Source organism: Uloborus diversus, chromosome 9 (assembly GCF_026930045.1).
Source record: "Uloborus diversus isolate 005 chromosome 9, Udiv.v.3.1, whole genome shotgun sequence".
In the NCBI taxonomy this organism is placed as follows: Eukaryota; Metazoa; Arthropoda; class Arachnida; order Araneae; family Uloboridae; genus Uloborus; species Uloborus diversus.
In genome coordinates this window covers 74,695,719-74,767,807 of record NC_072739.1, presented here as the reverse complement: position 1 = coordinate 74,767,807, position 72,089 = coordinate 74,695,719, and the positions used below count along the sequence as shown (strand labels likewise).

The following is a 72,089-nucleotide window of genomic DNA, read 5'->3' as shown; positions in this document are numbered from 1 at the left end:
ACTAATTTTTCTGAGTTGACCACACTGACCCCCCCCCCCCCTCCCTCGCGACTGCCGTGCATTGTCATTCAATCTGAAAAGGAATGACCGGAGGGTCCCGGGTTCGATCCCAGCCGGTCGAAGGTTTAGTCTTCATTAATGGTGACTGGGGGACGTTAAATATACTGTTGGTCTCAAAGTCCTGCAAGTGAAACGATACCTCTGGACGTGCTAGACCAGGCATCATTGCTCGGCTTCTGGTCTGGCTCAAAAAATCAGAGCTGTCTTCAGGGTCCCATCCAACTGGCTAAATTACAAATAGTGATAGGTACGGGTGACATTGAAGTAAAAAATGAAAAAAAGAAAGAAATCTTAAAAAGAAGTTCTGAAGTTACTAAATTTCTGTAACGATGTATTTGTAATTTGAAAATTACATAAATAAACAATTACAAAAGATTCAAACATCTTGAAATATTTTAAATCAACAGGAACAAAATAAAATGCCATAAGAAGAAATTAATAGTGAGCTCCGCACTAACATGAAGTGACATGGGAGCAGTCTAAATTTATGCTAGATGTCATTCCTGATTAGGGGCGGATACAGACTACTATTTTAGGGCGGGGGAGGGGGGTCACGTGGAAGAATGTCCCCCCCCCCCCGCCCATAAGTGAACCTAAGGTTTCAGGTACGAAAAATTTCTGAAACTGCTTTGGGAAATATAAAGCACCAAATCAGCCCAATAAGGCACTTAGTAAACCATAAAGTTACTAATTAATTTCATAAGCAATGAAAGGAAGTAAAATTTCAACCATTTACTTTTAAAAATAATTAATGAATTGAAAAGATTACTGAAATCGTTTGCATTTTATGCATAAACTGTTTGAACACAATGTGGACCGATAATATTGTTGACGGTTTAGCGGGAGGGATGATATGACCCCTCTCCCCCTTGTATTGCACCTGATAAATGTCTTATTTCATGGGGAGAGTGATCGTTTTCTACTGAATTCATAAACCTTGTTGAAAAGGGCCAGCAGTAAATAAATGGTTAAACTTACAGTAATGAAACTTAGCAGTAATTAAATTTTTAAACTTACACTTGAATAAAAACTTCTTAGAAAAAATTTATAGCTCAAAACAGTTGCAAACATTTAAATATATTAAAAAATTGTAATTTCCGGAGTCCCCCCTAAGCAAGGGACCCTAATCCGGGCTTTGCGGGCCAGCACTTAAATCAAGCCCTACACACACACAGGGACGTAACTAGGTTATTTTCGAGCAGGGGCAAGACCTCGTTTCGGCGCCCCCCCCCCCTATACAAAAAAAAAAAAACTCCGAAAAACTTTATAACGTCAACACCAGGGCTCCTCAACGTACACTACGGAGAAAATGAACAAAACACTCGCTCTCAATAATATACAATAATAATAATTATTATTATACAAGTGAAGAACATTGAAAAGATCAAATCAAAGGCCTATAGGTGCGCAACGCAGCAAACTAGAAAGCCAAGTAAATATATAAAATATACAAGCCAAATAACAAGTTTTAAACAGTTTTTAAGAATAATAATGATGAGAAAAAGAAAAATATAAGCCGCAATTAAAAGAAAAAGTTGAAAGATTGAATCCAGAGCTCATCAACCGTGGAGGATTCAATAAATATGGTCGAAAGACCAAAAATTTAAACTACAAACTAAAAAGAAAGTGTTTTAAGCTCCAGTATATGTAATACAGAAAAACATATTGAACTAAACGCACCACATGGTAAACTATATACTATAAACAAGAACTTAAACCTAAAATTAATATCTTAAATAAATCTTAAATTTTATTCTACTGTCTGACCAAGGATTGTATGGAAAGACAAACATCCGTTTTACAGCCGAAAATGGACGAATCTATTATTTTTTTTACCGATGTCAGCATTTGCAGAAGCAGAGTCTCTTTCAAATGAGCGGAATACGTACATCAAATTTTTTTCTTCCCCCCCCCCTTATTCACATAGATTCGTCTTATCTGGACGTTTGAAAATTCCATGCAATCCGTGGTTGGAGAGTAACTATCAAATTTCAACGCGAATGGAGCACAATCACGGAGAAGACGGTTACATATGAGCCAAGGACGAATTTTACACAAAATGCATTTGCAACTTAAACATATTGTTACAAATCCTGTAAATAGTAATTATTGTAGTAACGTAACCTGTAAATAATTTCCCGTAATGAATATACAACCCCTTAACATATGGCTAAGTATACAACCCCCTATTCTTTTTATTTTCATTGATAAAATTTGATAACGGTCTACGCATTTCTCGAAGCAGAAAGAATGTTGTGGAAAATTCTTGGATGTTTATAAAAGCCGTTAGCGATGGATAAACGGAGAGTTTCGATTGAGGATTTCGAACTGAGAGCATTTTGCTCTGTTTATTGCGAGGCATTTCGCTGTGTTGTTTTCGTATTTAGAAGTAAATACGTGTGTAAACGTTGAGTTTACGGTGTTGTGTGATAATTGCTTAATTGCTGATGAATAATTTAGCAGTTGTTGAAGATCTTTCCTGTACATAGTGTAAATAAATTTCCTGTGTTTTTATCAAGAACTGTGTCTTCATTTCAAGAAAGTGGAAGTCGCACCGAATCCGTTACAATTTGGCGCCCAACGTGGGGCTTCTTCTGGACTTTCTTGGAGTAAGTGTGACTTTGGACATTGTTTCATAAAGACTTTGTTTTTATGGTGATTACTCGCGCAATGGATAACCAATTAAAACAACTTCTGGAAGCAATTAATGCTGCGAAAAGTGACTTGGCTGAAAGTTTGGCGGCTAATCAAGAGCAATTAAAAAATGATATGGCGGCTAATCAAGAACAATTAAAAAGTGATTTGACTGCAAGTTTTACTGCAAATCAAGAACAATTAAAAAATGACATTGCGGCTAATCAAGAACAATTGAAAAGTGATTTAATGGTACTGAAAAATGATTTAGCTTCTAACCAAGAGGAAATTAAAAACGACCTTACTTCGGTGAAGACTGTGATGGAAAACAAATTTAATGAGATAGAGCATCGAGTTGATGCTTTTGATGAAAAATTTGAAACAGTAGAAAACCGTATCGCAACAGTTGAAAATCATGTGGATGAGAAAATTAAAAACATGGAAAGGAGATTGGCGATCGCGGAAAGCAGCTATGTACAGTTTGGCGCTCCCACATCTGTTGCTCGACCGTCCATTAAACTGGCCACATTTGATGGGAAAAGTTCGTGGCAGGTATACAAGACCCAATTCATGATGGTGGCGGAAGCGAACGGATGGGACTCTGCTACCAAGGCCTGCCATCTTGCAGCATCCCTGAGAGGTGACGCAGCGGACATTCTTCAGATCCTTCCGGACAGGCAGCGCCTGGATTTCGCCGCCCTCACATCTGCGTTGGAGCTTCGCTTCGGTGAGAAGTGCCAGAAAGATTTCAGCCGACTCCGGTTGAAGTCCCGTTTCCAGAAAACCGGGGAAACCCTGCAAGAGCTTGCGGCGGACATCGAGAGACTGTCTCATCTTGCTTTTTACGACTGTCCTGCGGATGTTCGAGACAACCTGGCACTCAACTACTACATCGACGGGGTTCGAGATCCGGAAATCCAGAAAGCTCTACGGATGGCGGATGTCAAAGACCTGAATTCTGCTGTTGTGTATGCGATGAGATACGAGGCCGCCCAAGAAGCAACCCGTGTGGATCGCCATCTAATCCGGACTCAGGAAGCTGATGAGTCTGATTCCAGGTCGTCCCATCTCGCTGAACTTGAGAGACAACTCGGTGACTTGACAAGACATCTGAGCAGCATAACAGCCCAAAAGAAACAAGAGCAGAAGTGCTGGAAATGCGGTAGTGAAGAACACCTGCGAAGGAGTTGTCCGGCTCGCCAAGCTACGCGAGGGAAGGAAATCACCACCACTAGAGCTCTGCAGATTCCCTCTTCTAGTAGTGGCAGTGATGGACTTTTCATTTACGCACATGTAAATAGGAACCCCTGCAGACTGATTGTCGACACTGGAGCCAATGTGACAATCATTAGGACAGATGTGGCTCGTGAATTTGGATTGAAACTGCTGTGGACATCGCCACGCGTAAGTCTCCAGACTGTGACAGGTGACAAAATCGAGATTGACGGTAAAGTGGACTTGGAAATAGTGTTTGGGAATGCCACCTACCATCATACGGCATTCGTCGCTAATATCACGGACCCCTTCATTCTCGGATTGGACTTTTTGAAGAAATATGACTTCACTCTCGACTTCAAGACTAATGAGCTGCACTCGATGAGAGAAGACATAGCCGTTTTCCCTGCAGAAAGTGAGGTAAAATCCGCTCATCAAATAATAGCCCAAACAGATTTATCGATTCCCTCAAGGTCAGAATCATTAATACCTGGCTCCCTTGAAGAAAGCAATAGTTTTCGATTTGGACTCATTGAATATCCTAACCTAAGCAATAGCCTAAAAGGAGTGCTGGTAGCATCTACGCTTGTGGACCTTTCTAAGGATGTAATTCCTGTGAGAGTCGCCAACGTGGGTGAAAGGCCAAGGAATATCCGAAAAGGTGAAGTGTTGGCAACTTGTACTCCAGTAAACTGCATCATTAGAAGAATCAATTCCCCCGAGACTGTGTCTTCCGAGTCCTTGACATCGAAGTTAATTGGGAGTGCGCCGTTATCGAAAGATCAAAGAACTGCTGCGGAACAATTGGTGGATGACTTCAAGCATCTGTTTTCATCTACATCGGAGGATGTTGGCCGTACGAATTTAACGCAGCATAGGATTTACACTGGAGAACACCCCCCTATTAAACAGCATCCAAGACGACTACCGTTTGCTAAGAAGGAAGAGGTTGAGACCCTCCTGAAAGAGATGAAGGAGAACGATGTAATCGAACCATCATCCAGTCCTTGGGCGTCTCCCATCGTCCTGGTCCGAAAGAAAGATGGCTCCACCAGATTTTGTGTCGATTACCGACGGCTGAATGAAATCACCAAGAAAGACAGTTACCCTCTTCCACGGATAGACGACACCTTGGACACTCTTTCCGGACACAAGTGGTTTTCGACCCTGGACTTGAAGAGCGGCTACTGGCAGGTTGAGATACACCCTGATGACCGAGAGAAGACAGCGTTTACAACTGGACAAGGCTTATGGCAGTTTAAAGTGATGCCCTTCGGCCTCTGCAATGCACCAGCTACTTTCGAGCGTCTTATGGAGACAGTGTTAAGAGGACTTTCCTACGAATCCTGTCTGGTCTACTTAGACGATATCATCATCGTGGGACGCAGTTTCGAAGAACATCTGGCAAATCTTAGGAAGGTGCTGCAAAAGCTTAAGGAAGCCAATCTGAAGTTAAGCCCGTCCAAATGTAATTTGTTCCGCCGGGAAGTGAACTACCTTGGTCACATCATCTCTTCTGAGGGTGTACAAACCGATCCAGAGAAGGTATCTGCGGTCAAGGGTTGGAGTCGTCCCGAAAACATCCATCAGCTGCGAAGTTTCCTGGGGCTCTGCACCTACTACAGGAAGTTTGTAAAGGGTTTTTCCAACATTGCACGACCTTTGCATAAGCTGACGGAGAGCAAGCAAAAGTTCGAATGGTCCAAAGAATGCGAAGATGCATTTCTACGACTGAAGGAGGCTTTAACATCAACGCCTATCCTCGCCTATCCTCAGCCTGAAAAATCCTTCATCCTGGACACTGATGCGAGCAACGAGGGCATCGGAGCTGTTTTATCCCAAGAAATTGACGGAAATGAACATGTCATCGCTTACTGGAGCAAATGCTTATCAAAGTCGGAGCGAAATTACTGCGTCACCAGAAAGGAGTTACTGGCCATAGTGAAAGCTGTGGAACACTTCCATCATTACCTCTACGGCCGAAAATTTCTGCTTCGGACAGATCATGCCTCATTAACTTGGCTTTTGAACTTCAAAAATCCGGAAGGCCAGATAGCCAGATGGATACAGCGGCTCCAGGAATATGACATGGAGATCAAGCATCGAAAAGGGTTATCTCACGGTAATGCTGACGCTTTATCAAGGAGACCCTGTCCTGAGAACTGCCACTATTGTTCCCGAATCGAGAAACAGTATGGAACGACTAGCCCTACCGCCTATCAGGTGACAGTGACTCCAACATCATCAGAACCTGATCCATGGAGTGATGACCAAGTTCGAAAAGATCAACTTGAAGACCCCGACATAAAACCAATTTTAGAGTTCATGGAAAGTGACAGTCGACGCCCTAGCTTGGCAGGACGTTTCCATCTTCAGTCCTGCAACAAAAAGATACTGGGCTTTATGGAACTCACTCCATTTACGGAACGGCGTGCTACACCGGAAATGGGAATCTGACGACGGCAAAACATCTAGGTGGCAGTTACTACTTCCCCGATCAAGGATTTCAGATGTTCTGAAAGAAATACATAGTAGTGCGACTGGAGGACATTTTGGTGTCTTGAAAACCCTCAATAAAGTTCGGGAGCGCTTCTTCTGGAGCAAGGCGAAGGATGACGTGGAGAAGTGGTGCCATTCTTGTGACGCCTGTTCTGCTCGTAAAGGACCGAAGAAAAGAAGCAGAGGGAAGCTACATCTGTACAACGTTGGAGCTCCTTTCGAACGAATTGGGATCGACATCCTGGGTCCTCTACCAAGAACTGCTGATGGGAACAAATACATTCTTGTTTCCATCGACTACTTCACCAAATGGCCGGAAGCATATCCCATTCCAGATCAAGAAGCTACTACCGTAGCAGAGACTCTAGTCCAGCATTGGATTTCGAGATACGGAACACCTTTGCAGATTCATTCCGATCAAGGGAGGAATTTCATCTCTGCTGTGTTTAAGGGCCTATGTCAAATTTTCGGAATTGAGAAAACTAGGACAACACCACTACACCCACAATCGGACGGCATGGTGGAGAGATTTAACCGCACAATCCTGAACAATCTCTTGCTTATGGTATCCAGAAATCAACAGGATTGGGACAAGAAGCTACCTTTGTTCCTGCTGGCCTACCGCAGTGCTGTCCACGAGACTACCGGATATGCCCCATCTCAGATGCTCTTCGGACGAGAGCTAAGGCTACCTTGTGATCTCGTCTTCGGTCGTCCTCCGGATGCGCCTGCATCGCCTGAGGAGTACATCCAGGATCTCCAGGCCCGGTTGGAAGACGTTCATAACTTCGCACGAGAGCGAATCAACATCGCGGCGGAGAAGATGAAGACCCGATACGACACAAGGTCTACTGGACATGAATTCAACGAAGGCGACAAGGTTTGGTTATGGAATCCCATCCGACGGAAAGGTCTGTCACCCAAATTGCAGTCGCATTGGGATGGACCCTACAAAGTCCTTAACCGACTGAATGACGTCGTAGTAAGGATCCAAAAATCACCTAATGCAAAACCTAGGGTTGTACATTATGATCGGTTAGCCCCATACTATGGCCATAGTTCATGAGTATTACGTAAACAACCATGGTTGATAACATAAAAGTTGTAGATAATTTTTGCTTTTAATGTTTAGTAATATTTCTTGTTATTATTGTGTTTTCTGTATCTGTTAGTTATTATTTAATGTGTGGAATTGTGAACTTGTGATAGAAGTTTGGCACCCTTTCTGGGGATTGTACTGCCCGGGACGTGCAGTCCTTAGGAAGGGGGCAATGTTACAAATCCCGTAAATAGTAATTATTGTAGTAACGTAACCTGTAAATAATTTCCCGTAATGAATATACAACCCCTTAACATATGGCTAAAGTATACAACCCCCTATTCTTTTTATTTTCATTGATAAAATTTGATAACGGTCTACGCATTTCTCGAAGCAGAAAGAATGTTGTGGAAAATTCTTGGATGTTTATAAAAGCCGTTAGCGATGGATAAACGGAGAGTTTCGATTGAGGATTTCGAACTGAGAGCATTTTGCTCTGTTTATTGCGAGGCATTTCGCTGTGTTGTTTTCGTATTTGGAAGTAAATACGTGTGTAAACGTTGAGTTTACGGTGTTGTGTGATAATTGCTTAATTGCTGATGAATAATTTAGCAGTTGTTGAAGATCTTTCCTGTACATAGTGTAAATAAATTTCCTGTGTTTTTATCAAGAACTGTGTCTTCATTTCAAGAAAGTGGAAGTCGCACCGAATCCGTTACAATATCTTGTAATGTAACTTTTCGTTACACCGTGACGGAGTGCTCTTTAACCAGTAAACCAAAATGATAAATAACATTCCATTTGGTATCATTTTTGAACCGTTTCACCACCGCAAGCCACATTTAAATTAGGCAGTGAAAAAGGAGTCCGCTGCCTATAATGCCATAAGCCTTATAAATGCGACTTTTTACGTAATTATAAGTTTTTATATAGCTTTATCTTATCACTGTATTGCATTTTTAAAAATAGCGATAGTGGGTAAATATCATTAAGTATTTTATTTAATGTTTTACATACGAATTATTCAAGGAAAATTATTTTTGTATTTCCACAAAAGTAATTAACAACTTGTTGCATTATTTCTTTTTAAAAAAAATTTAAAATTATAACTTCAATAAAACAGAAATATTTTCAATTATTTATTTTAAGTATTTTAATATACCTACTGCAAGAATACTACTACAAGAAAAATAACAGTATTCAACTACAAAAGAGCAACATATCGCAATAATGCGTGAAATAATTTTAAATCCCCGATAAAAAATTTAGTATGTTATTTGTTTTTGTTTCTTACTTGAAATTAACTGAATATTACTATACTTGGCTTATCCTGACTTTAAGCTGACATGTTACTATAATTCGAAAGGACAGATTATCTTATTTAAACATTTATTTTAATAATTTTGTGAGAAGAAAATTGGCTGCCTCCCGAACTTTAAATTGAATCTCCATTATTATGGTGCGAGATATTTTTTTCCAAGAATGAGAAAAATTGTAAAATTCAACAAATTTGTATTACATCATTCAAATTATATAAACAATGCCTTTCTATTCTCCTAACGTCTTTAGCGTTTAACCACGATGATTAATAAGATGAAGATTGTTAGAGGCTCTTTTTCGTGGTCTTTCGCTCGCTTTCTAAATTCAGCTTCGGATAGTATTTTCGACATATCTAAAAATTGATTTAAAACTATACGAGATGAGCAAAACATATTCTGAGAACGAAAAAAAAAGCAGAAAAAAAGTAAGTGATATACGAGCTAGAGAAGATACTCTTTAGAGAATGATTCTGTTGTATAGGCGGATTTAGGACTGAGTTCATGGGGGGGGGGGGGGGGCAGGATTTTTTTTTTTTTTTTTGAGCAACATTTTTAATTGCCCTCCCCCCTCCCATGTTTTTGTCTGTTTTCTGTGATGCGTAAGGCCATTCTTTACTTTTTTATGTGTCGTTTTCATTACTGTGTGTAATCATGCTGCCCTTTTTAAATTGACCTTAAAAAAGAGGGGGCTGGTATTAAGAGAGTGACGCAGTGCTCCCTTTTAAGTGGGATATAGAATATCTCCAGTTTTAGGGGGGCCCGGGGTTTACTCCCCCGGAGGAAATTATCTAAAATGGATATAAAATTCTGCATTTTGAAGTTTTATAAGGATTAATTGGAAATAATAGGCAAATATTTTTTTTTTAAGTTTTACGCTTTAAAATTTCTTTGTGATGCACAGATTTAGCACAGAAATGGGGCACAGATTTAGAGAATAGGTATCAAGAGAGTAACATACTACCCATTTGAACAATTCTTAATTATACACTTGATAAGAAAAAAAATTGAAGCACACTTTGCTTAGGAGTTTCAAAAACTTGTCTAATTATTTTCAAGGTTTGGTTGGTTAGATTGGGTTTTTGGCTCAAGAGCCCTTGTAGGCTATACTGTGCCAAATCTTTTCAGGGATTTTAGAACCTATCAATAAATTGCACTTTCCAGTCTCTGAAATTGAGTAGTAGATTATACAGTTGTACAGTATTGTTCAAACTTTGTAAGAAACGGTTATTTTAAGTTCAACAGAAAAAATAAACTTTAATTTCCTATTCAAAAATGAAAAAATCATGATTTTTTTTGTTATAAGATTTTGGAAGATAAGTTGTTACTATATAAACTCCTCCCAAAACTGGGGGGCATTATCCCCTTTGCCCCCCCCCCATAAATCCACCCATGCTCTTCTGAACTATTCAAAAACGAAAAAATAATGGTTTTTTTTTTTTTTTTAATTTTTGGAAGATGTGTTGTTACTACACAAAGTCCTCCCAAAACTGGGGGGGCATTGCCCCCCTCTGACCCCCCATAAATCCGCCCATGTTCTGTTGGATAAAGATAGTGGCTCCAATTCCTAAGCCATGGGCTACGACCAAGGGAACAGTGTAACGATTTTCCCTTAGGTCCGTGAAGTGGGGTAGACAAATTCTCGTTATTGTAAAAGCTGAGAGGAAAACATCATGTTGACAACTTTATGACGTTTAATTGTAAAAAAAGGACATTTGAGCATTTCTGCTGTTTTGTAATGGTGTGTACTTCCATCAGCTTTGCTCCTATATTTCTCCTCCGAGAGGGAGATTCTTAGATAAGATATAACAAGTACTGGTCACTCTAGGAAAACACATTCATGCTATTTACTGCACCCTCCTACTCTCTCTCTGTCTATTTTTCCCACTCTTTATCCACGTTAAGCCATGCAAACTTTCTGCCAGTGCCTTCACTGCGTGTTTTTTTTTCTTTGGGGGGGGGGGGGGCTTCTAATAACTTCCCCTTATTAAAAAATAAATAAATTTAAGCGTTTATTTAGTCAGTTTAGCGCCCCCAAAAGCTGGCCCCGTCTGCCCCCGTCTAGTTACGTCCCTGCACACACACTCATCAGACGTTTGGCCCGCGTTAAAAGACTATATGTGTTTTTTTACCAGTCAAGAAATGAACAAAGCAGCATTTCTCAACGTCTTTTGACCCGCAAAGTAGTTTTCTTTTCTTTTCTTTTTTTGGAAGGGAAAATGACAATAAAAAACCTTTGTTAGCTATTACTAAAAAGACTACGTTATTACGTAAGTTTCTTGTGTGAGGGTTTTTTTTTTATTTACTTACAACAATATTTAAATGTAGATACAAGTAATTAGGGTAGACCGGATTCAGTTAGTCAGCTTTTTCATCTATGATTTAAAGGAGCGGAAAATGGAATTCAATATTTTGAAAAACTTTTTGAGCTAAAAAAATTAGCATAAGGTAAACGCGCCAGTAGTGTCTAGTGCTTCAGCAGTGGCCACTTTCTTTCGCATTGATGCACTAGAAGTGGCCACAGTCAAATATATTTTGAAACTGCGAATTTACAATATTAATTACCTCTCTTAGAGCTCAATGAGCGTACTGAAGCCCAACTCTTCCTTAATTTTCTAAAAATGTCAGACTTTCAACTTGTTCAATTTTTTACTCATTTTTTCCCAAACCTCAAACTTGATCCAGTAGTGGCCACTCCAACATCTGAAAATTTCAGTAGTGGCCATCTGATATTCTCCCATCCTAAGAATTTACATTATTTACTTTAAACTCAAATAACTGACAAACAAAATTGATTCAGTATGATAGTCACATTAAGTACCAATACATTAAACACATTATTATTGTTCATTTTTTTCTTCAAAGTATATAAGTGACCTTGAAGTGGCTACTAAGCACACACACTGGTGTGTTTACCTTACATTCAAAAGAAGGTTTTCGCTGCAAAATTTGAAAATAATAATTACAAGCATTAGTTAGGTGCAAAGATTAATCGCTTGGGCCAACTTGTCCTGTTTCCGGGATAGGTAGGCCCACGCCTTTTATTTAATACTAGCGGTACCCGCACGGCTTTGCCCGTAGTAGAAAATTAAAAGGTCGTTTGGTTCGCCTGTATATTTACAAATAATGGATGATGAATTTCTCGCAATTTGTTATATTCATTTGCTCGCATATGTTACGGTTCCACGTTATGATAACTTGGAAATTTACTCGTCCACGTTATGATAATTTCTTCGGTAAAATGTTCTTAAAATTGGAATAGAAAAAGAACAAAATCGAATGTTCGAAAAATCGCTTACGAACTAATTCTCTGCCAAATTTAATGAAAATCGGCCGAACGGCTAGGCGCTATGCGCGTAACAGACATACAGAGATCCAGAAATCCAGAGACACAGACTTTCAGCTTTATTATTAGTAAAGATTCTGTTTTTTGGTCAGAAAGAAAAAATAACATATCCTAAACTAAACAAAAATATCGAAAACATAACATATAAACAAAAAAAAAAAAAAAAAAAAATGCGAAAATTTGAATAGGGCCCCCATCTTTTATTTCTTTAGGGTTTAGCCTCAAGGACATCATAAATTTCTTATTGCTCGAGAAATATTAGTCACATTCAATAGAAAATAGAATGTCATTTCTTAAACATTTAAATACAAAAAAAGCCAAACTGAAACAAAAATTGAAACACATTAGTTTCCATAAGTTATTATTTGCATATGTGCATCCCACGCAAGGCCCGATTAAGCAATAGTAGGGCCAGGAATGTTATTTCAAATTTTTCCAGGAGGGAGGACGGCAAAGGTTATATACTTAATGCAAGTTTTATCGGAATACTTCGAAACCACGCCAACTTATGTCTAAAATTATTTTTCCAAAAGCCTGGAAAGGGGAGCCCCCCCCCCCCCCCCATGATGAACTTGAGACATTGAGATCATGCTGTTGGCCCTTACCTCTCTCGTTAGCTGTATGAATATAACTAAAAGTGCTCTGAAAAAAAATCCGGGTTGAATACAGAATTTACTTTATTCGTATAAACTTCAAAATAACTTTAATGTATAGGGGGTTACAAAAATAATAATAATAATAATAAATAAACATAATAATGACGTCAAAAAAAAAAAAAAAACTGAATATTTAATTTAAACTATAAACAATAGAGAAATTAAGGGAAAAGAGACAAAAAACATTCGAGCAAACATTTTGTTTTTTGTTATTCAAATTACTCGTAATTACTTAAAACCTAATAAAGTCAGTGGCAAATTCTATTGTACAAAATGTTACGAGGGAAAGAAATGGTGTACATCAACCTCGAGGGCCTCTGGGCCCGCGCCCATGCGTTAACGAAAGCCTGGCACCATGCCCTCTTTCGGGGGGGGGGGGGACTTGACACCTGCAAAAATTGTCCAGCAATGCTCCACCCACTAAAAGCATTTAAAAGCATTTGATTTCAAATAAAAGAAAAAGTTTAGGGGGAAAACGAAGAAAAGAGAATGTGTGGAATTCTGCCACCCTGCATTCTCTATTCTATATAACAAGGCAGTGCGCAGATCGACCCCATGGGTAGGTCTTAAATTGACAAAGGGGGAAATATTTGACAAGCCGGCAAGGCTCAAACAATGGAAGAAAGTGTTGGCCCACTTTTAGCTGAAAGCTTAACTGACCAGTGATGGCTTTTTTATGTTTTCCTCCAATGGCGCAGAGGGTTCTGGAATTGCTGTTACTTTACACGAATGATAAAAACGCATGTTCAGAACCCGAAAGGAAAAATCCGGGAAAGGCGGGGTCCTAATTAAACCCACATTTGAGACATTTCTATGGTTGCTCTCAATTCTTCTCAACTGCACAAAGTGGAGAATAATTTCGCAGTCAGCCGAAAATTGCTGTTTTTTTTTTTTTTTAATTTTGAAAGGCTTCTTTTTAACTAATTTTTTACGCCGACAATGTACTCGATTATATTGTTTGGTATTAATAGAAGTTGTGTTGGACATCTGATTACAATTTTACGAAATGCATAGCATAGCTGTTAGGATTTCAGGTAAATCATTCATCAAATCACAACATACATTTTTTTCTTTTTGTGACTGTGTCGTTGCTCCTCTTTTGACGTATTGTATGCTCTGAAAATCAAAACGCTTGATTTCGAAAGAGTTCATTAATGTTTGGGTTGAAAGAGGAAAAAATCTTATATTGGCACACTGCCAATCTCAATATGAAGATGATACAGCTGGAGGTTGCCCATCCCCCAAGCGCGATGTCCCCCTCCCTTTTACCAAGCCCCCCCTCCCCCACCGCTATTGAAAAGACTAAAATCCTTTAAAAATGACTTCTTTAAAAATTTTAGTGGTATAGTCCTGCCGCATAAACCCCCACTCCCCCTACGTGGGCACCGCTGTTTTAGCCATTATCATAGAAACAAAATGCTGGAATAATTACCTTACCAAGATGTCCGATAGCTTTTCCCTATTGCAGATCTTGTTGTGCAGATGATATAGCTAGGGGTGCTCATCGTCCTAAAGATCGATGGAGCATCCCCTCTCCCTTCCGGAAAAAAAAAAACAAAAACAAAAAGAAAGAAAGAAAAAAAAAAAAAAAAACGCGTCTCCTAGTAAAAATCCTTTTAAAATAGCTTCACTAAAAATTTCAATGGTACAAATCTGCCTCATAATCCCCCTCCCCCCACACACATGGGCAACGCTGCTGTAGCTATTATTATTAAAATAAGTTGATGAAAATATTTATTCACCGAGATGGCCGATGGCCATGCCCGGATCTATGAAATTTGGGGCCCTCTGCAAAAAATCAGTAGATGCCCCTAGCTACCCACTAGAGTGTATTTTTTTTTCTATTTTGAAAAATAGTTTGAAATTTTTATTCTGGTGGCTTTTAGTACTCCTATTAGTTAAGATTCGCTGTAGTTCTTACGTAGTATGTGTTGAATTTTTATTTTTCTTTGAAGTTTTACTAAAACATAACAAAATTAGTTAAATTTGTGTATATAGGTTCTTCTTATTTATTTAAAAAAAAAAAAAATGGTTTCTTGAGCCTTTCCGCACTGCGGGGACGGGTCTGCCGATGGCTGTTCTCTATATCAGATGATACTTTACTTATTTAATATGCATTGCATTTATATTCTCGGTACCCCCCCCCCCCCCCCGGAAAATGTTGAATTGATGAACCTAAATATATCGATATCTGGAGATCGAGATATTGCGGTATTCAAATTCTGATATCCAGCCCTAGTTTAGTTATCAACTCTTTAATATCTCCTTATATTGATAACAAGAAGTTCTGTCTAGAACTAGACGAGCCTACTTTCCCGTACACCCATACTACTTTCTAGTACCTGATCAATATTCTCAAAAATAGCTAAAATCGCAAATGTTTTCAAACATATTTTCAAAATACTTTAAGCTGATTTCTAGGAATAAAATATTCCTCACTCATCTAAAAAAATTAGATGCGTAAAAAAAAAAAAAAAAAAAAAAAACTGAACAAATAAAATAGCAGCAACTTTTAAACAAAGCAGCTAATACACTTTTTCCATTAAAAAAATCTTTAACAGCTTTCAAAACGAAAAAATAATAATTAAAATTAATAAGCTCATTAAAATAAATACATCATATCAAAAAAAAAAAAAAAAAATCGTTTCTTTTTCTCTGTTGCCAAAAACAATTTTTTTAAATGAATTAATGCACTTACCAAAATAAATAAAAACAATAAAATGTCACCTTAAAAAAATAATTTTCATTGTCAAAAAAAAAAAAAAAAAAAAAAAAAAAAAAAAAATCGTCTGCGCATAACTTTATGTAGAAACATAAATGACTTCGAGTTTATTCGCCGAAAACTGAATACCTAAATTAAAACTTTAGCGTAAAAATAAAAACAAGTCAAATCAACAATAATTATTTCACAGTCAAAACCATAGCTGCGGAGTCGGAGTCAATCTCATTTTGGGGTAAAGAAGTCGGAGTCGAATATCTAAGAATCGGAGTCAGTCATTTGACCTTCGTGTATAAATTTTTGCCAAAGCTACGAAGTCAGAGTCGAAGTCGGGGAGTCGGAGTCCGATTAATTGTCGGGCACAGGAGTCGGAGTCAAGTGCCCCTAAGTTCTCGGAGTCGAAGTCTGGAGTTAGGCGTCAACAGCTATTTCCAACAAAATTTGTTTGAAGTAAATCCGCCTTCAAGTACGGAATCTACATTGACTTTCAGTTTCCCCGTAGGCGCTAATGTTAAGGGATTTGAACTGTTCAAAATTGAACAGAAAATTGTTCAATTCAAAAAGATAGTTTATATACAAGATTTTCATCAAAAGCTTTTTCCTACAAAGTTTGTAGCAAATTTGCCTCACAGTTCGGAATTGCCTTGAATTTCCCCGTAGGCGCTAATGTTAAGTTTTTTTGAACTGTTCAAAATTGAACAAAAAATAGTTCAAATCAAAAAGTGAAATATGGGAATGAGGTGTCCTCGCCGAGATCTTTCGAACAAAAAGAAGTTTGTTCGAATCGGACTATTCATTCGAAAGTTATTAGGGGGGGGGGGGACAGACAGACCGACAGACATTTTCCCCCATCTCAATACCCTACTTTCCAATTTTTAATTTTTCGATATTTATTTATTTTATTTATTTTTAACTTTTTTTTGTTTTTCGCGATATTTTTAAGATGCATTAAGCCTTCTTTCATGCTTTTTTCTTCTTTTTCTGACTTTTACTGGGAAATTAGGCTAAAAACGATATTCGATAACATCCTTCGAAATGAACCTCTGGTCAGGCTCGCAAAACGACCCTTTAAAATGTAAACATTTGAATGCTTAGTGTTCAAACAAATTTATCCTGATGAAAATAAAGCGTTTATAGCAATGCTCAAACCCCATACAACAAATGAAAAACTATTGCTAACTTTTAATTCCCAACGAGCTCAAATCCAGTTCTGTCCCTTTTTTACTTCGATGGCAAATACATTTCCATAAGCAAGGGGGAGGGGGAGCCTTTTTTTTTTTTTTTGCTTGCGGTTTTATTGTTCGTAAATCGTTGCCATACTAAGATTCAAATTAGCAGCTTGCAAAGCAAACGACGAGGACTGGTTGTGCACGTAGGCGGTAACCAGTTCTATGTTCTTTCGTGAATCATCAACGAGTCGTTTGGAATATTTCACGCTTTTTTATTCATGTTACAAATTGAAATGCAAACGAATGGAATGATGGAACCATATTCATAGCTGTCAACTCTCCTGATTTTTTATGTCTACTCTAGAACTCCTTAATAAAATAAACATCTCCTGAATTTTCAACGCAATCCCCCCCCCCCCCCAAAAGAGGGATTTTTCAGTGATTAGATTGAGGAAATTCATCTAGCAAGTGGACAACGTCCGCTTTTTTCAGTGTGAAGCAAGGCATAGGCAGCTCGCACGAAGGGGGGGGGGGAGATGCTCCGTCACTTATCAGAGTTTAAAAGTAATGAATGATTCATAGAAAAATGATTTTTTTTTTTTTTTTTTTTTTTTGCGTGGATCGATTTATTTCACGAAAGTAAAAATTAAAAATTCCACAAATAAATAAGTTTTTCCTATTTTATTTCAGAAGAATGGAACTTTAAAAGGTTATTTTCGAAACCAACAACTTTATAACGTTTTTGTACTTTGATTTCGAATTTTGAAGGAAGGTGAAGTTATTAATGGCTTGAGACTCACCAGAAGAAATTATTGTTGGTCAAGGGCGCCCATATAGGGGGGCAAGGGGGGCTCGAGCCCCAACTTAGAAATTAGAACTTCCTTGTTTTTAGTATTTTTTTCTTTGCAAAAATGTAAAAATATTTCTTCTCCAGCCATTAACGAATAAGTAATTAAAAATGTCCAATTTTAATGACTCTAATCTGTCCTTCATGGGGAAAATATCATGCTAAACCATGGTTAAAATATCTGAGCCCCCCCCCCCCCTTACAATTCTGCATATGGGCGCCCATGTTGTTGGTAGAAAAATGCTGCTATATCTTTCGATTAGAAATAAAAATTTTGAGACATCTTGTTTCTTAAAATATAATGAAGATTAAAAGCCAGACGTTTTATGCTGAAATAATGAACACTTATTCATAACAGTATAATTTATTTACAAATGATATTTACAAGTATGTACAGAAGAAATTTATATCACTGAACACATTCCAAGACCAGAAGAGTGGAGTGAGAACTTCCAAAGGTTGTTAGTTGTAACACTGCAAATTTCACTTCGTAAAGGTATCTAAAACATGCTGATTTCATGATGTTGCCAACTGCTATATGACATTTTCTCCATTAAAAACGGCATACAAAGTTCACTGGTACTGTTACTAAAACGGTTTATTAAGTTTAATTTCAACACAGCTCTTATGTCTTGTGCTTTTGTCTGTTAACAGCATTGAGAAGAGATAAAATGGAGGAAGTGAAGACTTTCGTTCATGAAACCAAGACCCTCAAGTCAATTGATGGATTTTAAAGCACAGCATTGGAAGAAATCAGATTTCTTTCCCTTGTTTCATGCAAAACGTGCTAACCATTTGTCGTTGTCGAGTCACGTGACTTGGGGACTTTGGATCAGCTTTTGCTCTAAGCCAATAATTGGACTTACTCTATCCATTTTAATTTCGTATCTAAGGTTGACAGTAAACGGCCCACTACACGAAATATACGAGAATAGTCGTATCTGCGAATTTTTCCCGATAGTCACTAATTAATGCTCATTTTTTAAAAATATTGTTATATGGCTGCGGCGTGAAATTTTATTAATATTAAAAAAAAAGCATTAAGTAACAAAAATTGTAACAGCGAAATCGAACACTTGACAAAAATCGGGATCGCAGAAGTGAAATTTTTTTGTGAGAAAGAATAAAAATCGGGCGTTTTTTAACATAAAAATGTTTATTACATTTCATTTTTGTCTTTTTATGACGATTAAATTTAAAATTAGCGGCAAAACGCTCCCCATTTTTCCAGAAAGTATAGACTCTACTTATACGCGGGTTTTCGATTTTTCCCTCAATTTTCCACCAAAAAGTGGGGTGTCGACTTCTACGCCAAACTGACTTATACACGAGTATATACAGTATTCAAAGCTTACTGTAACGTGACCAGCTTGTCTGCCTAAATAAATACGAATTTTGAATAAAATTTGAGAGTTTATGATCCACGGAGCAGGTTGCCATTAAAAATAGGGGGGGGGGGGGGGTGATTTGAAAAGGTTTTGATTTTATTTCGGGGGAGGGTTACTCTATCACCCTTGGTGGGAGACCTCTGCTTAACTGATACTTTTTTCGTTGGAGATATAACACTGGCCATTGAAATTCAACCCCTCTTACAAAAATTTCCGGATCCGCCCCTGGTGTAGATCTAAAAATCAGAAGGTCGTCTAAAAGCAGATTTTTCACTTATTAAGTTGAAATGAGTGCATTTATCTACATCAGGGCCGTCCAAAGAGGAGGGGGGGGGACGGAAGGATTCGCCCCGGGCGCCGTCGTCCATTCGGACGGCCCTGATATTCATTCTTTTATTCAATCGCCGTTTTTTCTTCCTTTTTTGGAAAGTGAAAGACCGCGGAGCGCGGATAGTCTCAGGGCCGGATTTAGGGGAGGGCAGGCGGGGCTACTGCCCCGGGGCCTCCACAACAAAGGGGCCCCCCACAATAAAATTTTTACAAAATATTCAAACTAAAAAAATACATAGCAGTAACTTCAGGATGTATTTACTATTAAAGTGCTAATTGAAAATATTGGATATATATATATATATATATATATATATATATATATATATATATCAAAATATTCGAATATATATCAAAGTATCGGATATTTTCGAAAATATGATTTTTTTAACGCTGATTAGGGGCTTCCACTCCTTCGTTGCCCAGGGGCCTCCACACTTCCAAATCCAGCCCTGGATAGTCCATAGTACCGTGGATAAGCCGCCAGCAGAAAATAGGGAGCTTACTGTATTTAACTGAAACCCTTATTTTGTAGCACAGATTGGCAGAGTTATGTGTCCTTGCATTTTTGGAAACAGGAGAAAGTATTATTCCAAATAAGTCACATAACACATTTCATTTCAACAGAAAAATTAAAACAGTTCGGTCAACTGTCATTTTCTGGTAGGATGGCTGTCCCTACTTGCGGGGCCCTCCTCTGCCCGATGGGCAGATAGACATAGTGGTTAGAGCACCAGTGTTCCTTCAGGTAGTCTCCCCCTTTCTCCTCGTACTCGGCCCGATTCACAGAGCACTTCCACAGGTTGTCATCACTCAAGGCCCAGCGCCTGGCGCCCTTCCAGGAATCGCACACAGGGTCCTCTGAAAGGACATCAATACCAATTTTAGCAAACCGGTGAAGCTACAGCAAACTTTTTGTAACTGGGAGTTGCTTAACCGAAGAAAATTAAACATTTGTCTATAGTTCATGTATTTAGAATCGGCGTGTCAAGGCCAAATAACATTCCCATTCTCTGCACTTTCCCCTTTTGGTTTTTATGGTTACAGCACAATGAACTTGCCCCCATGTTGCTTCTGCAACTTTGCAGACGTAACATGGGGAACAAGACACGTAACCATGACAACCAGAAAGGGAAAAGGGAGAGTGGGAAAGTTATTTGGCCTTGACGCGTCCTTTCTCATTACATAGACTATAATACACCAGACATAACAAGAATTTGTAGAGAGTACACTTTCAATTTTAAGATCTGCCAACCAGCAAACTTATCTGGCTCTTCCTTCCTATTACAATTTCCTGATTGGTAATATCACCAGGGCCGGATTAAGCCAGCGCAGGGCCCGTAGCAAATCTTTCCAAGGGGCCCTCGTTTTCGAATGATATAGTAAACAATAAAGCACTTCCTGGCGACGGGAGATATAACTTATAACACACATGAATACATAAATGTGGATATACTTTTAGAGCTTTACGATGGTTATGATCCCCTTATATTACCCCTCGTCTTCCCGTTCGTACACGTTTTAAACTTTCAATTCCAAAAACGCAATTTTTGGACAATATAAAGAAAGGGGGGTCCGGGGGCTTATCCCCGGAAAATTTTTTATATTTCCATTCTAAAAACTCAAATCTAACCACCCCGATGATATTAAGAAGAGAAGATTCGGAGGCCATTATTTGGAGAAACTGAAGTCAAAGAACACGATTGCTTCCTGTCTTAGGTAAGATCAAAGGAAACAATTTGGGTTCACAGCGACTCTCCAGGCAGTTTTTTAAAATTGAAGTGTTAAAGAAAACTAGATTATCCTTAATGATGTTGTAGAGAGAGGAAAAATGGATGTTCAAGGCGGTCCCATTGGAAATTTTTTGAATTTATTATCTTTGGTGATTTTGGGGCGGAGTGCGCGAAAGCCATCTCCTGGAAATTTCTCGAAAGTGAAGTTGCAAAATCGTGATAGATAGTAGGCCATCGCGGGTTACGTTTCGCTATGGAATGGGGTTCAGGCACTCTCCGAAGCAACCCAGAAAAACTTTGAAGTTGAAGTCTTAAAAGTACATTTCAGACCATTGCAAACAATGTTAGAGGGGAGAGGTACACTCCCATTGAAATTTTTCGAAACTTGGTCCAAAATACGCATTTTTAGACCACTTTATTAGACGACGTTATAGGACGGGATCGCGCTCGGGATTACACCCATGGAAATTTTTCAAAACTGAAGTTCCAGAAAGCAGTTTTAGCGGGTTTTCGATTATGTTAAACAATTATCTTCCTGAATTTTTCTGAATTTCAAGCTCAAATAAAAAACGTTTTCGGCTACCTTTGGTGATGCAAAAGAAAGGGGTTAGGTTTGGGACATGGGTGGTAGCTTTTTAGTTCCCTCCACTCAGAGGAAAAAACTAAAAACGATATTTAAAGTCTTTCTTCTGCACACAATTATTTTACTTCATTGAAAAATAATATTGCCCTGAATATCACACTACATACACTACATGTAGAATCCAAGAAAAATACTTCATCAAATGATTGACTTGGAATTCAAAAATGCATTTGTTTGCTTTTTCAAAGTCTTTTAGCTCCAGCAAAATTTTTCGATGAGATCATTTTGCTTGATAACAGTGAAAGTTATTCTGAGCACAACAAATTTTATTAAGTTCCCATTTTATTTAAAATGAATATATATATACATATATATATATATTCCTATTAAGAATATACTGGTACAAACAGTTGTTATATCTTCAAGTATATACATTTGCATTGATTGTGTTTTACATTAACTAGTAGTGACAGATAGTTTACAAAAGCAGCCTTTAGAATGCTGTCAAGTTAGGTTTGCCTCAACTAAAGTTACTTCGCAATTTTTGAAATCAATTCATAAATTTATGAGGGAAAAAAAAATTCAAATATTATAAAATGCTAATGTTAACTGAAACATAGTAAACAAACTAAATGCTATAGAAGCTGAAAATTTAACATGACAGCAAAAAATATGCTCTACTATACAATCCTCTATGCATCAAGTCATTTAACAAAGCATCCCTCTGCTGATCGATCAATAAAATTATACTAAAAGAAATTTAAATCAATTCACCTGCAAGGAAAACTTTAAACTTGGATTGGAAAGGACGCACTGCCATTACTTCAGCCTCAATTCTCTCCCGAATAAATGGCAGGCCAGCACATCCACCTGTCACGAAAATGTTCTGGAAAACGAGAAAACATGTTTACCTAACATGACTGATAGAACTACTATGATGATGTAATAGGATATGGTAGGTAAAGGCCCTAGGCACCTCTTGAAGGGGAATGACTGCTAGAAAAACACTTAATATTACACGGTTTGGCATTATATACTTAGAATATATTTCTGCACCAGTATAATTCAGTAGCTAGTCACCTAGGCAACTAGGAATTCAATTCATGGCATGGAAGTTCTTGACCACTTCACCTATATGGTAACCTTAAGACTTCTTATAATAATCTTTTCTATAAACTAAAGGGAATTTGGAAGAAAATTTAGGCATTTTTTAAATCTTGACGTAGAAAATACAACTGTGTGTCCACAACTGTAGAAAACTGGTTAACTGCTAGGAAAAATTATAATCTGTACCTAAGTCTTAACTAGGATACAAAAAAAGATGGCCGAAATTTACTCGCCTCAAACAAAAATAAAATTTAAGGTTTTGAAACATCTCGCAATCCATGATTTTCAAATATGATATGTGATATTTTCTTTAAAATTTGCCCTTTGTTATAATATATTATAGAGGTTCCCAAACATTTTCAAGTTGTGGCACCCTTTGAAGAGTTTGAATTTTCTCACGGCAAACCTTGTCAGCTATTGTGTGTTCGTTTGTTTGATATAGTGATAGATAGATAAGCATCATTCTTGCACATTTGTAAAATTTCGTGGAAAAAATCAATAAGTGCAGCGTTTTCACTTACAATTTGTTTATTGAAACAAGGTCTTTTAAAGCTCTTAACATAAAATAAAGGTGCCACTCTTTTTTGTTATTATTTTTACTGAAGCAAAATACCTGAAACCGGGCAAGATTTTAAGAGTACTTATTAGATTTTATACCATGATCACTTTTCAGCACTCCTCCCCTCTCCCTGCTGCTTGCACTTCAGAAACCCTGATATACATTACATTACACTAATTTCGTAGCACTCACAGCAATGAAAAATTTCATTTTTTTTTCAAATTTCTGTTCTTTTTAACAAATATTTAAAAAAATAATTACAATAGTTGAAATTCATTTTAATACTTTACCAAGAAAATCATATAGAAAGTTATGATTAAATGCACTGACTATACTAATTTATGGTTCCTATTTTGTTCACTGAAAAACATTGCACTTCACTGCCCAAGTTCTTTCAAAAGTTGGCAGCTACGCATTTACAGTCTGCCCATGAATGATATGGAATTGGCAAACCTTTCAGTTAAGGCGAGTCTATCTCAATGAGGGGGAAAAGTAAAAATTCAATGCACTTTTTTTCCCGCTCATTTGAATGTAACTCTGCTTAGTTTAGAGGCTGACATGCATCTGCAAAATCTGGCATCTCTGAAAACTAACTGATGCGTTCATATCCACCAGTAAACTGGATATCTGCCTTTCCATCTCATCGGTGGTCAGACTGTGTTTCTAAAATATCTAGTTTCTTCTAAGCACTTTTACAGATCAAAATAAAAGGGACAAAGGACCAATAATCAGGTTTGAGTAAAATATGCAATACTTTCATAATTGGTTAGAATATTATTTCCTCAAAATAAGAAATGTGTTTAAGTAATTTCTTCTAGTTCAACTTTCCAGTGTAAAATAATGCCCCTTTCAAAACACTCAAGGGCAACCTGCTGCTCTTCCCCCAAGGATTATAGAAGTATGTATGAATATAAAATACCTCTGCCAGTTTCTGCTGGTCACTGGCATTATACCTCGCCAGGACAGTTTCAATCGTCTCGGCAAGACCAGCCTGCTCCACTCCGATCATAGTTGGTTGAAACAGAATCTCTGGGACCCTGTGCAAGAAAATGAAAGAAAGCCAGTTCAAAAGTTTTGAACCATTTACATACATGGCTTTATCTGTATGTACATTTATGGTATCGTTTCTCTGAAGTATTTTTATTAATAAACGGATGCTTCACTTGCCAAATTGATTAACTCCATAAAATGAAAAGTCGAGAAAAGTTATGAAGAAGGTCGTGTTATCCATAGGAGTGAAGAGGACTTTGTGTTATACTTTCTGCCATCACATGGTCAGAAATGTATTGAACCAAAACTTTAAAATAAATTCACATGCTAAGCATTGATAAAGCACTATTAAAGCAGAAATAAGGAATTTTTTAAAGCAGAGTTAATCGATTTGGCAGTTGAACATCCAAATAACAAAAAAATCATCGAATATTTATTTTAATTAGCTTAATTTTGTAGAGTGCACAAGAGATATAATGTTGGGGTTAATAGCACCCCGTCTCACCACTTTCATTAGAAAGACTCACCTTACTAGTTTAGGGTTAAAGTACATTATTGCAGTCAGTAGTGTTCACTCTAGGAAAAAAAAGGGCAGGGTGCTGGTCTTTGAAAGGGGCACTATTTATTATAAAAAGGGCACAATTTCAACTTGGTCTTCCCCCATCCAAGACCAATGCCTCACCTCTCAGAAAGTACTGCACCCCCCCCCCCCCCAAAAAAAAAGAAGAAAAATAACATCTTTAAACACCTTGCAAAGATTTCATCCATTCCTCGGTACCATGAGCACCCCCCCCCCTCAGGGCGTGCACAGCAGGGGGGGGGGAGAAGAGACAGCTGTTGGCCCGGGCCTGATAAACTAGGGGTGAAATTTAGAGGCAAACATGGAAGGGGACCCGGAAACGTCATTTGTGACGGGCCCCGAAATTTCTGTGCACACCCCTGCCCCTCCCCCCTGATCGCCACCATTGACTTCAGTATTGAATATCATTTCTTCCAGAAAATGCACTTGTCTTTAGGGTTGATTGCCCCCCTCCCCTCCCCTTATGCCAACTAAGCATTTTCCAAACTCCGTAGGAACATTTAGCTAATGCTGAATCTTTGCTTTGGGTGTGTTTCAACACTTTTCAGGCCATAATTGTGACTACTTTTCCTATACGAATAAAAAATTCTAATCATTTTAAGTCTTTGAATTTTAATGTAAGATGAACAGTATTTAATTACGGATCCCCCCTTCCTATCTAAAAACTGCCTAGTATTGTGCACTTTGCCATCAAGTATTTTAGTAGACATCAAAATCATGATGAATGTAAATTCAACTTTTTAAAAAATATTATACTTCAAACAGAATAATTATTAAAATACTGTGTGCAGTGCTTCGAAAATGCAATCGTAGCATGGTGCAAAACAAAAATGGCTTTATTTGAATGGCTAGTGTTAGACTTGACACAACTTCATGACACAAATGTTTGCAGATGTATGCACTACCCAAGCAGCTGGGGCCAATCCAAGATTTTAATTTCACTGACAATTTTTATGGAAATTTAATACATCAGCATTTTATTTTTGTGATTTTTTTAAAAAGCAATATTATAGTTTATATATATATATAGAGAGAGAGAGAGAGAGAATATAGAGATAATACAAATACTCAGCAAAAATGAATGAATGAATATTTCGCAGCAGAAAATTTCCCTGGCAAATTTTACACGGAACAATAGGTTTCCATTTCAAACGTTCAGGGTTCATACTCATTTTTAAAAGTAAAAATTAAGGACTTTTTGAGGACTCTCAAAACATTTTAAGGACTCGTTGAAAACAATAAACTAACTTTAGGTACACCATTTCAAAGTTTTTCCGGCGTGGGGGAGGGGGGGGGGGGCGCAAAGTACTTGATACATATTATATATATACATACACAAATGCATATTATATTGCTTCTAAATGCAGAAAGAGGTATAAAATTGAGGGGGATGTCCCATTATCAGTGAATTATATTTTAAAATTTCATGCATCACAAGGATGAGAGTGGTTAGAGGGCAAAAAGGAGTACATCCAAAACAAAAAAAAAGACTTCTTAAAATAATGCAGAAAAGGGATGAGATCAAATTGAGAGAGAAAGTCCATGACATTCCAAAATTCAACAAAAAATGCTAATTAACCAATTTCAAAGACACTAAATTTTTGCTTGAAATAATTGAGTAGTAATCAATACAGTATATGGTATTGTTCTCTAAGTATAATATTTATTTCTCAAATTTCAGTTGTAAAAAAAAATTAGGAAAATGGAGATAACTATAGAAAATTAGTTGTATATTAAAGCGTTATTTTTAAAGTTTTTTTATTTTGTTTACATTTTTGGAGTGAGAGGTAAATTGAAAGAAAAGCACTCAAACCTCTCTTTTTGTCAAGATACGTAAACTATGGCTTTTCTATTATTGCTTTTCATTTGTTGCTGTTACAGTAAAGCCTGTAAAGTTGACCACCCTTGTAAGTTGACCACCTGTCTATGTTGACCGCTTTTGTCAGGAACGGAATTAGTTCTATCTCATATAATGAAGGAAAACCTCTGTAACTTGACCACCTCTCTATTTTGACCACCTGTCTATCTTGACCACTAATGTACGCCAAATTTGGTTTGGAGTATTGTAAAAAACCCTTTATAAGTTGACTACTTGGTTTATTTTTTTAAACTTTCTTCAGCAAATTATTTTATTTTATTTACTTATTTTTTATTATTATTTCTTTTTCTTTCTTTCTTTTTTTTTTTGAAAGCTTTCTAAAAATGTTTTTAATGCTTTGATGACAGAATAGCATTTTACTAACTAAACAGCAGCATAAAGCTTATGCTGCTCTTTATTCTCCACACTTGTTTTTCATTTGTTGTTCTATTTGAGATAGCTTTTTGTACTCTATTCAGTGAAAACAGGTGTCAGTAGAAAAGTTCAGTCTTTTCTTTCAGTTGCAATATGTTGTGGCAACACAGGAATCGTGCTAAAAAGAGCAGGCCTGGATATATACATTTTGGGTCACCCCTGCAGCAAAATATGTAGAGCCCCTCCCTAGTGGCCAGCAGTGTCTATTTGTAAAGTGAATAAGTCTTAGTGCTAGTTTTTTTTGTTTTTTTTTTCTATTTTTTCTTCAATTTCTAGGGTCGTTAGCCCCTTTAAGTACGTGGACCCCTCGCACTGTGGGTATGCAGATCTGGTCCTGCTAATGAATAAAGTAAAATGTTTCTGGTGCAAAGGATTAAGAGATAGGACATTTTAATTTTGCCTTTATGAACTGGGAGAGTCGTGCTTATTGCTCTTTGTGCTATAAGTTGTACAAAAAAGGCTTGAAAAAGAAAGTTAGCTGAACTGAGATTAATAAAAAGTATGAAATATTATATTAAAATTAATTGAAAATAGAGAAAGCCAGAGAAAATCAGCCGGCACATATGGAATTTCTAAAACTACAGTGTCTAATGCAGTTAAAAACAAGGAAAAAATAACAAAATTATTTGAATAGTATTTTTAACTGTTGTTTCACTTTCAATAATGTTAAACAATGAAAGTGAGTTGAACAGAAAGAATAAGGGTGAATTACTCAAAAAATGAGTACATGGTGCAAGAAATGACAAAAAATTAAAAAAAAAAAAATCATTACCACCCTTTATAAGTTGACCACCTGTCTAAGTTGACCACCAAAGTACTGTACCGCGAGTGGTCAACTGACACAGGTTTCACTGTACTAACATCCCACTTGCTGTATTGTACCATTTCTTGCAAGTTTGTTTCTATACAAGTTCAAATTTTGAAAAAGAGGCACACTGTTAAAAATTTTCCGGAAAATTTACGGTAATTGTTACTGGCATCCATGTTGCCAGTAACTATTACCGTAAAAATCAAATGTTACTGTAAAATTTTACGGTTTCCTCGGTAGGCCACAGCAACCAGTTGGCGCTGGGATCGCTTATTTCTCCGGTATAAATTACCGTAAAAATCAGCGATGCGTCGGCGATGCTATTTTACAGTAACAATTACCAGAAAATCTTCCTGAATTTTTAACAGTGCAGCAATTTCTAACCCCTGAATTTTGAATAAAGGGTTGAGGGAGTCAGATGCTAATATTTGCTGCATCACTCAATAAAATCAATTTTTCATAATTCTTTAGAGAAAAACATCTTTTTCAACTAAAAACATTTGAATTTAAGGCACAAATTAGGTTTGTTTATAAGGTAATAATTTACAACAGAGTAAAAAATCTAAATAAATATATAATTGGTTATCCGTTTCAATTGCATTGAAACTCATAATTTGGTTTCAAAAACTTCAAAATACTATTTTAGGATAAAAAAACAACAACATGAAGTTGCTTAATTTAATCTTGAAATTCCAGAAAAATTTACAGGCTGTTAAACCTTAATCATTAGAGATTCACCATAAATATTTTTAACACTTTCTAAAATACATAAAAAAAAAAGGAACCATGCCAAGTTTCAGTACAATCCGAGACTGGGAGTTGGACCACATTTTTTTGATTGACTTCGCATATTTTCAAAAATAAATTTAAGAAATAAAAATGTAATTGAAATAATGAATAAAATAAGCAGATATAAAGTAGTATATAGCAAAAAAAAAAAAAAAAAAAAAAAAAAAACCTTCCAGCATTAAAAATGATTGAAATAATTGCAGGATGCAAAAAGATTGAAATCTCAAACAAGGCATGCAATTTTCGGCGAAACACCTGTTTGATGTCGTCAGCATGTTTCCTAAACATGCGTTTTCGGCATACATCGCCGATAATGAAGATTTGAGGGGAGAAAATAGAAAAAATAAGAAAATAGGACTGAACTTTATATAGCTTTTAAAAAATTAAGGAAATTTTCAGAAAATTAAGGACTTTTTAAGGGTTTTTTAGGGACCTTAATTTTGCTTGATGAAATTAAGGGTTTCTTGAAGGTTTTTTAAGGAAGTATGAACCCTGTTTTTATGGGGGGGGGGGGAGGGGGTGCTAAAAATTCAAGATAACAAAAAAAAAAAAAAACCTTGTATTATGATTCAGTATGCTTTGTACTGTGTGCTACTTAGAAAACAATTAGAAGGTTCACCAATCAGAAACAGATGCGAAAAGATTGCTTCACAATAACTAGCAATGCGCCAAAATTAGCTAAGCCTAATTCTCACGTGCAAACGAAAAACAGACAAAAAGGGCTGAAAAGCTACGAAAACGGCCTGTTCATACGATATTTGTTGCTCAATTCAACATTCTACTTCAAAAATAATTTTCATTTTGGTGAAGGTGCCGTTTTTGTTACATTATTTTCGTTAATCTTCCGATTTTGCAAGTGCGATTTCTAGGAAGTGATAGTTATAAATGGGGTAAAATCGACCTGTATTGGACTTAGAAATTGTTAACTAGAACAGTAAATGTGTTTTGAAACGATAATTTCGCAAACTTAGTTCTTTCTTTTTTTTTTTTTCAATTTTTTATGTATGTATTTTTTTAGAATTTTTCGTGGGCTAATTCAACAGGCTTCACGGGCCACGTTTGGCCTGCTGGCCATAAGTTGTGCATTCCTTAGACTCTAAGGAATTCAAGCACTATGTTAGCTTTCAAAACTTTATCAATCACTTCAAAATAAACGCTTTTTCCAAGCCGTTTACAAGCATTATCAAGAGCATACAAACCCTGCTTCTGTTGTTTTGCAGGAGAAAAGAAAAAGGAGAACAGCCTGAAATATTTCAGTAAACTTCATATTTTTTCGGCCGGCATCATCGTCAAGAACCCTGTATTTTCAAATCAAGAACCGTTTGCGTTTGCACTCGGACTTTTCGGACAAGAAATGGAGCAGTTCATCTGCATCTGTTCTGGTCTGACAAGACAAGTAGTACCCCTTCTACTTTTCCTGGAACTGGCACCCCCTGGTCCTACAGATGAAAATAATATAGGAAGACTACCTACCACTATCCCTCTCTCATTGTTGATTCTCAGAAACTCAAGGATGGGGAGGAATTAAACAATAATCTCCCCCCTCCCCCGCCCTCCACCATCGCGGACGACCGAACACCTTCCCTCACCCTTTCAAACCCTTCTTCAGTAGAAGTAAGAAATCTATCTTTTGTTTCCAACTGATAAGTCTGTTAGAATTCCGAGAATCTCATCCCTTCCTTGCCTAGATGTTTGCATCTCCTTTTATTCGTGGGGCCGTTTTCATGGTGAAATTCTGGGGACAATGTCAAGACATGTTTACAAGTAAAATTGCCCCGATATTGCGACGGGTCCAAACGGTGCTTGAGGCATCTTTTAAAAAACACATTACTAAAAAAGTCAAATTTTAATGACTCTAATCTGTCCTGAAATTGGTTTCCAAGGGGAAAATATCCTGCTAAACCATGATTAAAATATTTGAGCCCCCCCACCCCTTTACAATTTTACACATGCCACAAGTTTATTAGAATAATTTGAACTAGCGTAATTGTAGAAGTAATACTTCTTAATTCCTTACTTGTGAAATGTTAACTAATTTCTAAAAATGGAGCATTGGAAATCAAATTATTTGCTTCATAACATACAATTCGTTAAGAGCAACGACTAAGGCACAGTTGTTAGCTTTGGTACTAAAAAGGTCTGCATTAAAACCTAAGTATTGACACATCAGCTGACTGAATTTGCAAAACCTTTTTTATAAATTCTCTAATTAAAATCGACATTTAAAACCAACATTATGAGGTTTTAGTGAGGTAAAAGTTTCGAACAGACTCCATTCGAGAAAAAGTTTGAGGAATAAAATTTACTCTTTTGATCAAAATAAATAATGTTAGAAAAGAAATTTGTATTCAACACAGCTAAATTTTAATTTTGTCTCTATACTGAAATTAACTTATTTTTTCTTAAATGAGCGTTCTAAAAACCATTTAAAGACTGTGGCTGACTCTGAAGAAAACAACTAAACACGACAAACAGCATAATATCAGTAGGAGAGCCGACCATGGCTGACTATTTTAAACACAGAAGAAACCAATACCCAATAATCAGCTCACCTTCTAAAACACAGTTTGGCCCAAAAAGATGCTTATTTTTTCATTGAAACATTACCTTATACACCCCTTTAAAATTGAAGCCACTGGAATTTACAATAGGAAGAAAAATAAATGATACGGACTATTTATAAGATGTTTTATGTCGTTGTGGCTGACTTCTGGACCTGACCGAACACTGGTTCATTTACCCTATGTATTGTGTGTAAATAAGTATGTATTTATAAAATTCAAAAACACACTAGATCTAAAAACACTCACCTAATTCTTTCCAGACCCAAATGGAGTTGGTAATACTCAGCAAAATTAAAAGAAAAATTTGTTTCACACCTGAAAGTTGAATTTAGATTAATCTCACAAAAGTATTAATCATGACTTCTTAACCCAACAACAGCACATAAATGGAAAAATACTAACTTTGAAAATTCTCTACTATATTCAGATAATATCTCATCAAGGATCTTTATCTGTTCCTTTTTTTCCTCTAACTCCATAGTCTGAAAAAGATTTATTACATGCAATAACAGATGACTAGTCAATTTTATGTTCAAAAAATCAAAATGGTACCAGTAGAAGACCATTATAATGCACACCTTGGAACCAGAGTTTTTGCGTTATACAAATTTTCGCGTTATGTAGATCATTTCAAAAATTTTGAAAATAATATTGCGAATACATCTATATATTTGCATCTCAAAATAAGTTTTAATTGCCATGAGTATTAAAGCACTAATTATGCAACATAATATCTATATTGTCATTCATAAATAAATATATTTTACAATTAAAAAAAAAAGTGAATTATCCTGCCCTACTGCTAGTTTCATGGTTTGCACAATAGCTGCATTTTCAGGAGCAATCTGGCACTTTTTTTTCCCTTTCTTTGAAAACTAATTTTCATTTTAAAGCTTTGAATTAAGATGGAAAGATGAAAAAATGTTTCAAAATTTAATTTGCCTAGTAATTTTTACGTTTGAAAGGCAGAAGAGAGTTTTTTTTTTAAACTGTAAAATTCATTATTTACATCAGAAAAGTTGTGCGGTTTATAGAGAATTGCGTTATATACAGTGAAGCACCGTTTATACGTTTCTCTTTTATATGTTTTTATCATTCATCCGTTTTTTAATTTGGTCCCTGCAGAGTTTAATACATATTAATGTATCTTGCAATACGTTTTTTTCATTTGTACGCTTTATTGATACAGTCCCTTTAGAAACGTATAAATGGTGCTTCACTGTAGTAAATTTAACAATGACTAAATTTATTATCTTACTATTTTCATAAAAATTATTTTTTCTATAAAAATGTAAAAAATAGGATAAAATACAATGCTGAACCTTAATACATTGGTTCTTGGAGTTTATTTTTAACTTGTAGTTGCAATTGAAAAAGCGAACTTTCAATTGCATCATTTATGAGTTACAATATTTCAACCCTCGTTTATCGCGGTTAATTCGTTCCAGACTTTACCGCGATAACTGAATTTCCGCAAAGTAGGATTCTGTATAAATAAACCGAATATTTTCCTAATTAGAGCGAATGAAACTTACTTACGACAGTTTAAATAAGTTTTAAAACATAGTTAGAACCTCCAGGACCCTTAGCCACCATTACCCAACAGCACCCTTAGCCACCATTACATTTGTATAAATTAACATATTGCACAAAATATGAGATAATGAGATATATTAGACGTAATAGATATCACATTGCTAATCATTGAGAAATAAACTACACGCACACATGCAGTTCTTACACACCACTACTAATCTATGAAAATAGCTCAACTGTTTGATGGGGAATTAAATGCCAGTTAGTGACCGTATGAGCCCCCGTTCTTCCTCTACATTTATCCTCATTAAATGCATATACAGCTTAAAAAGCTAGTACATTGTTGAACGCCATGCATTTATCTCCTACAAATAATACAGTGATTTATACATCCAAACCTGTTATTGCATGATTTTTTTTTTTTTTTGTGCGACTTTTTTTGTGCGGTACATGAAAATTTCAATCAGATTGGGACTCAAGTGACGAAAGAAGAGCTTACCTTACTTAATAGACATACTTTGTTATTCTTTTGTTGGAAAAAGTTTACATGAGCACATAAAAATGGCTAAATACTATATTTGAAAAAAAAAAAGAAAAAACAAACCGAGATGTAGTGAAGCTGCGAAAGTCAAAGCGTGAAGAGGTGAGGGATGACTGTATCTGTAGAAGAATATTGAAGGGTCATTTCATATTATTTTTGACATTTATGTAGAGTTCATAACATGACTTTTTGCCATAACTGTTTGGTTCATTGTTTGATCAGCACATTATTTTACTTTGAGTTTGTACTATCAACACACAAACTCATTATACGTATACCTTACACACATTATAAGTTTGTCCTACAAACACACATAACTCAAATCAAAAAAATGTGCTAATCAAACAGTAGATTAAATAGTTATGGCAAAAAAGCGTCATCTCACAAACTCTACATTTGTCCAAAATACCCGGAAATGTCTCTGAACTGAAAACTACAAGAGTGATTTTAGCAAAACATTACTTTCTACGTTTAAACACAAATGATAAGAAATAGCATATTTAAGTGGATTATAAACTAATGTTTTTTTTTTCTTTTTAATGAAAAGAGCAGTGACAGCTCCCTTTAGAAATGCATTTTTAATTTAAAAAAAAAAAAAAACTTACATATTGTTGAATGGATTGCATTTCCACTGGATCAGCAAAAACGCCTAGATTAATAGATAAAAAAATAGTATTTTTTTCTGAGGTTAGCACTTTTGCAAGGTTCCAGTACTGAGCTATGCAATGCTATGCATACAGAAAAAAGAATTACCTCCAAATAAGTCATTGGCTGTAGTAGAACTGAATCCCCCTATGTGAGTGCTCTTGAGCCTGTCCGAGGACAGCTTCTGGCGGGCTTCAGACACTTCCTGAAAGTAAAAGTACCAATTGATTGTATGAGGACTACGAATTGAGAGGAGAGGAATAAATAACCAAACAAAAATTGAACAAAACATTTAGTGCTCACTTTGAATGCTTATCCAGGTCAACAGTATGGATTTTATAAGTTCTTAGGAAAGAAATTACGAATTTTTAAGGAGAAAAAAACTTAACCACAAGGAAAGACAGAAACTGCTATTGAGTAAACTGAGAGATGATTATATGAATGATATTCCAAATATACTGTTAACGCATCAAATTTGCAACTTAGTTCATCTCCATTTTAAAAATAATTAGGGGCACAATGAAAAAAATATATACTACAAGAGCTAAAATACTTTGAATGCTGACAGAAGAAAACATGTCAATTGAATTGAAAATGTTCATTAGTCTTTTTTTTAATTAAATTATTAGTTTTTCTTTTCATGTAAAATTTTTCTGTTTCAGTCATCAGAAATATTTATTTGATCATTAGGATTTTTACTTCACTATGTTTAATAAATTTGTTAAAATATTATTTTTTACATTTATGTCAGATATTTAATGAAGTACACATGTATGATGAGGTTTGAGTGTAGTAGAAACTTTTTTTTATGCAGCCAAAAAAAAGGGGGAAGGTAATTATTCCTAAAATAGTTGCCTACAAAGTAATTGATAACTTGCAAAATTTCCTATATTTTCATTGCATCAATTCTGTAAAATAAATATCCTGTTCATAATTTAAAATATCTATTATTGCATGAATGCTGTAGAATTGAACCAACAAATACATCTAGAAGAAAGTAATTTTATAGTTGTATGAATTATTGCAAAACATTTTTGAATGGGCAGAAAAATTGACATTATTGCTTGTTGAAATGAATTTTAAAACATTTCAACATAAGGCAATCAATAACTTAGAGTGAGCATTTGTTCAACTGGTTGAAGTTCACTATATAGTGGTTTCATTTTGCAACAGTTCCTTTTTCAAAGCGATTTCGATTTAAAAAAAAATAGTGCTGAAAGACAAAAAAGGTTTCTGAATTTAATTACCTTCCTTTTCTGCTTCACATCATTGATCCAGGATTCTGCATCAGTAAAGTTCCTGAGACTTAACTCTTCACACCAGTTTCTCAGCGGAGAATCCTAAAAACAGAAACCCAGAACAAAAATGTTCTTGAGCAATATTTTCAAAAAAGAAGCATAAAGAAAACAAGTTTTTCTTTTAATCATTTTATGCATGAAGGTGGTTTTTTTAATTAAATTTTTGATCTTTTGAAAAGTTGACACTTATTTGCATTTAAAGGCACAGGAATTAAATGCTTCCCGCGGTTCAACAACATTTTGGTTAGTGAAAAGTGTCATACTTATACTGTCCTGTTAAGCGCAAAAGTCGTATCTGCATCTGAGTCCAAAAGGAGACATTGCCGTTTGAAGTTTTGCCCCTCAATATATTTGATACAGATGCAACTTTTTCCGAATTTTTTAAAAAATATTTATCATTCACAAACGAGCAAAAAATATTGTATTTAGGTGAAACATATGACACAGAACCAACTGGTCATAGTAATTCAATTCTGATAATAAGTGCAAATACGACATTTGTGCTTAGCATGACAATATATTATCCTCAATACAAGATAAACTGAACAACATTTATTGTAAACCAAATCCCTAATAGTAGGCCAAGTGATCTATGTCATGAAAAAACTAACTTTCTAAGGAAGGGATGCATGATACCAGCAAAAGAAAACATGCGTACAATTTAGACATTTCAAATTTAAAAAAAAATGAAAACACTCAAATGTAATATTTTAAGAATTCTAATTTTTTCCCCCCATATCATCCATCATGTTAAACTTGATTTAAAATACAATGTGTGAAAATATGCTTGACGAAAGTTTTGAGTGTATTCTTGATTTTCTATGCATGAAATACATTTGCAGGGCCATTAAAAATACATATTTCCTTGCAAAAAATTAAAGACATACAAGTAGTTCGATGGTTACACAGCAGATTGTTAAGGTGGGGACCTGGATAGAAAAAGCTGCAGAGTGATTTCAAATGAAAATCTAATACTACATATTTGGCAATTATATAGGATTCAGTAACTAAAGGTGGCCTGAACATTTTTTTCCCCAGCAAAGTCTTCCTTTCTTTTTACTTCCTTTTACAAAAAAGGAAGTAATGTATTCGTGAAAAAATTTTCACTCAAAAATCGACATTAATTTTCATTTTACTCACCCCCGAATGAATATTGAGATTTTTTTTCCATTCGACCACACGTGGATAAGTGTCTAAGAACGTATAGATACGCGAAATATCCATAATGACAATTCCCGAGATAATTTCAACGAATTTTCTCGTGACGTCTGTATGTACCTATGTATGTGCGTATGTATGTCGCATAACTCAAGAACGGCATGTCCTAGAAAGTTGAAATTTGGTACGTAGACTCCTAGTGGGGTCTAGTTGTGCACCTCCCCTTTTGGTTGTGTTTGGGTGTTTCTGCAGGGGTCTTTTGCCCCTTTTTAGGGGAAAATCATTGTTAATTTCGATGTAAACTCAAGTGGTATTATAATTTGGCAGACACTTGACGATATATCGCCAGTACTTTGGTTGCCAACTAGGCGACAAATTTGGTGATTTTTTTTTTAATAATCTGTTTCAATTTGGCCACTGTTGGTGATATTTAGAGAGTAAACTATTGAATCACATTAAAACTGCCAGTAATGGGAAAATGACATTAAATTGGAGTAAAAGGAAGTCATGTGATGCACACATCAGCTCGCTTTTTTTTTTTTTTTGTTATTACAATAAAAAGCAAGCAGAACAGGTTTACATCCATTGTTCTTCAAAAGGTTCATCATAGATAAAATCTGACAGTAATTCTCACTGTAGGAAATTTAAGTAGTCATATCTGGTACAATCAGGGGAAGGGAGTAATATTGTTTAATCAGTGAAACAATACCTGAGATTCATCTTGCTGCGATGCAATCAAGTTTTTCGTTTTTCTCACAATACAATTCAACTTTTTGATGCCTGCTTGCAACTCTGCGGCAGTAGAGTAACCCAGATCTTGAAGAGCCTGAGAAGACAAAAATTAACATTTATGTCAAAAAAACAAATGTGGTTAAGATTTCAAACGCATCCATAAAACAAAGACATCAATTAAAATGAAATAGTGGTGACAGAACAAATGTCCTTCAGGAATTTTTAGAGCAACATTTATGGTCTGGTTTCCAAAAAGGAACGGGCTGTTGTCATAACGGGATAAAGGGATCAATTTCTAGGCCTATAAACTATGGTACACAGCAAGTAAAAAATATAATGTATTTGTGCACGCAACTCAAAACTACCGTGAAACTTCGATAAGTCAAAGCTGCAGGGAAAGTGAATAAAATTCGAGCTATCACAAATTCGGCTCATTGAAAACGAAAACAAAACTATAGAATAAAATAAAATACTACCACTGAAACTCATTAAATTTATGATATGAGCAAAAATTGATAGAATAATATATCAAGGAAACTATATATCTACTTGACATATAATAAGACTACTATACAAATTCAAGAGTTTGTATAGGTTGGCAAAAAAAATTAAATTTGTATGTAGAAATATAAGTTTTATTTACTGTAAACACGGGCTACCTTGGCTCACATTTTATAACTTTTCTTATTCTTTTCTCAATAATTTTATAACTATTCATCTTTTCAAATTATGGAAACTTTATTAACGCATCTAAAGTTCTCTTAATTTAAGTTTTAAATAGTGATCATTTTTCTTCAGAGTATTATTACCAATGTTAATTGCTTTTGATTTGGGCCAATGTTTTAAGGAAAATTAGTTTTTTTATAGAAACGTTTGTGCATATTTAGAAATTGTCTCTGAAAGTGCTGACGGAGGACAGTCATCTTTTCATTAGCTTTGGAGGTTGAATAATTTTATTAACAGAACACCATTCGTAAAACAAAGCATCCTAAATTGTCGACCACTTCTAAAACTTGCTGGTGCATTCCATGCTCTCAACATTAGCTCCTTCATCTGTCACATCAACAGCTATTCCTAGAAACCTCGGCCCATTCCATTGTACAACAACAAAATTCCATAAACTTTCTAACAAATTTAACAAAATTTGTTAGAAGTAGATGCAACTGGGTCAACTTTTTCTAAACTTCCTACAACTTCAGTTCCTCTTGATCTTCTATATATATAAAAATGAATGTTTGTCTGTATGTCATCCATGAACTCAAAAACTACCAGGCAGATTTGGCTGAAACTTTCACCGTTTGTTATTTTTGATACTGGGAATGTTTATAGACCAGTTCAAAAAAAATCCGATCGATAGTTCCTTTTTTATTCCAATTTAAGTCACAATCTATTGGATAAATACGAATAAAATTATCGGCTGCAGAAATTAATTCGCGTGAAAGATCTCATTGTAAGAAGTTAGCTGTTGCCATTTTTCTTGAGTTTGAACAAATAAATTCTTTCTTTATTGTTTTATGGCTTTTCATGCAACGGGGGGATTTAAAACTTTTTCTATTTGATATTTTTAGCGATTGATTGATCTTGCAAACTGCGTGAGTACAAAATTTGAGTATAGTCACGGCTTCACTTGATACCTGGACCGATTATTATGAAAATTGCTATATATATGTATTTTTCCACGGAGAAGGTGCATAATATGCTCATTGAAGCCCCTCGCCAGCAGGTGGCACTGCAGAGTAGCAACTTCTGCCCCGTTCAACCGATTGTCATGAAAATCAGTATAATGATGTATTTTTTTGTTGGCGTAGCAACGCGCGTCGGGTACAGCTAGTCCATAATAAAAGCCATGCAATGGAGCCCTGATGAATTGAGTCTTTAATCACTCTTTGCCCGTTGCTGAGAATTCCAGGTTTTTTCTTGTGTTTTCCATGTTTTTAGTTTTACATTTAACTTTTCTTTACAAACACAGCGTTTTGTAGCGTTTACAAACAGTTTTTTTTTAAATCTTTTTTTGATAACTTCAAATGGCATTTTTTTGTGTGAGGGATAAATTCATGGGAACAAATTTAGAAATGCTCTTATGCGTCAAATGAACTCACCAAAATTGCTTCGTCGTCTCCTTCTTCTAGCAGCTCCTGAACAGTTAAGTATTCTTGCAGCCTCTCTTCATCAAAGGAAAGCTAAAAGGAGAAATTTTTTTCAGTACATCGCAAAACTAGTATGTTGCAGCCATCACGAAACTTTTTTCTACATCTTTCTTATAATTCTGATCCCTTCCCATGCTTGACGAGGAAGCAATATTCCCAACAAAAACAAAATTACGCACGGCAAAACTTGACGACCATCCCAATTCCCGATTTAACTCAAAAGCAAAGCAAAGAATGAAAATTGAAAATTATTTTTAAAGCCTTGCTTAAAATAATTACAAACATTTATTTGTTAACAAACACAAGATGCAACTGTTAAAAGATTGAAATCATTGCAATTTTCTGGTCATTTTCCAACAATTAAAATAATGCAAAGTATGCAGACGACAGTCTGTGGTATTTTTTGAACAATTCAAATTTTTTTGACACTAATGCCAAAGCGAAAAATTATTTTTTGGCACCAAAAACTTGAAAACATTATATAGAATCTAAATATAATCTTAACTTTTGGTTTCAAGAAATAGAAAAAAAAAACTATCAATAAAAGACAAAATACAATATTTCATAGACTTAACATTGGCGTGAGTCAGAGATAAATATTACCGAATCAAATGTTTTTATAAGGGTTGCGGGAAAATACTGACCAACAATCGATTCAGACTCCTAGAATTTTAGGACTTTCAACTTTAACTCTTATACCACAAAATCAGTCCAACTCCACAGCATTGGCAGAAATGCAGACTTGGAGGGAGAATGACTGACATCGACTATCAGAAATTTGAAACTTCTTCTGGCTCCGACTCCTTTATACCAAAATGAGTCTGGCTCCGACTCCGCAGACCTTGTTTTTACTAGGGCTGCAGAGTCAGAGGGAAAATGTCCGACTCTGGCCCTGAGTCAAACTCCAGGAATTTTAAGGCACACGACTCTGACTCTGAGTCCTTGACCCCAAAATCAGTCCAAGTCTGACTCTGTAAGAAAGTGTTCATTAAATTTTTATCCACAGAAAACCGATTCTGAATAATCTTCATCAGAAAAAAAACCTTTCCCCCCAGGATAATATGGAAGAAAAAGGCTAAAGAAATCTTTAGCTGAATATTAGATGCTTTTGGAAACTAAGTCAAACCATTTTAACAGGCACACAAACAAAATTCAGCTAATTACTTTGCAGCATGTCGAGGATTATGTTATTATTTAGAATCTACATCATAAATCTGTAAAACATAAATGCAGAATAGTATTTTCCAAAACTATCTAGTTTCATTTCTGCCAAAATCCAGGGATTAAAATATATATAACAAATAGTATATATGCTATTCAGCCAATTAAAACTATTTTGACATACAATATTTCATTTAAACTAACTTAATTTAAACTAACGATTGAAATGTTCAAAAAATTGAGCTGATATCAGAGTAAAACTTTGAAATGATGCAAGAAGAATATAAATAATGGGACCTAAGTTGAGCCATCCCCTATCCATTAAAAAAAGAATCATCAAAATCGGTTCACTAGGTGAGACGCTGTGAGTGGACAAAAAAAAAAAAAAAAAAAAACATACATACGGCATGAACTGATAACCGCCTCCTTTTTGAAGTCTGTTAAAAATTACAGCATTAACAAATGATAAAATTCATTATCCATTGACACTCAAACAGGGGCAACATACATACCTTTTCGGCCCGTTGCTTTAGCCTCATGGCTTGGACACGTTTCAGCAGAGCTTGACATTTCTCCATTTTGCTGCTATTGCTGGTTGATGATCCTGGCAACTGGGAAAAAAAAGGAAGTTTTAAAATACATTTGCATACATAAAGGAGTTACTATATGGAAAACACTTCTTTCAAAATTTATTTTATTACATTGGTTGGAATCCATCACCATACAACTTTTTTTTTTTTCACATACATTTTTTAAATTGTAATATTTTTTATTCTTCTGAAGAATCTGTGGGTTATAACAGTACACAGTGAAAAAATATTAAAATTTTCAAGACCTTTCCTGAAACCAAATTATTCACCAATCATTGTGAGTAAGACATTATTAAGATTTAATTTTCTGACACTTTGTAAAGCAGAGATTGTCAACAGATGGTGGAAAGGCTAAAAATTGACCAGCCCACAAATTTTTAACTGCTGATATTACAAAAATTTCCTTTTTCCTACAAATAAATAAATAAATAAAATAACAACATTTTATACAGTATTTTAAATGTTAATTTAGCGATTCCTTTTCATAATTTTCTGCGCTTTTTATCAAAGGTTAATTTACTTATGTACAATAATTACAATATAATTACCTAACTTCACATTAAAATGTCAGCCTAAGTAGTGCAGTAAATTGAGGGGAAGCCACCCCCTCAAAATGCTTGGTTTTTTATTGTAAAAGTATTGCAAATGTAAAGTAAATTGGCTTCAAATCATCTTTTCCTTTAGTCAGTTTGGATATCTCCAAACATTGTTTTCCAACTAAAGCACCGATCATAGTTAAATCATGATATTATCTCATAATTAATTTATTTGAAAGTACTTCAATCATAATAACTTGTAGAATAATAACGCATATTCTAGTAAATGTAAAGTGTAAGATAGAATACTCTTGTCAGAAAATTACTTCATGAACAGAACACTGACGAACACCAGATAAAAAGAACAAACCTTTATTCACAAGAATGCAAGTTTAGCTGAATTAGTGATAGCGTTGCCAAACCAGAAGTTTAAATCAAACATCAGAAATATTGATATGATATAAAATAATGATATGATATGTTACACAATACACATTAAAAGTTTTGTTTTTTTTTGCGGAGAAGGGGGGACAAAAGAAATAACAGCTGGCGAATTTTTTTCAAATTTTTATAGGTTTGAGTGTTAAAAGTTGTTGTAAAACACTAGTCTAATGAATCTGTTTTGACATTTTTAAAGGTATAAATTCAGCTACCAAAGCAAAAAATTAGTGAATGATTAAAAGTTTGAACTTGTTGAACAAGAAATAATACTTACTGTAGCATAGGGAAGTTGAACAATATGGGTATTATTTTTGACATAAGCTTCATTTTCCCATTTATGAATATCTTCCATGTAAGAGGTACTGACATACATGTGCTCATGAATCAGGCTCTAAAGGCAACAGAATGAAACAACATTAGAAACAAATAACAACATATTCAAGATTTTAAAAATACCGTTGAATCTGGCTATCCCTTAAGACTACAAAGTGTCGTCATAATCAGAAAAGTTCAAAAATAAGTAATTAAACAATATTTTATAAAAAAATACAGACTAAATAAATTGATTAATAATTTGATGTTATTAATTAAATTCAATTAACTTAGTTTTGAATTATTGAATGACAAGGCCATAAAAAAAAACTATACTTAACTCATTTTTTTATTTTCTCTAAAATATTTCTAACTAGCAAAAATACCCAGCATTGCCTGGGTCAGTAATAATTGTGAGAAACAATCGCTACTTTCATTCGTTTTTCTTTTTTTATAACTGAAAGAACTCAAAAGACACCGCTTTGACATGATTAAAAATCGAGCTTCTTCCTTACCCATAAAAGTAAAATAGCAATAAGTATGAATAACGAAATAGTATTCAGTTAGAAACAAAAGCACAACATTTAAGCATATAAAATTTGAAGAATTTCCAAAATATGAACTAATAAAAACAAAGATCACTAAAATTACCGTGCGTTTTATTTATTTAATTAAATAGTACACACCAAATATTTAAATGCCTTTAAACTCATGTTTGTTCCGGAGAAACCTTGATTCAAAATTTTCATTATGATTACCATTAATATTGCTGTTGTAAGGCAAAGCATTTTTGTAACAATGGGTTTTATATTTAATCATTCAATGGGGAAATTACATGAAAGTAACTGTTTTCCATCATAACTTTTTTAAACTAAGTTTTTTAGAAATAAATTATAGCCTATGTTGCTTCCTGATAATGTAGCTATTTGTGGTGAAAAAATGGTTAAAATCGGTCCAGTAGTTTTGAAGTTTACCCCGGACATCCTTACATAAAGAAGTAGCCATTTATGTATATAGATAAGCATTTGCTTTTTTATTTTTGAATAACAATTCAATTCCTACAATATCTTTTCAGGTGTTTTCATTATTTCATAAGAAATATTGCAACTGCAAAAAAAAAAACAATACTGCCAAGGAATCCAAAGTGTCGTGGTAACCAGATTTTCACAATAGAGCACTGTCATGAAGCCTAGAGCCACTTAACATTGAGGTTTTATTACATAAATTTGGGACTTTGCAATGCTAACAGGACATTCAGAGTGTTGTGAAATCAAGTGTTGCGATATGAGGTTTGCCTGTATAAAAAGTGTAAAAAAAAGGAGTAATCCTCAATAGCACTTTTACTGCAAGAAAATATAAAAATTCAGGTTCCTAACCATTTTGCATACAATAAACATCACTAACACATACATAATCTTAAACATGACCTAAAAGTTACATTTAATAAAGTTATACAAATCAAAACTACAATTGAATGTTTTATTAAATATCTCATACACCACCACACAGGGCCGGATTTAGGGGAGAGCAGGCGGGCTACTGCCACGGGGCCTCCACAATAAAATTTTTACAAAATATCCTAACTTTCATGGGACGAAAATATTGGATATTTACATATATATCAAAATATTCGGATATATATCAAAGTATCGGGTATTTTCGAAAATATGATGATCTTTTCGAACCCTGATTACGGGCCTGCACTCCTTCATTGCCTCAGAGCTTCCACACTTCCAAATCCGGCCCTGCCATCACATTATACGATTATACTTTATGAAATAAATATAATCAAGCATGAATATAACTAAGTCCCAATAAACCAAGACCATTGTTTTTATGTTATTTGTAACAATCAATTTAGAAGTTAACAAAACATAAAGGCTATTGTTTGAGCAATAAAAAAACCCAACATTTGACTTTTTTTAATTTTTAGAAAGCCCCATGAAATGTGTAGAACGTCAAATAGAATTTTCAGCTGTTACTGTGTAATGATTATCAACAGGATTGATTATTTCCAGGACCATTGAGGGGGAGGGGGGTAAACTTATGCATTGCATAGGGGCAATGAAGAAGAATCCTTAGAAAAAATTGAAATATTAAACAAGTTTCATTTTTCAATTTTTTTATGGTCACTGTGAGATTGTTTCAGGAATGATTACACTTGTTTCTCTTTTTCACACTAGATTCAATAGGTTCATATAAATAAAACAATTTAAAACTTTTGAAGACAAAAAAAATTCTTTGAAATTTTTTTCTTACAAATTAAGGTTCTAGCGATTCAAAAAAAAAAAAAAAGAATTTCAGGATTTGGGAACTTAAAATAACCTGTAATTCTGAAGTAGCCCGTATAAGATTTACCCATTTGGAAGGGATAAAAGGTAGAGAGAGAGAGTCTTCAATTCTTGAAGCAAGGATCCTAAGTCCCATGATATATTTTAAAGTAAAGTATTGTAAAAAGTAAAAGTATTGTATAAAGTAAAGTAAAAAATCATATTTTGTTCCCTAGATAGACATACATGATTGGTAAAACATGTCTCCAATTCATCTTAGCTGAACTATGTGATAAGGGGGATCTTTGCCGCAGTTTTTTCTAACTAAACATTTATTTTTTTCCTCTTATTACTAATTCCTGCTCTAAGGGTTCCCTCCAATAAAGAACTACATAAACCATTGAGAAAGAAAAGTCATAAGAGGGGGAAAAAATCACTCACCTCTGTACGGCTGGGAGTGATGACCGAAGAATGAACTGGGTACTTCAGTTGCAACAGGCGTTGGAGGAAGTTGACCATGTGCTGTGATCCCACATTTATGCGCTTGGCATTCCGGACATCAAACTTCGAACGCACAACAGGCAACACATGGGTGGCAGTGTGCCCCAAGGACACAACAAGCCCATACACACCTGAAGAAGCGATGACGGATGAATTTCTCTCATAAAAGAGCCCACTTTATCTTAGTCCCTCCCCACCCCCTTTGTCACATATCCCACTATTTTTCACAAACATATTGTAATAAAAAAGGTGATACAGATGTAACACTTCTTGTTACTCCCTCTCTCTCCCTTGTCACAAACTGTTACAATTTCTTCAACTCCCTCCTCAAAGTGTGACATCATTTGTGAACGACCTCTTAGGGAAATTCAATTTTTGATTCACTAATTGCAAATTCAATTTAACTATTTGGAAATACATGTTACTAATGATTATTGGAAACACTTTAATTGTTTCTCAAATGTCTTTTATACTTACATTTTACCTTTAGCAGCTGGAACAGTTTGTTCATGTGTAAAATTGTGACAACATACGAGGGCTATCCAGAAAGTAGATTACGTTTTCGTCTGTGTCCGCTAGGGGCGGGGCTAGCGCGGCCATCTTGGGGTCAAAGCGTTGCGCAGCTCAGTCTGCATCTAGCCGTGCTAGTGAGAGGTTCGTGCTGTGTTCGTTCAGATACTGTGACGGTTTGAAATGTCTGCGTTAATTGAAAATCCCGCGAGCTGCGAGGTGCGCGCAGTAATAAGGTTTCTGACTGCAAAAAACTGTAAACCGATAGAAATCTATCGGCAGCTTTGTGAAGTGTATGGGGACAACATTATCACTGAAGGTGGAGTGCGTCAGTGGGTCATAAGATTTAAAAATGGCCGAACCAATGTTCACGACGAAGATCGAAGTGGGAGACCCAGCATAGTGAACGCCGAACTTCTCGAAAAAGTCGATGCTAAAGTCCGGGAAAATCGAAATTTCACAATAACGGAACTTTTTTTAAGTTTTCCACAAATTTCGCAAAGTTTGGTGCACGAAATCATCAGCGAAAAGCTTGGTTACCACAAGTTTTGTGCAAGATGGATTCCAAAAATCTTGACAGAGGACCACAAAAATCAGCGAATGGCTGCAGCGTTGAACTTTTTGGACGCTTACCATAAGGATGGTGACTTTTTACTCGATCGCATCGTTACTGGTGACGAAACATGGGTGAAACACGTGAACTGTGAAACGAAATTGCAATCAATGCAGTGGGGGCACACAAGTTCTCCCCAAAAACCCAAGAAATGCATGCAAACAATGTCGGCAAGGAAGATCATGGCGACTGTTTTTTGGGACAGAAAAGGTGTGATTTTGGTGGACTTCCTGGAAAGAGGCACTACAATAAACTCTCAAAGGTATTGCCAAACTCTCCAAAAACTGAGAAGAGCAATTCAAAACAAGCGCAGAGGAATGTTGAGCTCTAAGATCTTGTTGTTTCACGACAACGCCCGGCCCCACACGGCAAATGTCACTCGTAATGTTCTTGAATCTTTTAAGTGGGAGTTGTTTCCTCATCCACCGTACAGTCCCGACCTGGCACCGAGCGACTTCCACCTATTCCCAGCAATGAAGAAGTGGCTGGCTATGCAGCGTTTTGATGACGACGCACAGCTGCAAGAAGAGGTAACGGAGTGGTTGAAGGCGCAGGCGGCCGAATTTTTCGACGAAGGAATTTCCAAGCTCGTACATCGCTACGATAAATGCCTTAATTTGTATGGTGACTATGTCGAAAAGTAGTATTTGAGTGTGGCTTTCATCTGTATATAATAAAAAAAATTTCCTATACTTTGTTTATTTTTTATTCCAAAATGTAATCTACTTTCTGGATAGCCCTCGTATATATACTAGCACAAAAATAAATAAATAAATAAATAAAAAACAATTGAAAAGAGTTTTAAAAAAAACTCAGCAAATAGCTGTTTCAGAATAATAAATGCAAGCCCCTTCATCAGTGCAAAAACAAATGGATACCAAAGTTCGACAATGGATAAGTGAACGAGAAATTTGTTTCGTGAACGTTTCTCGTTTTCTTGTTGGTTGTCGAACTTAGGTATCGATTTTTTTTTTTTTTTTTGCACTGATGAAAGAGTTTGCACTCATAACCCTGTTTTCAGAGTTTTGAAACTCATTTTAATTGTTTTTATTTGTACTAGTATATAGGCTGTCACAATTTTATACATTGCATTTCCGACTGCTTTTTTTATAGTTTGTTCATGTTTTCTCTAATGAATCAAATATTGACAAAGCAGACACCAAACTACAAAAACCTTTGAAGAATGAATTTAGTTCTCTTCTTTTCATGCTTAACTTGTATGATGTTTTAATAGGCTATGTTTTTCACTTTTGTTATTTAATCGGTTTTTGAATTGCCTCAAGAGCTTCATGGAAATATGCTTTTCTCCAACAACTTTCTACCCTGCAATATGACTGCTTATCAGAGAACTCCACAAATAGTATAAGACAATAAATAAATAAATAAATAAATAAATAAAATTAAAAAAAAGAAATAAATAGATAGCAATCAAAAGATCAAAATACAAAACAAACCTTTAGGCTTATAATTATAATTGTAGAAGCTGAAGAGGGAATCAATGCCATATCCAACTTGTGGAACATTGTAGCATTCAAAAAGTAGTTCTGACATTACTGAAATTAAAATAAAAGTTTTAACTCAGGATGAAAAACGACATAATAAAATTTTTAACTTTTGTATTTTCTTTTTTAAGATAAGGGCTAATTAAAAAATGGAAAATTTAAACTATGCTAAACAACCGCTATTCATTACAGTTATTTTGACAAAATTAGCTTTTAGTTTCACATAAAAAAGTGGCAAAAGTTACAATTAATTTATATTGATTAAATAAAAAGAATAAATAGCTAAAATAAAAAGAATATTTAATTAGAAAAAAATAACCTCAAATATATCCAGTATGGTACATTCAATCAATAAGAGGACATTTGAAAACATAAAAAATTTATTTTAGTCTTGGAAAAAAAGTCTTCAACATTGGTTACATTGTCGCTTAACCATATTTCAGCACACTAATCAAAAATAATTCAGTTGCATTTTTCAAAACAGGAAAGTAAATTTTTTACAAAATGTGCCATCTCAAAAATTAACCATTCAAAAAGTAATTGGAATTTGCTTGGATAAGAACAATCTCCATGAAAGTACATGAGGGTTCCCACTTCAAAGAGAAAATCAAAATAAAGCACACTAATTTTCTTCACTCTTACAGATTAGCATTTCTTTCAGGAGTTCATAGGAAGTTATAAGATTTTCAATGTCATTAAAGCTAATTGCATTAGATGGCTAGGACATCTATACAAATCGGAGGGCATCAATCCAATGAAGAGAGTGACCTTTTCTAAACCCGGTGAGGCCAAACAGAGAGGTTTAACCAGCCATAAGGCGGGCAAGTGTTTAAAAAGAGCTCCAAGCAACTGAAGCGAGAAGATGGAGAATAATGGTGCCTAACCAGGTAGTAGGGCTGGGCGATACATCGATGCATCGCCAAAAACTGATGTGCATCCTACATCATTAAACCAGTTTCAAATTTTTCTCTAAACCTATGTATTGATACTGCTCCGATGTACAGACACCGGTCGAAGGTTGCTGTCATTTTAATCTCTAATTTTTCACACTAATGTTAATTAGAAGTGTATCAATCCAATCTGATTTAACAATGAATGTGCGAAGAGTTAGACTTTCATTTCTCCCAAAACATGCAAGAATTGCCCATGTGTTCGTCGTTACAGCCGAAAGATATGTTGATGAACTAGTAAGTTCATCATATAGTCACTCGCCAGAAAAAAAAGCATAATTTAAAGAGCAAAATAGCAACAAAAAATGCAACATGTATTTTGGTGTTACAAGAAATGGAGTTCCTAGCACAGATGTCACACGGGTCGGTAACTCGTAATGTTACCGACCTCTCCCCACCCCCCCAAAAAAATCCTTTATGAATGTTTTATGCAAAAATGAAACTTACATAATTTTCATAAACAACACAGTTCTTTTTTTTGGGGAATAACAATAGTTTTGAACACAGATATAAACTGTAAATCCATTTTATGTATTTATATTTTTTATAAACTATGAAATCTTCTTTGAGTGTCACTTGGCGCGGCCCCTCTCTCCCGCTACTGATGACAAGGAACCTCTTTTAAAGCAAGAATGCGTGAGCTTTTGAATGGAATGCATGCCTTTGTGTCCATTTACTTACGTCTTTTTCCATTGAAAAAACAGGCTCATTGTAATCTCAAAACTTGTCTTCCGTATTTTTCACTAACTTTGTAATATAATGAATTTTTTTCTGGGGCTAAAATCTGTAAATTCGTATCTGGCATGATATATAATTTTTCTACCTTGCATATATATTGTAAAACTTAAACAAGCAAGTTTAATTTAAAAAAAAAAAAAAAACTTACATCGTGATGCATTGCTACATTGTGATGTAAGGTTGGCGATGCATCACAATGTAGAAATTCCTACATTGCCCAGCCCTACCGGGTTATAGCAAAAACTTATTGAGATAGCCTTGATCTGTCCTTGGCCGTAGAGCGGAAGAAGAACACTTTATGTACTTCTGGAATTTATACCCTGCTTTAAAAGGGCCTGATTTACATTGTCTATAGTATATCAGGTCCTGAATACGTTTTTACTCACATTGCCTTGAATAATTAGGGTTGCAAACAGGTTCTGTCAGGATGATGGGATGGTCTACGCGGCCCTCGGTATTGATACATAAGTGGTTGAAGATGTAATCAAAGATGCTCTCCTGCAATGATTTAAAATCATGATTAATTAAATGAAGGAAGGATAGTAGCTCAAATCAACTTAATAAAATACCTTAGCTACAAAACTCTATTCAGAAAATTGCTTAAAAAACAAAAATATAATGAAATCCAAACTTTTTTTAAAACAAAGCAAGAAAGAGTAAAAACTGATAGACGATACCAACCTGAATGTCGAATTGCGTCACAACGTTTTTGTCGAATTGTGTCTTCGACAGCCATCGGACGACCTCAATATTTTTTATGTCATTTCCTATGTGGGTCTCATTTTCCTGCAATAAATTTCACCAGACAAATATTAAAGGTAATATTCATCATTTGGGACTATTGCTATAGATATTTTTGAGAATAAATAGCTACCTTTTTCCCACGAAGCTTGGCAACAAGATTTCTGAACACCAGAGGTGGTTTTTCGTCAGTTGCCCATCCTGCTTTGCATTGATAAGAACCTAGTCAGAAAATGATCACTAATGTTGTATGCATTCCAAAATTTTCTAAAGATTAAATCTAACATACAAAAATCAATTGGCTGTAATTGCTACACCAATCAATCAAATTACAGAGAAAGAAATTCTTATTATTAGAATCATATCATTAAATTGATATTCATTTTTCTTAATATATTTTGCTGTAAGTATTCTAGTTGATAATCAATAATGATTAAAACTGCGGTACTGATTGCATCAGTCAAAAATGAGCATAAAAGTTAGGCCCATCACTTTGAATTTTTCCAGGGTGGTGGGCAAAGGGTATATACTCAATGTAAATTATAATCCTCCCTCCCCATAGGCAGCTGATGCACAAAAAAAGGGAGACGTCAAAAGAGGAGTGAAGGGTTAGGTGCATGGTCCCTAAAGGTTTTTTTTCTGTAAAATTGGGACTACAAATTTGAACTTTAACATTAAAGATTAAACAATTTCTAAAATGTGTTGAATATGGCCTCAAAACTCAGAATGGATGACCACAATAGACTATCCTTTTCCATTTCAAAGTTCCATTCTTATGAACAAACACTAGCAAAGCCCATTTATTAAGAACATTTAGCTTAGTTTTTGGTGAAATAAATCAATTCATGGAGTATAATATCCTTTTTCAATTACTTGTTAATTTTTAATTTTGAAAAGTAAGGGATCAGTTTCCTCACTTGCCCCCTCATATAAACTGCCTACGTCTCCCTCCCCCCCCCACAAAAAACATGCCAAGGCATATGTAAAAATATTAACCAGGGACTATGTTAAGCATTCATCACAGTGCCAAATTTGATAAAATCATAAATGCGGGGAAAAAAATTCCAATTTCGCAAACAGAAAATTCTTTAAAATTTCCATAGAAAAAATATATTTCCCTGCCTTATCCTCAAAAGATTGTCAAAAAATAAGTTATACTTCATTCTCTGATCAAATATTTCTCCAAGACAAAAAATACATTAAAATCAGTTAAAGTTTGAAAACTGAATTTCAAAAGTTAACTTTTGAAATTTGGCTAATTTACTGGCTAACAGTTCGAAATCCTTAGTTCGGCCCCTGGTAATTATAAGATAAAATATTAATAATGTAAAAACATTACAATTTAAGGTGTCTAATTGACCCGACTGACCTCTTAAATGATGGGGGGGGGGGGGGAGGTGGATAAAAGAGCCAAGAATTTCAATCCTGCACTGCCAAACTAACACTAAAAATCATGAAGAGCAGAGCTTATATTCTCATTTTTAAGGGTCAAATTGTACAAAATAAAAAATCAGGCTGTTCTACATTTTCTTGGTGAAATGGGGCAGCAATAACGGAAAAACACCAAGTTACAGGTAGTTTTTTATACCAATCTCACGCATTTGGAATATTATTAAATATTATGTTACGAAAAGAGTTGGTGGAAATAAACGAAATAATAAAGTTTGAATTTTATGCTCACCAAGAAATAAAAATTTAAAATACCATTATCGATGATCAAAGGAACTTTGGATCTCAGAAGCTGATCAGAATAAGGCAAGAAAGGATCAGATTTGACTTGATAAGTCGGCATGGGATAGATTTTTCCTATAAAAGAGAAATAACAATAAATAAAGTGTTGCTAAAATAAAATAGTACACAAAATTGGGATCAAAATGAGTCACGAGAACAAGTACTAAGCAGCTTCTTAAATCGAAAAGTTTGGACGATTTCAAAAAAAAACAGAAGAAAAGCACATAATTTCAAATGTCAAAACCATATTATGCCGTAATTTTGTATGTAATTATGAATATTTTATTGTGCTATTCGATCAATATGTACCTGACTGACTCATCGTTTTTGAAAATCATGAATTAGAATGAATAACAATTCACAAAATATTCTGAAGATTATAAATTAAGCGTGATTCGAAAAAAAAGTGAACCGCTTGGAAATTTGTAAACAAACAATCTTTAAGAGTTGTGTTGTTTCCAGGATGCTCAGAAAGGGGGAAAATTTCTTCTTCTTCTTCGTGGGTTTAATACCCATAACATAAAATGATGAGGGCTGCGTACGTAGCGCTTTGCCTCCATTACATATAATAGTAAAATTTCATAACATTTAGTGATAAAAGGAAACACTTTTATATGTTAATGCATTTATATATAATTTTTTTTTCTCTATTAGTAATATATAAAACCGAATAAGTTCATTTTGAAACAGGTTATGTAAAAATTCAGAACAGGAGGAAAGGAAAATATGTAAAATAGGAGCTTCTCTTCTGTCGTGGATAAAAGGAGCTCCCAGACAAGACAATCTCAGAACAAGGCCAGGATGCCCCTCCCCTGGCTTGGGATTTTGAGGGCATCTTGGCAAAAAAATGTCAGAAAAATTAAATCCGTTAGTAGATAATTGATTTAGTATAACTGTTCTTTGGTCCTTGTTTTTATCACAATTCCAAATGATATGATCAGAATTTTCGATCTTTTGGCACGTATCACAAAGGGGGGAGTTTGATTTCCTTATTTTGAAAAGCTTCTCTTTTGTTAGATAGGAATCAGTTAATATTCTATTTAGTTTTGTTTCTTCTTTTCGGTTTTTTATCCATTTGTAATTTTGGTTTATTGACTTTTCAACATCTTTGAATCTTTTGTAATATTTTGAGCTCTCCCAAATTCTCAACATTTCTTTGATCCTCTCTTTTTTAATATAGTTAAGAACGTCTTTCTAGGTACTGATAGGTATCATAGGTGTTTCGGGACATGATTCAGCTTGTTTTGCTAAGTTATCGGCTATTTCGTTATCCGGGATCCCTTTGTGCCCGGGTACCCAGATTATTTTAATCTCTGTCTTCTTTGCTATTTCTAATAAATGGTATCTTGTATTGTAAATTAGTATTTCTTCGTTTCTATTTTTTTCTTTTAGTGCCGTTATTGCACTTAGTGAGTCAGATAAAATTATCACTGGGGACTCATGCTTGATAAGGAATTTAGCTGCATACCAAATTGCAGTAAGCTCCGCAGTATATACTGAGCAATAAGATGGAATTTTTAATTTTCTTTCGATCCCTTCACTTTTGTTTAGTACCGAAAAGGCTGTGTAATTTAATTTTGAGCCATCCGTAGCCCAGATTTGATAAGGGGGAAAATTTAGATACGAAGTAGCGAAGAAAGCTGGAGTGAAAAGTTCAATGCAGTCTCGGTCTCGGCTCTGCCTCCAAAACTACGTTTTCATATAGGGGCTCTACCTCCAATGTCTGGCTGAAAGATTTTGAAAAAAAGAAAGAAAAAGCAACCACTTATGTACGATATGACTTGTCAGTGAAAAATTGAAACGTGTTACCTCTTTGACTAATTTGTTAAATTACTGCTAAGTGGCATACTCAAGCTTTTAAATTGCGAATAGGCACATTCTATTTATTTTTTCAAGATTGTTTTATTTTTAAATGAGTACATTAAAATTGACAACTGTCAGACTCATCATTTTTGGGGTCAGGAGGGCGTAATGCCTCCCCCCTTTAAGTTCTCAAGTTAAGAGACTAATTAGTTTAACCAATTAAAACTTTGAAATTTAATTTTGTTGCAACCACATCAAGTAGGTGCTCATTTTTGATCAGCTCTCGGAATTTCATTTTGCTCTCCAGGCCCTGCTCACCTCATAAAACTTTTAAACTTTAAAATGCTCCTTTTCTGAAAAGACCTCTTTATGAACAGAATAAATTTCTTTTAAAACAATTTCTCTAACATTTCCATTGATACAGCCCATGCTATACCCCCCCCCCCCCACACACACAGTGGTAGCCCTGCTTGAGCATTATTATATCAGAATAAATCAGGGAAATATTTATTCACTGAGATGGCCGATGATAGCTTTTCTGTGTTCTCTATTGCAGATCTTAGCATATGGAGCGAGATGGTTGCCCATCTTGCAAGAGCAATGTCCCTTCGTTCCTTCGGAATTTTACCGAGTACCCCCCCCCCCCCTCCCTAAAAAAGCGACCTCCAAATAGAAGGACTAAAATCTTTTTAAAATGTCTTCTGTAAAATTTTCAATGGCAAAGTCTGCTTCACATCACTACCCCCCCCCCCCCCTTTTTCATGAGTAAAGTGCATATGTGGGGACTTTAGCCATTAGTATTAGATAAATGGCTGGAATATTTATTCGCAGAGAGTGTCGTTGGATGTTTTCCTTTGCACATACTTTACCTATGTAGTAACAGCTTTAGTATTTCACGCCATTACTTTAACCAGTGAGCTACCGGTCGCTCATCGAACACAACCATAGTACGCATTGAATATATATCTTTTACACCTCAACCCCCCCTCCCCCGCCGTTAAATATTTGAATTGATGTACCTAAATATTTCGATATGTCGAAAATATCGATGTTTTTAGACAGTGGCGGATCCAGACTATGGATTTGGAAGGGGAACTTTTTAGCAGTTATGTTTATGGGAGGGGGGAGGACACATGAAATTACTCAATTTTTCTGCAACTGATAGGGGTGTCCGGGGATTTTTTGAAATTGCGTCCTAAGAACGCAGTTTAAGACGGTCTCTGATGATGTTACGGGGAAAAAAGGTTCAAGGGGCTTTCTGCGAAATTTTTTAGAAATTGAAGTTTTAAAAAAAGCGATTATAGGCGATATTTGTTGACGGTAACGTAAGAGATGAGACTTTTTGGGGCTGCTCCCGATCGTTTTTTTTTTTTTTTTTTTTTTTTGTAGAATAGATCTAAATTGATCAACCCTACAGCCAATTTTCCACCCAAGTTCCAAAAACGTAGTTACAGACAAACTTCGATGATGCCACGAGCATTGGGGTTCTAAGGCTCCTCCCAAAAAATATTTCGAAATTGAAGACCTTGAAAACGAAGTTTTTAAGCGATATTCAGTGACCGAAGGATTTGAACGCTCTCCCTCTTAAATTTTTCCCCTAAAATTTTAATTTTTTCGGTTTTAGATTTCCTACGAGAGCATTCGGGCTCTTGTCCGGAAATTTTTCGTAATTGACGTCTCAAAAACGTGGACTGTAGACCATATTTTGTAACGTTAGGAGTTTGGCAATTTTTCAAATTTGTAGCTCCGAAAAAGCAATATTAAAATATTCTCGGTATTTTTAGAATGCGAGGTGTTAAGTAGTTCTCCCCTGGAAAATTTTCAAAATAGAAGCCCTGAAAACGAGATTCGAGAGGCTCTTTAAAGGTTTTGGCGGGGGAAATGAGATTTCCAAAGAGTAGCATTATGAAGACATTTTCTTATTGTTATAGACAGACTAGAAAAAATTAAAAAAAAAAAATTCAATTTTGACATCTTGAATTCAAATTATGTTTTTCGCAATCACGAGTGTGTGTATGTAGGCGTGTGTCTGTGTGCTGGCATAAGTGTGTGGGTAGTTGTGTGTATGAATTTGTGTGGGGAGGGGGGTATGTGTATGTGTGTGCAGGCATATGTGTTTGTGTCTGTGTGCAGGCATGAATGTGTGGGTAGTTGTGTGTATGTGTGTGTGTATGTTTTTGGTGTGTGTATGGGGTACCATAGGTGTCTGTATGGATGCGTGTGGGTATGTGTTTGTATCGGTATGTGTGTAGGTGTATGTGTGTTTATGTGTGTGTGTATGTGTGTGTTAGCGTGTGTGTGTGTGTAGTTGTGTATGTATGCACGTGTGTGTAGGACATGGATGCAACCTGGAGACGGCTTTCGCTATAGGAGCAGCATCATGAGGAGCCGGTCGACGGTGATGGTGCGGAGGGTGGCGGTGGGAAAATAAAATAATAGGACGCCAAAAACAGTCAAATGAAAGCAATAAGCAATCGTTATTGCTCAAAAAAAGGGGGGGGGGGATAAAAGAAACAGGAGGAGTGGGATGTAATTAAATGATCAATAATCCGCCACGACTGAAAATTTTTATTTCAAGGTTCTTTTCAAAGAGATTTTTCGTGACATTCTTTGTTTCCCCTTATTAAAATAACTTCGTTGTCCCAAGGTACGTTCCATTATTCTCTTTAATTATAGGAAATGTTTTTGAAAAACATTCTAATCAGCCTTCTGGGGTGAGAGGGGGCACAGCCCCCCCCCCTGGTTGCGCAACTGAATTAGAGAGGTTTAAATATAATGTTCAACTCTACACCAAAGAAATGCAAAAGACAGTTTAAACAAGTTTGTGTTCAAAAAGATTCAGTTTAAAAGAATACTGAAAAAACAGATGCAAAAAGCAAGTACAAAAATTTGGAAGACTAGAAATGGCAAGAAAATGGATAAATTGAACTACGACTGGGAAGCTGTATATTTTGCCACATCGATGAGATTTTAAAAATAAGTACGATGAAAAATATTTGCTCAGTTCCCGAACTCGAATTTTTATGCAAACTTCTCATAGTCCCATGCCTATAACTTAGCATAATTTATTACCTATGACTGAAGCATTTAATTTTTGTATTTTTCTACAACTATCTTTACATTTCTGCAATGTCGAATCTTCGACATTTTTAAAACCGGAGCAAAATCTAAATCCTGCCACCCTTACCCATCTTCCTTGAAGTTTTATATCGAGGTACAAAAAAAAAAAAAAAAAAAAAAAAAAAAAAAAAAAAAAAAAAAAAAAAAAAAAAAGAAAAAAAAAAGGAAAAAAATTGGGTAAATTTGCATTCCTCTAGAAGTTGTTAACCGGGTATTTAGGGGGGCGGGGGAGGGGCAAAGAGCATCGGCTATACACAAAAGCACCACCAACTTTTCGGTCTGTGGGGCGGAAGCCTCCCGTGGAGAAATTTTTGAACCAAATGGGAAATCACCCATTAATTCATTCTTAAAAATTTTTTTGGCAATAGGGGGAAAACAAATGGTTTTTTTTTAATATGATTATTTTAATGAGCTTTTAATTTGAGTTCTTTTTTCTTTTTCCTTTTTGAAAGCAGTTGAAGATTGTTTTTTTGATGGAAAAAATGTATTTAGCTGCTTTGTTTAAAAGGTGCTGCTATTTTATTTGTTCTTTTACTTATTTTTTTTTCGTATCTAATTCTTTAGATGAGCGAGGCATACTTTATTTCTTGAAATCAGCTTAAAATATTTAAAAAAAATATGTTTGAAATAATTTACGATTTTAGGTAATTTTGAGAATACTGATTAGATACTAGAAAGTCGATATTGGTATACGGGAAAGTAGGCTCGTTTAGTTCTAGACTGAACTTTTTGTTAAACTTTCATTGAATGCCCTTAAATAACGTTTGCAGGAGGGGGGGGGGGATCATATGTGAAAAGATTCATCGCTTGTAAAAGTAAGCAGAAACCTATGTATTTATTTGCAACACACAAAATGAAAACGAAAAAAACGTTCCAGATAAATTGATAAATTCAGTTAAATATCTTCGGTGTAAGAGATTCTTAAGTATAATTCAAAGCTTGATCCACTCATAATTACAGAATCGAAGCGCTTAAAGTTAAACAACATTCAAAAATATCTATAAATAGACTAACAAGTTCAAGCAGTATCCAATCTGTAAGACCCCTCCCCCTCCTCCTTAATTAAAAAAAGAAAGGAAGAAAGAAAGAAAATAACTTTCAGAGAAAATTTCAAGCAACGGATCATGCAACTCGCTATCTATCAACCACTAAAAAAATTGAAGGAACGAGCGTCAGCTACGTTAGAGTGAAAACAATGAACAAGCTCGATTTCTCAATAGAATCTTGTGTTCAAACCTTCACAGAGAGATTCGTTTCATGGAAGCAAGAGAGCTCTACCAAAGGCTTGATTACGTATTCAGAGGCCCTAGACCAAGCACTTCTTTGGCGCCTCTTTGCAGTCAAACCTTTAAAATTTAACCATTTGAGGGCTCCAGAAAAGCAGGGATCGTAGGCCACTGCCTAGTTGACCCATTCAGTAATCAGGCTACTACTGAATGGTTCTACTTTATTTCTGCTTGGAGTGACAGAATTCTAGGAAAAAACAGGAGTCGGGAGATCGACTGAAAAATAAAACGATGCCTGTGAAAACAAACTACGTTGTTGTCAGCAGCGAAAAACATTCTTTCACTCGGGTGGCCAGTGTTCGTTTTCTTTGCAGATGCGGCCGATCGCCGAATGACGCTTCTGGGTCATTGAGCCCACGAGAAACACCCCTTTCGAGCTGATGATTTAATTACTCTATCGAAAAGGCACTTCTCACATCCTTTCGTTGGAAGACAACTGATTCTCAAACAGACAAATTTCGAGAAAAGAAAAAAAAAGGTACGTTCCTTGTTTCATTATTATTATTTGTTTGTTTGTTTTTTTCCCCTTAAATTTACTTTTTAAAGTTTTATTTTCTTCTTTTCTGTATTTCTCTTCCATCGAACGTTACGTGTGGAATTACGCTCATACACACATACATGGTGCTTTATTTGGAGGGAGGGGGGGTGGCGCCTCATGAAATATTTGTTTTTTATTGTAAAAATAATGCAAAGGTAATGCAAATTGGTTTCATGACACCATTTATAAAGGTGACTCCTCTCAAACTTTGAAGTTAGTTCCCCCAAATATTTTTTTCTAACAACAGTACCACACATTAGGGTTATAAATTAAAAAAAAAATTTTGAATTTTGACCTCTTGAATTCAAATGATGTTTTTCGCAATCACTAGTTTGTGTGTGTGTGTGTGTGTATGTAGGCATGTGTGTTTATGTGTGTGTGGGGGGGTATGTGTGTTTGTGTGTAGGGGGTATGTGTATGTGAGTAGGCATGTGTGTTTGTGTCTGTTTGCAGTATGAGTGTTTGGGCAGTTGTGTGTATGAGTGTTTGCGTGTGGTGGGGAATGTGTATGTGTGTATAGGCATATGTGTTTGTGTCTGTGAGCAGGCGTGAGTGTGATGAGTATGTAGGCATGAGTGTGTGGGTAGTTGTGTGTAGATGTGTGTATGTGTAGGTGTCTGTATGTATGTGTAGGTGTCAGTATGTATGCGTGTGTGTGTATGTATGTGTTTGAGTGTGTGTATGTGTTTGTGTATGTGTGTAGGTGTATGCATTTGTGTGTGCGCGCGTGTGTGTAGTTGTGTATGTATGCGCGTGTGTGTAGCATATGGATGCAACCTGGAGACGGTTTTCGCTATAGGAGCAGCATCGTGAGGAGCCGGTCGACGGTGATGCTGCAGAGGGTGCTGGCGGGAAAATAAAATGATAGCACATCAAAATAGTCAAGTAAGAACAATAAGCAATTGTGATTACTCAAAAAAAAAAAAAAAAAAAACCTTGGCGTGTAACACGCTGTGATTTCAATTGAAAAGTTAAAAAAAAAAAAAAAAGATTCGGATTTTTTAAAGTTTCTTTTAAAGCACTTTTATTATACTTAGCCTGATTGTCACGTAAAAATCTGAGGCCTGCTTTTGCTTATATGCATATCAGAAACTAGAAAACGTAGAGACTTCGGGATTTTACTAAATGGTTTGCTTAATATTAAGGTACAACTTAACGATAAAAAATTCAATTCTAAAATAAAATTATTGTTTCGTTTAGGATGGAAAACAGAAAATTTCATGTAATTTTCCCATTAAATGTTTAAATATAAAACATATTGTTACAAATTTTGTTGCCTTACAAGAGCAATATTAATAGTAATCATAATAAAAACTTTGAATCAAGGCTTCTTTGTAGCAAGCATGAAAGTTATCCACTATTATTTTGCTTTCTTAAGATTTTTATCCTCGTCTATGCCAATAATCGTAAATTCCGCAGTAAAGACACATATTAGGATCTTTATCACGAGTAACTCGTATGCTGTGAAATATGAATTAGTTTCTCAAAACTTTAATATTTAAATGCTTTCAATTAAATTAGCGCATTAACAAATTCTAGAGGGGAACAAGGATTAATTTTTAGTGCCAAATGTTTAAAGTTTTAGACACTTATTCATATAGGTTCTTTTCCTTTTAGTACGGAGCATTTATATGAAAAAATAAGGTGAAGCTTCGTGATGGTAAAATTATTCTATTTCTGAAATGCATTTATACTAAAGAGAAAAAAGTAACAGAATTTTTTCAAATAATACTAAGCACTTTTCATAATGCACTCAAAAGGGCAAAATAACTTTTCTGGGTCAGAAAGGACAATATATTTAAGTATTCCTGATGTTTTCAATTATTCCAAGAAAATGACTCCACAAACGAGGGAAAGTGTGGCTCAATTCATTTCAAATCAAATTTTCCCAGAAAAATATGCATGATTCAACACTCAAATTTATGACAGAAAGTTAGATACTGATAAAAATAATCTCTACCTGACTTTTCCTCGTTTGTAGAGCCATTTTCTTGGAATAATTGAAAACTACAGAAATATTTAAATATTGTCCTTTCTGACCCGGAAAAGTTATTTTGTCCTTTCGAGTTCATTATGAACAATGCTCAGTATTTTTTAAAGAAATCTTATTTTTGTAAAATGTATCTATGTTTCATTTCTAATTTATCGGTTTGTAGAAGAGCCAGGCCCCTGAATCGAAGATGAGGTGCTGCTGCCTATTACTTGGAGGAGTGGTCGTGATTGCGGGAATAGCCTGGGCCATTCCGAAGCTGTCACGTAAGTTGGATTTCCAATATTTGGCTTCCATTTGGAAGAATTAAATGGCTGAAGTTTGGAATAATTAGTGGTTAATGAAGATGATAATTTTGTATGTTTCTGCTTGTATCATGTCCTCCTTACTACTCATATAGTATAAAACTAACTATAAGAACTAAATTTATAATTACTAATACTTTTCATTGTTTTTAGCAAGAATTAAAGAATGGAAGAATATTGTTTTTGGAAACAATTAAAAAATAACTGCGTCATTTCCGTCACACAATAAGTTTCCCGATCAGAATTTCAAAGCATTCGCAGAAAAAGTTTCACTTAAAAAAAAGGTGCGTTAAAACAAGTAAAAAAGTAAAGAAAGGAAATTGATTTATCTTAAAACAATATTTTCGGAAATGGAGAAATCGGATTGAATTCAATATTCCCTCGCAAAGATCAAAAATAGGTGTCCCTGCATCTTAACTTCACTGCACACTTACTACGCTCGCCGTATAGCTCGATCTACAGTGCAAGAAAAACGAAACGCGAAAATGGAGGAAACGGGAAGGAAGAAATGTAATCTTCAGGGGAATTAAACATAATAAAACGAAATTGGCATGCCCAAAATAGAAAAAAAAAAAAAAAAGCTATTTTTTTTTTTTTTTTTTTGCTTGCTTTGTCAAAAATGTGAAAGTATTTTTCTTATTTTTTTGGTACAAATATTTTTAGAAAGTATTTCATATGGCGATATTATAAAATATGTTTATTATTATTATTTTGGAAGAAAAATTTTACTTAATCATATTGCAGCTTAAATAAAAAAAAAAGCTATTCTGCTTAGGATGATTTGTTTCATTTATCTCTAGATAATATAAAATGAAGTCTCCAAAAAGCGTCTGTTTGTGTAAACGCGCAAAGCTCGAGAACTTCCCGGCTGATTTCGCTGAAATTTTTACAGTACCTTTCTTTTAGTCCCGGAAAGGTTTGCAGACCAGTTCGAAAAAAATTCGACGAATAGTTCTTTTTTTATTCCAATTTAGGCCCAATTTTCACATAAATTCCCGAATATAGGGCGGAAGAATTACTTGCATATATTAATATTACATATCGTTGGAAAGGGTAGAATTTTCTGCGTTATACGCAATTTGTTTCAGTGCTCTAACTTAATTGCGGCAGGAGTTGTTTGCGTTTTTAGCTCGAATTTTTTAAGGCTTAGTTGAAATTTAGGCATTACTTCCTTCATTAAATATATCAATAAAAAGTGAAGGAACTGTCGCACAGTTTTCTTTTTGACACCATTGGAAAAAGCCACATTTTTTATTCCAGATCTATCTCGACCTATGGTCGAAAAACAAAGCTTCTATTTCCAAAGGAAAAGAAGTTTTTAAATTTTTTCAATCAATTTCGAAAAATCTCATCTTTATTCAAGTTGTTAACCATTTTATTTTCGCGTTCCCATGGTTACGCTATATATTAATTATGCTTGTACGCTATATATTAACTATATCTTATTTCCATCTTTCTCATTTTCACTTTAACTTATTTTATTTTGTGTTTCTATGGTTACGTTTTTTTAACTCCATCTTTCTCATTTTCATTTCTTAAAAGTTTTTTACGACCTGTCGTCACTGTTTGGGAGGGAAATTTTGCATTATGTTTTTTTTTCTTTTATTTAAGCCTGGTTGTTGGATATACGTCACTTGACACAATTTTTATTTTCAAGGCAGACCGAGCAAAGTCGGACAACGCAGCTAGTTTATCTTATAAAGTTGAAAATCACTTAATAATTAATGTGGGAGGGGAGTGAGAAAGTACTGGTGACTAGGTAGCAAAATTTGTATTTTTGAGAATTGATCATGTTCGTTGTATTTTTATACTTCAAAACATATTTAAAAGTTCGAATTAAAAAAAATGCATTTTCCGTTTTTGAATGGGCGAAAAATCATTTACAGTTGTGGCATTTACATTGTAAATAAAAGAGATTATTTTGAAAATCCTAAATGATTAGGATTTCATAGTTATCCTCAATGATTTACAACAAATTTTATCAACAGGTCCAAAACTTTATGGATCTGCGATCCCTCCGAGGGAGCTGGATCCATCTTTCAACGCCACGAAGCGGAAGATCCTTCTGATCCACAACTTCTTCCGGTCCAGGGTAGAGCCAACAGCTGCCGACATGCTCGAAATGGTAAGACATCTGAGTAGATTTGCAAGAATTTTCCATTAAAAAAAAAGCATTCAGCACACAATATCTAGAATCCAGCCCATCGCATTAATTTGATTGTTGACATCTTAAATTCAAATTATGTTTTTCACAATCACGAATTGCAACAAGACCCTACTCGCTGGGATTCTTATATCTACAAATGGCTCCTATCGCAACCATAATTGCGGCAAACATAATTTGAATCCAAAACGTCAAAATTTAAATGAAATCCAGGGGCTAGATACTGGATGTTCTGTGATGGATGCTCTGTTTTTGTCTAAAGAGGATTATGTAAAGTGATGAGGTTCGGTATAAATAAAGAAGAATCCGGTGGGGGGGGGGAGCATGGACGAGGAAGAGAAGCTGGAAGAGTCATCCCTCACACACACACAGGAGGAGCATCCGCCCGTAGAGGCCGGTGTGCCGGTGAACTTCAAAAAAGATAGGACATCAACTCAGTTCCAGTGAGAACAATCAGTAATTTAAGTCGCAATTGCTCAAAAAAAAAAAAAAAAAAAAAAAAAAAAAAAGAAGAAAAATTAATTTGAATTTTGACATTTTGAATTCAAATTATGTTTTTCGCAATCACGAGTGTGTGTATGTAGGCGTGTGTGTTTGTGTGTAGGGGGTATGTGTGTGTTTGTGTCTGTGTGCTGGTATAAGTGTGTGGGTAGTTGTGTGTATGAATGTGGGGGCGGGGTATGTGTATGTGTGTGTAGGCATATGTGTTTGTGTCTGTGTGCAGGCGTGAATGTGTGGGTAGTTGTGTGTATGTGTGTGTATGTTTTTGTGTGTGTGTAGGTGTCTGTATGTATGCGTGTGTGTATGTGTTTGTGTGTGTGTATGCATGTGTATAGGTGTATGTGTGCGCGTGTGTAGTTGTGTATGTATGCGCGTGTGTGTAGGACATGGATGCAATCTGGAGACGACTTTCACTATAGGAGCAGCATCGTGAGGACCTGGTCGACGGTGAGGGTGCGGAGGTGGGGGTGGGAAAATAAAATGATAGGACGCCAAAAACAGTCAAATGAAAGCAATAAGCAATCGTGATTGCTCCAAAAAAAAAAAAAAAAAAAAGCTTTCTTTCTACAATTCTGCGTTTAATCATGGTTTTGTGGCAGTGTACTTTTTTGAGGAAAAGATCTTGACTCCCACAAGGAAGACTTTTAGTTATGGAGTGTTAGGCGACGACATTCGGAACGTCATCGAAATTTTGAATGAAAAATTTAATGTGGCAACTAAGTCAGACTTTCTTCCAGTTGGAAGACCGATTCCATTTAGCGACCTCTCTAACTGGTACCTGGAAATCTGTCAACTTACCAAATATCGCCAAAGCCGCCGTAACCGACTTACTATAGACAAAAGATAAAATGGAGGGAGTTAAGACTTCCAATCGTGGAGCAAAGACCCCCAAGTCACGTAATAGATTTTAAAACAAGACAGTGGAAGAAATCAGGTTTCTTTCGCTTGTTTCATGCAAAGCGTGTCAACCATTCGTCCTTGTTGAATAACGTGACTTGGGGTCTTTGCACCAACTTTTGCTAAGTCAATGATTGAACTTGCTCCCTCCATTTACTAATTACTGCTCTAAGAAATCTACCATATCGAGTTATGGACGTGTCGGGGGGGGGGGAGAAGGGACACACCTGTTGGCCCGAGATTTTCAAAAAGAGGGATGAAATCTATGTAGGACGTAAGAGTAAACAATGTGGAGGGGCAAGTAAAAGTCATTTGTGATGGGCCCTAAGATTTCTGTGCATGCCCCTTCATCGAGTTCTTTTTTCCAATTCTGAAACGCCATTTCTCGTTACAGACTTGGCACGACGAGGCTGCTTCTGATGCACAGCGCTGGGCCGAATCTTGTCAACTGTTGGTCCACGACAACCTGACGGGCAGATGGACAGACGGTGAGTTGTTCCCCTGTTTAATGCTTCTCGTTGGAGAGCGATGGCTAGTCGGAGACGACACTGGCACTGGCACTATAATGTAAATGTAGTAGAATCACGTGTAGCAAGAATGCGATTTGTAAAACCTGGAGTAAAGCATCTAGTCACGGACTCTGGTGAAGTTTCAATTAGGGACGGGATTATTTATATCCGAAAGCTTCACAACTTTACTGCCAGGGGCAGGTGAATGGCAGTACCTGCAGAAAATAGCTTTTGAGATTTGTTTGAGATAACGCTCTTTGGATTCAGGGGAAATTTTGGAATTAGACGTTTTTTTCGCGCTTTTTTTTCCAGCAGACACCAAATAAGCAAGCTTATACAATAAAGGTAAACGTACAATAAATGTTAAAAATGCTGTAAAAAAAAAAAGAAGTTACTGCCTTTTCCCGGCCCACGGCAGTTTATGCATTGATAAAGGGGTTCCTTGCAACCCAAAAACTTGTGTTTTTGTTAGTTTTGGGGTCGTTCACAAATAATGTTAAACATTCTAGCTAGAAGGAAGGTAAGAGAGAGGGAGGGAGGCTCGTGAAATTTGTGGCAAAGGGGAGGAAGGGGGTAACAGGAAGTGTGACATGACGAATTTTAGTTGAAATAAAAGCATCTTTATAACATTATGTTTATGTAATATAGCGTGACATGTGACACAATACATTCTACACTCCAAGAACCCCTGTACCTATCACTATATGTGGTTTAACCGGTTGGACGTGGCCCCAAAAACAGCTGTTTTCTGATCGAGACCAGAAGCCGAACAACCCCTGATCCTCCCAGATGTATTGATTTGGAATGGGAACGTGGAGAACTTGCCACAATACATTTAACGTGCAACCCCATTCATAAACACGGAAATTCACAAACACTTCAATCAGCAGGCAGTGAACCCGGAACCCTCCAGTCACAAGTCCACGCCTCACCGATCAAGCCATTAAGGCTCACGTGAGATATGCTAAGAGGAGGAGATAAGGTATCACTTTAAGACAAACGAGAGAGAGGGGAGTTAAATATGTTGAGAAAAAAAAGTGACATCAGTTGTGGACAGCCTCTTAGGACATTTGTGCTTTTAAACATTCTATTCCAATAATCTCATAGTGAGCAGGAAGGTAGCCTTTTCTATTTCGCCCATTTGTTGACATGTGAATGTATTCCTTTTAGACTTTGGTTCCTGCGGCCAGAATATCTTCGTGGCCAATGTCCAAGTGCCGTGGTTTTTCGCTGCCAAGGTCTGGTTCCTGGAAAAAGTCAACTTCACCTACGGAGAGGATCTCAACGATCCGAATGTCGTCGGCCACTACACGCAGGTGCGTTCACACCATTGTCATTTTTTCACTCACTTCTAGGTGTAGGGCCGTGGTAGCCCGATCGGTAGTGTTGGATTCGGGGCCGGAGGGTCCTGAGTTCGAACCTCGATGGTCGAAGATCCACCGTCGTCATTAAAGGGGACTGGGCGACGTTGAATATGCTCGTGGTCTCAATGTCCTCCAAGTGAAACGATACCTCTGGGGGTGCTAGTACCAGGTAGCTATTAGCTCCTGGTCTAGTTCTAAATTCTCATTAACTGTTCGATCCGGTGATGGTGCTGCCGTCTATCGGTATAAAAAAATAATGGAGGCAAGGCACTTAGTATGCAGTCCTCGACATAAATACAGTTGTAGTCAGTTGTAGTCAGTTCTAGGTGTAAAAATTAAGGAACGAAAAAAGTAAACAAAATTAACATGCAATACGAATTGATTTGAGATGAATGGTTCTGTAAACAAATTAGCTGTCAGGGCGGCTAGATTAACCGCCTACAGCCTTACTTTTTATTACCCCCGACACGTAAAGGAAAATTGTTATAAGTTTGACTTGTCTGTGTATCTGTGCTTCTGTATCAAAGCATCTGTGTATCTGTGTTTCTGCGTATCTGTGTATATGTCTGTGGCACTCTAGCGCCTAAACAGATGAACCGATTTTGAAAAAAAAAAAAAAGTTCAAAAGGAGAGTTGATCGAGAGTGTTCATAGCTAGGTTGCGTTTCGGACGACATTAATTAACGAAGATATTAATTTAAAACCAGGTTTTTCACAATTTTTTGCAGGGAAAACATTTTTCAAAATTTAAAAAATTAGTACCAACATAAAGTATTTTTTTCTGCGTCTCATAGAATGTGTTTGAAACAACTTCCATGTCATATAGAATTCGAATATTATAACATTTTTTCTTTTAAACAGATTTTAAATACGGCTAAGCCTTTACTCACGCGATTGGTAACCGAATTCATTGTTGGCCAAGTAAGAAAGAAAAAGCAATGAATAAAACTTTTATCTGTTTCCAGTTTGGCAGTTTCTATTAGTTACTTGTTATTAATATACAAGATGACAAACTTCATAGTTTCTTTGCTCACTTGGGAATATTTAGCAGTGTAAAGCAGGGAAAGTGAAAAAGGAAACTTTCTACAATTTTATCAATATTATTTCACTTTGCTTATTTTATTTGTTGTTGTTTTTTTACAGGTAATTAACATCATAAGCAATATTTTTATAGTAGTCGGTCCCGTTTAAACGAATATCCTCGGTTCCAAGAAATATTATTCGATTAGGTCGGGTATTTGGTTAAGTGGGGAAGTTTTCTTTGCCTTTCCAAATTGACAACATATTTCTCAAAACGTAATAATAATTAACCAATATCTTTTTGAAGGAAGTAATTAATATCATCGGTAAAAAGTTTTTGAAATAAGTAGTAAACAACAAAATATAATATTCATTAAGTATACATAGTTTACGTGTCAAAATTATAAAAAAGTAACTTACAACTTGAGTTTTAAAATCATTGTTTTTGCACTTTTTTTCACTACATTATTTTTTGAAGACCATAATAATTGATTGCTTGCTGAAATTTTTTGAGAACACTTCTGTTACTTCTTTTACCCCTTTTCGTCTCCCGAGTTTTACACTTAATATTTATCGATTTGTTATCATCTGCAATGTTTATATTTCATGTTTATGTGTTATTTAATTCAGTCATTGGCCAACGACTTATGGCTTTTTGCAATAGCAACGACGAAAGAAATTTGCTAAAATAATGGAAATGTTTTTATGGAATGTGAATGTTGTTGTTCTCGCCCGTCGTTGGTTGAAAATGTTATTTTATAATTTTACGTGAAAAATAGTTCTCACTTAATTTATTTTTAGTTGATTCAAAGCTTTCCTAGCGAAAGTATTTGCGAAAGCTAACCAACATGATTCGATTATTCAGGAAAATTGTTCAATTAAGCGGGGATCTTTAACATTGAGTCTATGGGGAAATATTCGGTTCCAGAAGGTTTTATTCGTATAAGTGGGGTATTCGTTTATCGGTTACCCAATTAAGCGGGATGACAGTACCTCTTTTATTTGGTAAAATTATCTCAGCACATTATTTGAGTAACTGTGCCAATGAAACGATGAAGTTTACTTTTACACATTAGGTTTCTCATTTTATTTATTGTATTCATTTTTTATATTTTGCATTCATTTTATTTTTTTGTGAGTAGTTGAAGCAAAGCGGGGTAAAATGATCATAATGCTAGGCTTATGACCAAACGGCACGACCTTGAGTGTGACGGATTTGGACAAAATTCTAGCTATAGGTCCATTCCCACTAGATATGAGCCCAGGTAAAGCGGTTTGACTGCATAAGCCTTAGTTTAGCTGCAACGAGAGTTCAAAGTTGCTGGTTTGGCCCCGGAAATGCAGTGAAGTTTCCATTGGAATTTCAGACTTCGACACTGTGTTCGATCTCCCAACAACTTTGGCATCTTTTGTTAGTAAATTGAGCATGAGGGAGAGCATGTATTTATTTATGGGAATTTTTCCTATTTTAATTTAAATTCCTTGGGGAAAAACCAGAGCTTTGCATCTCTAACCTGAATGAATACCTTTCTTTTTTCTTCGTAAACCTAATAGTTGATGAGACGTTAAACATATATAGTTTACGACATCCGAAATATTTTCCAATTTCAGATGGTGTGGCATAGCACTCACCGTGTGGGGTGCGGCTTCAACTACTGTGAAGCAGACAACAGCACTATTTTCCCCTACTATAGCTACGTCTGCAACTACTGCCCTATGTAAGTACCTAATCAATGCCTATGCTGAGGTTTATGCATTGCATGTCAGAAAGCGAAGGCCAACAATCAATAAATAATATTATAGGAATTGAACTGCTGTTTAATTTTAGATGCAGGTTGACCAAAAAAGGTCTAGCCAAATTCTGAAGTACGATAACAACCAAGAATCATAAACGAACAAATACTGTCTGACCACGGAGTGTATGGAAAGACAAACATCCGTTTTACAGCCGAAAATGGATCAATCTATTATTTTTTAACGATGCCAGCTTTTGCAGAAGCAGAGTCTCATTCAAATGAGCAGAATACCGGCATCAAATTTTTACTTTTCCCCCTCATTCAGATAGATTCGTCTTTTTCGATGATAAATTACAAGGTGCGGCAGTTGAACTTGAATAAAGTTTGCGTCATCAAATAGAAGTAAACGAATGTATTTTTAATGAGTTGGTTCGCCGCCTTTTGAGGGATGGGGGGGGGGGGGGGGGTGGCGACGCTTCTCCATGATAGCGTACGCCAGAAAATCCGTGAAACGGAATGTTTAAGCCTATTAATAACAATGATTGATTTTTTAAAATAAAAAAAAAATCCAAAGAGGTAAAAATTTAAATTTTGTGTCATTAAATTGCTCTTTTCTTTACGTTAACGGGAAATTTTGCTCAAATTGTTTTTCTCTTCTTTAAGTCTGGTTGTTGAACATGCGGCACTTGACACACTTTTTACTTCCTTTTACAAAAAAGGAAGTATTGTATTCGCGAAAAAATTTTCACTCAAAAATCGCCCTTAATTTCCATTTTGCTCACCCCCAAATGAATGTTGAGTTTTTTTTTCGATTCGACCACATGCGGAAAAGTGCCTAAGAATGTATAGACACGCGAAATATCCATTTTGACCATCACCGAGGTAATTACAACGACTTTTCTCGTGACGTCTGTATGTATGTGCGTATGTGTGTATGTGCGTATGTGCGTATGTGCGTATGTATCTCGCATAACTCAAAAATGGTATGTCCTAGAAAGTTGAAATTTGGTACATAGACTCGTAGTGGGGTCTAGTTGTGCACCTCCCCTTTTGGTTGCTTTCGGATGTTCCTAAGGGGGTCTTTTGCACCTTTTTGGGGGGAAATCATTGTTAATTTCGATGTAAACTCAAGTGGCGTTATAATTTGTCGGACACTTGGCGATATATCGCCAGTCTTTTGGTCGCCTTGTCGCCAACTTGGCGACAAATTTGGCGGAGTTTTTTTTTTTGGTTTCAATTTGGCCATTGTTGGTGATATTTAGAGAATAAATATTGAATCACATTAAAATAGCGAATAATGGGGAAATGACATTAAATTGGAGTAAAAGGAAGTCATGTGATGCACACATCAGCTCGTTTACTTTAGAAGTACACCGTACAACACAGCTAGTTTTTCTCTAAAACAGCAGAAAAATCTAACTCAGCACAAATTTTGTCACAAATCGTTCTCCAATGTATTAATTTGACAAAGTTAAATACAAGATGAAATTGAGTTTCTTTGATGTGGCGTGCCTAATTTCAGAACACTTCTTTTCTAGAGGAAACCACCCAGAAAGATTCGATCGGCCCTACACCAACGGAACAGCTTGCTCAAAATGCGAAGATCACTGCAAATTCAACAAACTTTGTAGTGAGTAACACATTCATCTTTTATCTTGCACCATACTTGCAAACGCAGTACTATAAAAAATCCATGTTTCATCATGTAAATCCAAAATCCAAAATTCCTCATAAAGGCAAATCACCACTAGACAAGAGTTTTTTAATTATAACTTCACTGATTGAAAGTGAAACAAGATTGCTTCAGTGGATTTACATGGATGAAATCGATTTAGGAAGTGCAACTTCGAAATATTAGTAAGCATAGTGAAACACTGATATTACGTTTCTCTAGTATCTGGGTTTAAAAAACGTAAAATATGGGAAATACATAGAAGGAAAAAATCAAATATATATATATATATATATATATATATATATATATATATATATATATATATATATATATATATATATATATATATATATATATATATATATATATATATATATATATATATATATATATATATATATATATATATATATATATATATATATATATATATACATACATACATACATATATATCTGAAATATCTCAAGAAAGATATTTCTTTATTGGAAAGGGTTCAAAGAAGGGATACTAGATTATTAAAGAGACTTTCAGATTTAGATTATGATACCAGACTTAAAAGGCTAATATATGTATGTGTAGCCTGGAACAAATAAGAGTCGGGTGGACATGATTCAGTCGTTTAAATTTATCAGAATGAAATATGTTAATGGGTTAAGCTTTTGCAGAGAAAGCGGGACAAGGGGTCATCGGTGGATAGCTTTAAGAGGGCCATTTATTTTCATTGAGGACTTGAGGACTAATAAACTGACTAGGACCAGTCTAGCTGCGCCCCTGTTGCTGGTCGTCGCATTTGTATTTACTGGTATTTGCATTTTTTTAATATTTATTACAGCAAATGGTTGTCCATATGCAGATTTCTGGTCCAACTGTGCAGAATTGAATGCTACATGGAGCAACTGGCTGTGTGACGACCCAACAACGGACAGATATAGGGCATGTCGATCCACTTGCGCTTGTTCTGGAACCATCCGCTGAAGAGATGAAGAGAAACTGTTCATTCATTAAAAGTGTCACAATGCTGTCTATTGATCTTTGTCAATTCTTACGTACATTTATACAAAAAGAAAATGTGCATCTTACACTTTGTCATTACTTCACAACGGCTGAAAAAAATAAAAAAACATATGCCGTAACGTATAAATTGTTATCACCTAAACAAGCGGAACTATTTCCAGATTCCCGACGTGGTTTCAAACCAATCTTATTTCAATGGCAAGAATGAGAAAGTTATACATATTTTAGAGATATTTATGAAACAGTGAAAACGTTACAGTTAGTAATTACTTTTTTGAAATGTCGCAA

The 72,089-nt window shown here is 35.5% G+C and overlaps 2 protein-coding genes across 2 annotated transcripts; one reads left to right on the top strand and one right to left on the bottom strand.

Annotated features, from left to right (window-relative positions):
- Nucleotides 1–19,645: 19,645 nt before the first annotated feature.
- Nucleotides 19,646–56,871, bottom strand: LOC129230321 (actin-related protein 5-like). The gene is made up of 19 exons (XM_054864720.1): nt 56,868–56,871; nt 51,851–51,952; nt 50,280–50,368; nt 50,087–50,191; nt 49,792–49,903; nt 47,670–47,768; nt 45,033–45,223; nt 42,284–42,400; nt 40,955–41,053; nt 39,234–39,314; nt 37,112–37,228; nt 35,194–35,286; nt 34,055–34,151; nt 33,907–33,950; nt 31,627–31,706; nt 31,471–31,539; nt 24,120–24,237; nt 22,309–22,420; nt 19,646–20,079 (listed from the first exon to the last, which is right to left on the bottom strand). The coding sequence occupies exons 1-19, from the start codon at nt 56,869–56,871 to the stop codon at nt 19,865–19,867; spliced, it is 1,944 nt and encodes a 647-aa protein (XP_054720695.1). The 3' UTR covers nt 19,646–19,864.
- Nucleotides 56,872–58,413: 1,542 nt separating this feature from the next.
- Nucleotides 58,414–71,867, top strand: LOC129230040 (cysteine-rich venom protein LEI1-like). The gene is made up of 8 exons (XM_054864425.1): nt 58,414–58,564; nt 60,781–60,880; nt 62,908–63,044; nt 64,876–64,969; nt 66,161–66,306; nt 68,985–69,091; nt 70,648–70,739; nt 71,620–71,867. Exons 2-8 carry the CDS (start codon nt 60,805–60,807, stop codon nt 71,760–71,762), a joined length of 795 nt encoding a protein of 264 aa, XP_054720400.1. The 5' UTR covers nt 58,414–58,564; nt 60,781–60,804; the 3' UTR covers nt 71,763–71,867.
- Nucleotides 71,868–72,089: the final 222 nt, after the last annotated feature.

Coding starts and splice junctions, on each gene's coding strand:
- LOC129230321 (XM_054864720.1), bottom strand. Junction 42,401..45,032: donor TCACTCCCAGCCGTACAGAG/GTGAGTGATTTT, acceptor TGTTGCCTTTAG/AGCCTGATTCATGAGCACAT. Junction 24,238..31,470: donor TTGGGTCTGGAAAGAATTAG/GTGAGTGTTTTT, acceptor TTTCTTGCACAG/GGTCCCAGAGATTCTGTTTC.
- LOC129230040 (XM_054864425.1), top strand. CDS start 60,805: ATGAGGTGCTGCTGCCTATTACTTGGAGGAGTGGTCGTGATTGCGGGA. Junction 63,045..64,875: donor CTGCCGACATGCTCGAAATG/GTAAGACATCTG, acceptor TTCTCGTTACAG/ACTTGGCACGACGAGGCTGC. Junction 69,092..70,647: donor GTCTGCAACTACTGCCCTAT/GTAAGTACCTAA, acceptor CTTCTTTTCTAG/AGGAAACCACCCAGAAAGAT.